General features: G+C 39.6%; 1 protein-coding gene across 1 annotated transcript; it reads left to right on the forward strand.

The window, feature by feature from the left end:
• The first annotated feature begins 1399 nt into the window (after window positions 1-1399).
• MTMR12 (myotubularin related protein 12) lies at window positions 1400-34437 on the forward strand. Its single transcript, XM_053932656.1, has 16 exons — window positions 1400-1558; window positions 9330-9384; window positions 10521-10660; window positions 12364-12436; window positions 13537-13667; window positions 14289-14382; window positions 16840-16963; window positions 18072-18147; window positions 21084-21190; window positions 23317-23441; window positions 25991-26069; window positions 27670-27740; window positions 28713-28885; window positions 29576-29743; window positions 30559-30720; window positions 31699-34437. The coding sequence occupies exons 1-16, from the start codon at window positions 1400-1402 to the stop codon at window positions 32272-32274; spliced, it is 2313 nt and encodes a 770-aa protein (XP_053788631.1). The 3' UTR covers window positions 32275-34437.
• Window positions 34438-51530: the final 17093 nt, after the last annotated feature.

The following is a 51530-nucleotide window of genomic DNA, read 5'->3' on the forward strand; positions in this document are numbered from 1 at the left end:
AAACCTCTAATGAAAGCTAATCTCTGAGTTGTTTCAAGTTTTTTTGCCAAAGAGAAGGTGATTAAATCCAAAAGACTTCTCATTCCTTGATTCTGAAAACAGGGAAATTGTTTTGTTTCTGAATTGAAACAGTCACTCCATTTAATTTTTATAAATGCTGTCTTATAACTCCATGTAATCTTTTTTTTTCCTCCTGTAGTTTTCCTAGGTCTGGGTTTGGAGCAAGGTAAATAAAGTGCTGTATTAAAAGAAAAAGAGGGGGGAATGATATAAAAAGTGTTTATCACTAATATTTGAAGGAACTGTTGATATTCACATCCTATGGCCTACTGAAGTTTGTAAAGTATGGAGGTTTTTTGTAAAAATATTTCCATAAAGTCTACTCGGGAGGAATTGTCACCTGGATTACCATTCACCATTTGAATTGTTGGGTAGTCTCAGTGCATTGCCACAGGCCGTTTACAGTATTTGCATTGTTCTGTATCCATATAAAAACGAGGCTTTTAAAAGTAACCTACATACCAGTTAAACCTGGTGTATATTTACAGCTCTGATTATACAGTGTTCAAAGACAACATTCCAGGGAGGCTGTGGCTGTAACACATTAAATAGGCATTGGACAGAGGACTTCTAGAGGTGTATCAGCAGTCACATTTTAAAGAGTTTTGAGGATTATTTAATGGAAAACATGTTTTATGTCATTTTTCTTGCACTTCTCCTGCCATAAGTAACACTCTGCATCTCGATGCCTTGTTTAGACTTTCTTTAATGCTGAGTTGCCTTCTGAGTGTGCACAGATAGTTTAGCATCTGAGTTTAGCAGTTTAGCAGCTGAGTGAGGAACAGTGCAATAGATGAGTTAAACAAAGTTTCGATGCGATATTAGGAATAAAGTCTTTACTGTGAGGAGGGTGAGGCAGTGGCACAGGTTGCCCCGAGAAGCTGTGGATGCCGCATCCCTGGGAGTGCTCAAGGCCAGGCTGGATGGGGCTTGGAGCAACCCGGTGGAAGGCGTCCCTACCCACGGCGGGGCGGGTGGATTCAGATGAGCTTTAAGGTCCTTTACAGCCCAAACCATTCTGCATTTTACGACTCTGTGGAAATGACGGCTGGATCAAGGAACAGGCCAGGAGCGGGAGGTTCCTGCAGCTACGCAAAAAAGGTACGTGGTTAGCCCGAAACGGAAGGAGCGGCGGCGGATGCCTGCTGGCTTCAGCCGCGCCCTGCAGGCCGAGGGCAGAGCTACGAGGGCACTCCCGGGGCACACGGGGCAGCCCAAAGGCCCCGCGGCTGCTGAGGGGCGCGGGCCCCGCCCCGTGAGGGCGGGAGCGGCGGGGAGGCGGTGCCGCAGAAATGGCCGGCGCCGGCCGGGGGCGGGCACGGGTGGTGCCAGGCCCGTGATGCGGCTTGGCGTCGCTGCGCTGCCGCGGGATCGCTCCTTCCGCTGCCTCCCCGCTCGGGACGAGCGCTGGGAAGCGCCGCCGCCGCGGGCCGGGGCCATGTTGGGCGGCGGGGCCAGGGCGGCCAAGCCGTCCTTCGTGTCCTACATCAGCCCGGAGGTGCGGGGCCGGGCGGGCGGGGCCGGGCAGCCTCGGGCACCCCGGCCGGGTGCTCGGGGCGCAGGGAGCGCTGCGCGGGGCGGGGGGAGCGGGGCCGGGGCCAGGGCCAGGGCTGCCGCCGGGCACTGCAGGGCTCAGCCTGCCTGGGCTGCCCGGGGCGTGGAGAAGAGCTTAAAAAACAAAGCTGGCTGGTCAGCGGAGTTCGTTCTGTAAGCCGTGGCCAGATGTCAGGCTGCGATTGTTCGGCCCGTAAGGTGGGACTTTCCGACCCTGTTCTTATTGTCCCTGAAGAGCATCACTTCACGTTCTGCTCGGTGAGCTCCTTACTCTTAGTTCCGCCAATGGAAAGCCCTGGATATCCTTCTTTAACAGCTCGGTGTTGAATTCTTGGCAGTGTGTATATTTCTGTGTGTATCTTTGGTATTGTTCTGCCTGTTGTCCTTTCACTTATTTGTCGAAACTTATGTTGACAGCTTGATCAAAGTAACCTTAGACTCAGTTTACTGAGGTCATCTTGTTAGCACATGGTATTAGGTCAGTATTGTTTTTCTGTATTCCATCATTCTTATTCCTGGTAAACAGCTGTTTTCTAGGAAAATAATTTGATGAATATGAGCCATAAAGTGTTGGGATTTTCCCTCTCCTAGTTCTTTGTAGTTTGTGTCAAACTGATTCTTCTTAATTGTTAATTCTCTTGAGAGCTTCTTAATGAAGAGATTTTGTCAATGTTGTTAGTTAGTGCAGAGTGTGTCACTGATAGGACCTTGTTGAATCTGCTGTTTTTATTTTACACTGGATCTTAAAGAACAATTAGAGTTGTTACAACTAAAATCAGCTATAGTATTTAAAATTTTTTTTCTTAGTTTGTGATAGCAAATCTGGTTTTTATATGTTTTTCAGTCCTGGTGGCTTGTAGTTTCATCGGTTTACTTTGAAAGTTTTATCTCTTTCTTGTATTTCCATGTGAAAACAGATGGAAATGATAGGTACAAATATTTCTGGAGTCAGCAAATATATGCCTGTCTGAGGTCACTTTTTCACCTTTAGAAAGTACCTCATAGAAATATACAAGGAACTGAATTTTGTGAAAGAAACAACTTCACTTGTTGGACTTACTAGAAGACATTTCACCATTTAAATGAGTGTGGTGTATGACTAAAACTTGCTAGAAAAAATGGCTGATTGAAAAGAGCACAAGTAATATATACACAGTGCAGCAAGATACCAAATAATAAAGAGTGCTTTAATTTGATTTTAAGTGCAGTGGTGTAATGCTTCAAATATGGTCATGATGGCTGCAGGAAGAGTAGCTAAGGTATGTAACACTGGAAGATGAGCTCTTTTTGAAATATCCTGATTCAGTAGGCATTGCTGTCATTAACTTTTTACGTGTTCTTGCTGCTTTTAAGCCTCTCAATGTTTCACTTAAATTTAAGAATTTCATGCACTCTTGCAGCAGGAACTTTGTGTTATAGACATGAGTTCTGCCATAGAATGGATGTCCCTTTTGCACCTTCAAAGACACAGTGAAGCTGAGGTCTGATGTGATTAGCAAGTAAAGCAAGTTTGACTCTGCTGTTGACAGCATATGACTGCCTTAATGGTTAAACAGGAAACTGAAGACTTTAGTAGCTTTTGTGAGAATTAAAAATAAAATTTTAGGTGTATGATGAAACCTGTGAGGCTATTTTGTTGTCTAGAAAAAGCATGTTGATTAAATATCCTAAAGTAAGCAGAAGTGAGCCTATCTCACAGGGCTTTGTGGACCCAGGAAAAACAACTTCCTGAACTCAGGTTTCCTGTACAAGTTAACTTCCATGTAGTTGAGTTTTAAATGGAACTAGACTGCTAAAACAGTGGAAATTCTGATTTATTTTATGTGGAACATAGTTGGGTCAACTGGGAGCTTTCATCAAGGTATTTTAACTTCCAGGTGCTTGGGGAAGAAGTACTGGCAACAAGTGTGATGCTTCCTCTGGCAGGCCATGTCAGAAGGTGGGAAACAGCAGTTTAGGGGCTTGATGAGCTTGAGATTTCATCTGTGTAGGATTGGAATTAATGGTGGACTTCTCCATTAATTTGCAGAGCGTTGCCTTGAATCTCTTTGTACTTCCAGCCTGAGGCAAGATTTCGGATCAACCACTATGCAGTGCAGAGCAATAGAGTTGTGTTAGGGGTAGCTCTCCCTTGCTTGCAGCCTCTAGCTTCTGTGGTCTTGTCCTGGTTTGCCTGGGAAGCTGTTTGAAGGCCTTAAACTGCTGCTTCCAGGTTAGGGGAGCCCTGCAATAGGGAAATTTACAGGCAGAGCTGAGGTTTTGGTATTGGTTTTGGGTTTCGCCCCACCTTGTTTAGTCCATTTTCTGATACCTGGGGGTCACTTTCGGCAATACTCTGAAAAATAAAATGAAGTCAGCTTTAAGCTGCTGTGTGTACTAATTTGAATATGAAATGAAACAGGAACTCTATCTGTTAATATATGACCAGATGGAAGCAAGGAGTGAAAAGAAAATGCTGCCTATTAAAGAAACAGAAGTAGTTTTTGTTGTGAAACCCCAGAATGTTTGGAAAAGCAGCATTTCTAACATCTGACTAAATATAACCTAGTTAGGCTCTGCTATATGGAACTGCAAATCAATCAGTGGTCTGTTGAGAGTGAGACCGTAGGATGTTGATATTAATGACACACTTCCCCTCAGGACAGACTTGGCTACTCTGCAGGAAGTGGGGTAAATACTAGGGTATAAAGTCAATGTTTTGACATTTCAGATCACAGAATATGTGTCTGTGGAGACAGTGAAACAAGGACCAGTGAATTACTTCATGATTTCTGACTTTTTTAGACTTTGAAAACTGAAGTTACGATCTAGCTTGTTTGACCTGTTAATATTTTCCTAAAAATCTTAATTTGCATAAAAAATTAGATTTCAAATTTGATTTCAAGCTCAAAGTTGGTATTTTTGCATGCTTTTTTTAAAATTAAATCCTTGATATTCATTCTTATGGGATGTTTTTTCCTGTGTTAGCCTTTCAACTATGGAAGAGGTTGTTCTGATGCATGCTGCTTATCTCTGAAATCTGGGGTACACCACAAACTGCTTAGGGTAACTTTCATGCCTCATGTGCTGTCTCTTAGATCTTGCACTCATAAGCACTGTGAATACTTCTTGCTTGTAAATCCTGGTATGATATTGTGTAGTGATCAATCTTAAAAACATATGTCCCTCCTCCAAAATTGGGGTGGTGGAGTTGAAGGGGGGAACAAGGAATAGGAGTTGGTGGACAGCTGGGCTGATATGGGGGAAACTAGGCATTGATGTCAGAGGAGATGGACTGGACAATGTGAGGAAAGAGGAAAGGATAAGAGATGAAACGGATGGGGAAAACACGTGCTATGATCTAAGAGACTTCTGGATAAGGGAGCTGTGAAAGGAAGGAAAACAAGCAGTTAGAGATTATTCTCAGCAATGTTATTAAAGTGTAGTAAGCATACGCTTACTGTGGGTTGTGTGGTGTACAACATGGGATTAGGCTTGTTTGACCAACAAAGAGTCCTTGAGAAAATACTAGGTATGTAATGTGGTTTGTTTCTGGATGCAAAATAGATACTCGGCATTTGCACGGGTGTTTCCTCTTTTGCATGGAATTCCAGTGAAACTGTTCCACAAAAGTTTATTTTACTCAGGAGCACTGTATTCACTTGTTAGAGCATCACAACTGATTTGCAGGTCTTTTGGTACACAGTTTGACTTTCACAGCTGATAACTTTCTTAAGTATATATTTATCTTTATTTCACCTCTCTTTTTAGTGAAGTAAATATGAAAAAAAAACAGATGCTCATAGCAAACCTCACCAGGATGTAGATCTTCCCTGCACAGAACTTACTTGTGGAAAACTATATAAAAACATCAAAGTATTCAGTATTCTTGCAGCACTGTTTGCTGTCAGCTTTGAAAGCTGTCAGCTGTTTCAGACAGTACCCTGGATAGCCTGGAAGTGATCACTTGTTCCTTCATTATTTGAATATTTCAAACATATTTTCTCAGCATGTTTAGTAATGTTTAGTGTGTTTTTCATTGTCAGAATTACCTGTAGCACAAATGTCCAGCTATGGATCAGTAGAAGCGTTACTGTGGGGTAAGGTAGGTTCAGAGTTTACAGTTTGAAGCAGCAGACTGTATGCATGGTGTCTCTGCTGGGGTGATGGGCAACATCCAGGATCAGTAGGCACATATCTGTATGTCAATAATGATGAAAAAAGCCCCAAACAGATTCTCTTATCAAGGTCTGGATTCTGGCATGCAGGGAATGTTTTTCTCTCTTTACTTATTTCCAGTACACAGTTGTTTACCTCCCTTTGGAGTGGGAGGAATTGCTTTCAGTTGTGGTGACACTGTATGACAAAAAGCAGAAGTCATTTGGGATTCCTTTCCTGCTCCAACCATTAAGACCCTGTTAATATAACATAACTCCTACTTGACCTTGTTGCCCTAAACTTTGTTGCCTCACTCATGCCTTCAGCACTTGGAGAAGATGTGTCTCCCCAGACAGGCTTGAGGAAAATACTTTAACCCCTTTAAATACATTTTTTGGAGGAGAGCTGACTGTAGTCCCTTGGTATTGCAAACTGTGCAGTTGTTCCTTATATTTGGGTAAAAAACAAGAAGAGAACTTTACTTAAGGAAAACAGGTTTTGGTTTTCTGTTAGCAAGAAGGGGGATATATTATGAATTAATTTGGTGTGACATGTCAGCTTGAAGCTTTGGCATGATTTGGTGCTCTCTACTGTTAAAATTGATTATTAAAGGGCGTTGCCATATTTCCTACCACTGATGGAGAGCCTGGAAGAAGGAATATGGCACAAAATAAGTGCACAGGTGAGAAGCATCTCTTAGAAAGAAGTTTCTAAAACCTTCATCAGAGTTGAGGTTTTTGCCTCAGAAAATACAGAAACAAAGTTAATTTTCTTCATTTGCATGGTGTCCTGTGGGTGACTGCTTTTAACTGTGGCTGGTAGTAGGGCTTCCCATGTTTTAAGTAAGAAGTGACAAAATGCTGCTTGGGGCATTCCGAACAGGGGAGCTACAGATGAAAAGCTCTTTCTAGAAGTTTGCATGGCTTTTAGTGGTCACATATGGAAAGTACTTGCATGCTTAGCTTCAACAAATGGTCAGAGGGTGAAGATTTCTGAGGTCCAGATGTATTCAGTAGCTTGCAGAAGGGGACAGACTTCTGCTTCCCTTTCTTTTGTTTATGTGCTCATCTGACCTGTTGATGAGCCAGTTCTGCTAACAATAGGCACTAACAATAAAACCAAATATAGGACAAGTACATACTTCCCAGCTGATTTTACAAATCAAATTACCTCACCATGTTGTCAGACAAACCTAGGGATAAAGGAGTGGGTGGGTGACTCTGAACGTGTGACTTATTAAAGGGGCGTTGAGCATAATGAATTGAAACAGGCTCTTCAGTTAGTTGTAAGATCTGTGTTGCCCCAAAGCTTATACTTGTTATAAAAATAAAGTTGAAACAGAGTGGAGATGGCAGCTGAATTTACATGTGTGTCCTATACAACTTGAACTGACTCACAGTGAGTTAATTTTTCTTGCAGATCTTTTCCTTCTCACTGAAAAGAGCAAATACAAAATGTGGCAGCAGTAAAATCTAATGTATTTTCATACCCTCCCTAGGAAAATGAATGCAGCTGCATGGGTTCTTCAGCAGCACTCATGGCTTGAGGTCTAGCTATATCTATCTATATGTATCAAAAGCACCTTTAATATGTTTATGAATTTTGTGTGGGAACATAAATGTTGAATTTCAAATAGAACTCTTCTGGAGGCTTAACTCTTGGAGTCTGTTGAATGTTATAGGAATTCTGCCTATCATAAGCACTTCAGTGTCTGTAGGCTTTTTTCAAGAAAGTGAAACTGGATTTGACAAGGTGATCTCAGTGTTTGTGGTCTCTAATCTGCTGTGATGCGATTTGATTAAACTTCTAACTATGTGAGAAGATAACAAATTTTAACTTGTAACCAAAAACTTGTAACCACTTGTTAAGATTTGCTGTTGAAACCCGTTAAAAAAACTTTGTTGCATTTTATCAAATGAGCTCAAAGAACTTCTTTGGGTCAGATTTTTTTTCTTCAGTTCAGTTTTGCCAACACTAGCATAAACTGGTACTCATGGTAATAAGTACAAACAGTGTATGTGCAGAACAGTAGTTATTACATTCTTTCTGGCATCTCCCAAAGTCAGAGGTGCTGGAAAAGCACCTGGCTGGTACAACTGCTTTACTGTTCCGTGGAAGTGATTGTTGGCATGCAGTTTGCTGAGCAGTGTTGCATGTAGATGGACACTAAGAGTGATTGTATAAGGCAAAGCTGTTAAAGGTACTTGTAAACCTAAAGTTTAGCTTACAGTTATCATTGGTGAAGAGATAATGCTGGGGAAAATATATATTTCTCCTCTAAATGCAGAAGTATTCAGCTTAAATCATAGTAGCATTTTAGCTAACTTTTTAGCTGGCAAGCCTGAACTTTGATTAAATATTATTTCTACAGCATCCACACTTAGGAGAGAAAGGCAGCAAACCAGGATTTGTTTTTTCTATTAGCTATCAGCTGTAGTTATGGATTTCTTTCTTCACACCACTACTACTTCCATTTTATAACCTTTTTCTCTTTTCAGCTTATCTTGAACATCTCTGCTGTTCTCATGATGTATTTTCCTGGTGGTTTTAGCTTTGCTGTGCAGCTTTCAAACTTAGTTCTAGGTCTTCGGAGTATGGAGTGCAAGTGTTTATATGAATGGCAGAAGCTGTTTATTTTAGTTTATTTTTGTACTCTCAGGGGCTTTTGTTTCTCTGTATTTAATCCAGGAAAATTATTATTGCTTATATCTTCTTTTGATTCCTTGCCTTGAATTGCAGTAGGTGACTAGATGCTGGTGACAAACTAAAATTAGCTTGCTTGCTGCTGTGCATCCGGGGGGGGGTTTCCAGTTAACTAATGGTTTTCCAGAAAGACTCCAATGCATGCAAAGTGATTTGGACTTGGAGGAGGAAGTTCTGAACAGGCTGAGCAGGAAGGGTGTAGCATCTCCTCTAGTTTAATAGTCTTAGGCTGGAGATTTTAGCCCATCTGCCAGTGCCTAAAGGCTAGAATAAGCGACACAGAGAATTTAATATGTTTGCTTTGTGCAATTTGGGTCTAAACTAAAGGATCACCTCTTAGTTCCAAGATACTGAAATACCTTTCCATATAGTCATGTTAGTGCCGTTTAAGTAACTTCTGTACTTTAGTTGAAATGTGTGTAAAAAATCAGAAGCAGGGAGTCATGGATGAAACTTGAAAAACTGAAGGGTACATTAGAAACAATAGTAACTCATACATGGAAAAGCTTATGAATGAGCTGGGAGATGGTGCTGTAATACTAAGTTTATGCTTATCCATTTAGGTGTGCCGAGAGTACTTTAAAAATATTGGTAATGTTTTATTTCTGTCTGTTGCACAAACAGTCCACTTTTTGTGTGTTCACAAATGCATGTAACTGACACTGTGGATGTCAAAACAATTACTTAGCAAATAGACTTTTGATATTAAGTGGAAAGATCAAATTGCAGACGTACACTCCTTTCATTTAGGAGGCTTTTTTCCTTAATTTTTATTTGCCAGAATGTGAGGAATTAAAGTGGGAAGGTGTAGTTCTTTACAGCATGTGTTGAAGGTATAATCTTTTCAAAGTAATAATTACTCTTTCTGTCTTTAGGAGATACACATAAAGGAACCCATAGAAAAGGAAGTAAATCCTCACTTATTACCAGGTAACTGTTGTATATTACTAGATTTAAGTAATAAAAATTAATGATTAATGAATAATATTTAAATATTTCCCTGTCTGCAGCAAACACTCATGTGACATCAGTGTCACAAGTTGTAAAATACAGGGTTTGGTTTAACAACCCATGCAAGTTGAAATGTTTTTAACATCTTTATCTGCATGGGATGTTGAAACTTCTAAAACAATTTTTTTACAGAGTTCAGTATCCTCATGTAATCTGTATGTGGAGAACAGTTAACACTTGAGTTTTCCCTGTTTCTTAAAGTTGGGTGGGTTTTGTTTGTTTGGAACTGAAGACAAGAACTGTATGAAATTTACCTTCTAGTGGCTTTGTCTCTATTGTGAGTTACTTGGGCCTTCCAATGTTTCTTTTACTGGCAATATTTTCCTTTGTAATTTAAAATGACTTCTTGTATAAAAATATTTTCTAAGATAAGGAAAGACCAAATACATATAAAAGTTTACAATAAACTAGTATTCTTCTGTTGGGTTTCCTACACTTTTTAGACCAAGAGTCTGTCTGATCACATCTGTTAAAATTTTACTTAAATTTGAAGTTCAGTTCCTATGAATTCTAACAGAACTTAATTGACTATTATTTATGCAAACTTTTATTTGAGACTTCCAGAATAGCCTTGGGACCTGTAAAATAATCAAAGTTATGAAAAAATAACTACGCTGAACCTGAAATAATAAATTTAAATGTTTCAGCATTCTTAAAGTTTAACAGTAAGGAAGAGTGGAATAATTTTCAACTTGTTTATTGACTATATAAACTGCTCTTACTTTTTTTTTTTTTTTTTTTTTTAAACTACCCTCTTGAATGATTGCTATTCTTTTGCCATTTGGAGTAGGCCATGACACAGGTACCTGTGGTTACAGAACTCCCAAACATCTGCAGTTCAGGCCTTCTGGAATAACATTACTAACTTGGAAGGCTCTCAATGTGCTGATTCCAGGAGCTGCCTTGTAGTGGCTTTGTGTAACAGTGATGAACTATCTTCAGGCATACAGTTCTGAGAAACTGTCAGGAAGTTATTGCTGCGACTGAGATAACAATTGAAATAATTCAATTGTAAATGTCAGTTAATGTTGCAAATCAGTGTATCTTCTCCACAGGTGAACTGCTGCTTTGTGAAGCCAGCACAGTGTACAAGTATGTGCAAGAAGATGGGTCAAATCGTGGCACTTACGGGAAACTCGTGTGCACAAACTTTAAGATTTCTTTCCTTGATGATGATTCTGCTTCAGATGATAACGTAAGAAAACAAGTCTTCTAATTATGACTAAACAAATTCTGCATAAATAATCATATCTTCCCCGTATATAAGGATGCAGAATGAACATAAATGCATAACTTTTCCTAATGGGTGCAAAATAACTTGAGTCAGTCTGCCTCTGCTTGATCCTTCCTCAAGCTCTAATGACTATTTTAAGCAAAGGCAGTGCAAGCATTTATGTGGACACTTATATTAGATATAGTTTATAACTCTTTATATTTTGTGAGTTGGTGAAGCTTCAGTTAAAAGAACCTATTGTTTTGAAAACTAATCAACAAAAACTGATTTCTGACTCTTTGTCTTGGTAGGGTTTGTGGAAGTGAGAGTGTCTCTGATGGTGGATAACATCTGCCTGATTTGACTTTGGGCTACATCTGCAGAATCATTTCAGGCTGTACAAGACTGAGTAAGCTGATACTCAGCAGAAATGCTCTGAAAAATTATGTGGCTCAGTAAAACTATGAATTATTTCATTCAAAGTCCAGTGTTTACTGAAAAGATTTTAAAACCTAGTACTGTTGAGCTTGCAAACACTGAAAAAGCTAAAAACTCCCTAAATTTTAAAAATTATTTCGATCTTTCTTCCTTTGGTTTAGGTGCTCAAATTGAACTGTCAGGGGAGAATGGTAATGCCACAATGCTTTTGATGAGCTTAAGCATTGAAATAGTTTAGTCCATTTAGGTGCTAGAAGTGAAAAGAGAGTCTAATGGCTCCCATGTTCAAGGTGATCTTGACATTTAAGGACATTGAGAATAATATGATTTGACATGTGTTGATTGTAGTCAGAAGTTTCTATGGGTTAAATTTCACAAAGTTTAAACATTAAACTAAGGCTTTTGCAGCCAAGTACAGATTATTGGACCTTCTGGAATTAAGACAAAGCTGCAGAATCTTTTGATGTAAATCTCAAGTGATCTGTGGAAACTTGGTAATGACCATGCTAATTTCTGGTCCATTGCTGGCTTTGAACCTTGGGTTTATAACATGCCAAGTCAACTATATTTCTTTTAACAAAAGTTCAGGGTTAGCTACCTGCTTCAGAGTACTGCAGACCTGGAAGTAACTGGAATAAGATTAACTCTGTTCACAGTAAAGTATAATTTGCTGATGTAGTGTACATCAGCTGTTAGGTAACAATATTGAAAATAGTGTTTAACTGTGGCATCACTAAGATGCCATTTTTAACTGTACTAATGGAAAGGTAGAAGTGAAGGGAACTCCAAATCACTTCAAGTTTGGTTACACAGTAGATAAGGTAATTGGGTTGTGCGTGTGTCTTCACTTTACCCGGTCATAAATCTGTTTTTAATGTTAGTATGCTCTTGGGATACTTGTTCTTTTAAGAGACTTTGTATTCCCTGCCAGGTTCTCATAGCAAGGAAACTTGTCATAAAGGGGCTTGGATTATGTGAAGCTACTGTATTTCCTGTTTACTGCAGTGATTCTAGTTTGAAAAGTGACTCGCAACAGAAATGTATGCTTTGAAGCTATTTGAAAAGTAAAAACTGTACATTTCAAGCATGGCTGAGACTTAAAGAAAGCTATATTGTGTGTATAACTTGTGTTTGTATTTTAATAACTGTTCTTCAGTGTCCTGCCTTACACAGCTTATAAGAATAAGAAGTAATGCAGAAGGTGGTACTGCAGTGTAACATTTCTGTGATTTTTTGCATGTTTCTAGGAGCCACAATTTAAAAATAAGATTGTAGGAGAAAATGACATAACTCTGCAATGTGTAGATCAAATATATGGAGGTAAGTCAGCTTTTTAGCCCTGGGGGTCTTAGAGTGCTGGTGCTCCTTGTAGAAATACATCCTTTTTAGAAAACAATACATTTTTAAAAAGCAGCTGCAGTTATATTTAATAATGAAATGACAGATAAGAAATATATCAGAACCCAGTCTTATCCCTCAAGCTTGTCAAATTAATTTTCATTTACTTGATTAATTGTCCACTGGGACAGACATGATTCCTGCAAAATGCAGTGGTTCAAAGCAGAGAGTGTACTGTGAAAAGTCCCTAAATTTGCTAGACAAGGATCTTCTAATGTATCAACTATTTCTATAAATATTGATATATGCACTTCATTTGAGCAATAGCAGTACAGGTACCAAATTCTCAAACAATTCTTTTTGTTTGTCTAAGGGAACTTTGTTTTATGAGATACATGATATCTTCACTGTATTAAAGGACATAGAAAAGGAGGTTTTAATTGCCAGCTAAATCAAGCGCTTTGTATGGGGGCTTAGAGATGTGCCAATATTGCTAAAAAAGATAAATGAGAATGGGGCTGATAATTTTAAGTATGGGAAAGCTTTATTGAGAATCCTGTTCTTGGACTAATTATGAGTATTCAGAGCGTTTACACACTCTGGTGGTGTGGATTTGTGAAGGAGTGAACTGGGGCAGACCAGTGATGGTTATTAGACGCTTTAGTTTTATGTACAGTGGCCCAGCTGGCAGCACTTGACATTGTGAAATGGTACATCCTACTTCCTGGTGGTTAAAAAAATATTTTTAAGGAACTTAGAATGATCTCAGATGTCTGGGGACTTCCCCTTGGGTAAAACTACTTAATTGTTCTTTATGTATCTTGAAACTTGGTGTGCAGTCAGAATCTGAATAGATATAACCACTGAGCGGCTGGTTTGCTGCAAATTTGCTTTTTACCTTGTATGAAGTAATTTGATGGGTTTCAAAAGAAAAGGCTTGCCAGCCTGTGTTGTAGGATGCTTGTTTTGTCTTGAGAAAACTTGGGCTTGAATTAGTTTCTTGAGAATTCTGGAAAGTCAGTCAGGGACTACCAACATTATAAGTACCTTTTTGATATTTACTTTCCTTTTTAATTTTGCAGTTTATGATGAGAAAAAGAAACTTCTAACAGGACAGCTAAGAAAATACCCAGAGAAGTTAATTATCTACTGTAAAGACCTTAGAGTATTTAACTTCTGCCTGAGATACACCAAAGAAGAGGAAGTGAAAAGAGTACGTATAGTAACTTAATTTGCTTTTCTATTTTTAGCTTGGTGTTTGATGTTGTGAGGATGAGGGAAGGATGAAATTCACGCTGAAACTTGGAAATGTTTTCTGATCATTTCCAGCTAAGACAGAAAATAAAAGATAGATTTTATTAAACATTTATTGTGCATAGCATTTAAAAGACAGGTGCAGTGGCTCTTTAAAGAAAACTGGAACTTGGGAGTGATACAGGAAATTAGCTCCAGCTCAGACAAGCTGTAAAGCTGTTCTATTTGTGACGTGTAATTTCATTTTGTTTTAGACTTCAGTATAGTGTTACTTTCCTGATAACTTTAGTTTTTTTGAGAAGTTAGTCTGAGCTCCAAACTAAGAGTCAAGTAACTTTATTTAAATAAGAGTAATTCTGGAGGTGGAACATATATAATACTACTTAGACAAAGTAGGCACAGTGTCTTGTAGAAAACAGAGAAACCTTCCTAAGTCAGCTGTTGGGGATAGAACCCATCATTTTTGTTTAAAACCTGGATGGAGGGGTTGGTAAAAAAAAGAAAAAAAAGACATTTTTTGACACTGGCAATCTTGGTGTGTTAATTTTTGGTTGGGTGTTAATTTTTGGTCCTTTTTTAGATCGTCAGTGGTATAGTTCATCATAGCCAGACTCCTAAGCTGCTTAAACGTTTGTTTCTGTTCTCTTATGCATCAGCTGCTCCAAACAACACAGGTAAATGCTTTCTTGATCTGTTTGCTGCATAATTAGTTTGTTAAGCAGTCTGGGAGGTCTGTAGTTGAGTTTGTGCTCAGCTTATGGCTGTGTTCTGCTGGCAGGTAGCCTTAACAGATTAATATTTTTTTTTTGTTGTACATTGTTGAGCATGTTGCTAAAAACCTCTAAATTGTCCCCTGTCTCCAAAATTGTTGGTCTTGGTGTCCTTCAGGAAGTTGCACAGAAATTTTCCAAGCAGGAGTAGCATCCCTGTATTGAAAACCTATTGTGATTAAAATGTGCAAATGGTTTTCACATGGTTCATCTAGAAAATATTTGCTTGTTTTTATAAGTGTGGTTTTTCTGTATTAGTGCTGTGAACCAGACTTCCTGCTGTTAATTCTGAAATTACTGCATTTGCAGTGGCATCCTATGAGAAAGTATTTCCCCTTTTGCTCTTATTTGCAAGCAATACGCTTCTTCCAGGTAATTGCAAAAAAACCATAGGTTTGCAAGGCATCTGACTTCCTCTTATATCTGACTTATTACATAATCTTCCCACTTGATCAAACTTGGCTGAATAATACATTAGGCTGCAAAATTCAGGACAAAAAATTGTCAGTGTACTTTCTAGCATTCCGTAATTCAGACTTAATAGTGCTGTTTTGAATTAGGAACCTGATCCTTAGTGCACCAGCAACACCAGCTCCTTTCACAGAGGGAGGTTTTGATATATGAAAGGTATTAGTCAAACACTTACCAAGTCATGTCAAGGAATTTCAGGATCATTTGAGGTTAGAAGAAGCCTCTGGAGATAGTCTAATCATGTTCTTGTCCATATGCCCCTCTTCAGAGTAGGGTTAACTGCATCAAGTTTAGTCATGTCCAGTTGGGTTTTTAATATCTGCAAGTATTGAGACTTCACAGCCTATCTAGAGGGTCAGTTTCATTGTTTGACCCTTCCTGTAGTGAAAAACATTACTGTTACATGTATGTGGGATTTGCTGTAGTTCAGCTTGTCTTGTCAAGTCACTGTCACTGTCTTGCCTCTTGTCAAGTCACTGAGTCTGGATCCACCTTCTGTGCTCTCCTCCCCTGTTCCACCCCCAGTGTGTATATACACAGGGAGATTGGCCCCTGCTGAGCCCTCTTTTCTGAGTGATCCCAGCTCTGTCTCTCCTCATATCAGCCCTTTAATGATCACAGAGGCCCTTCACTGGACCTGGCCCAGGAGCCTTCAGAGGGGAGCCCAGCCCTGGGCACAGCAATGAAAGCAATGGTGCCTTCATTCAGCTGGTACACAGTGGCTTTGCTAAATGCAGCCCAGGAGCACACTGCCTGTTTGCTGCAAGGAAGGGCACACTGCTGGCTCAGGTAGTTCCTGCAGGCTTCACCTGAAACTGGTGTTCTGTTTCAGCTGCAAACAACGGAAAGACTTCATACTTTTCTAGGTAGAGACTGAGCCTGGGAGAAGCCTTCTCTTTACATTGAAGTGCTGTCCCAGAGTTCTTTCCTATTTTAATAGCTGTTTTCAGTAGTAAGTGGTTTGGTGTCATTCTTCATAAAATTACTACAGGATAAGCCAAATAGACTGTAGAATTTTTTTTTTTTGTGTCTCTCACAGTGATAGCTCTGAAATCTTGTCTCTAAGAACTCATCAATAATGTTGTGTTCTGAGCTGTAAATTTTTCATCCACCTTATCATCTTACAGTGAAAAGTTTCAAATTGCCATTGTGTCTTCCATGGAAATTATAGCTCTGTTTGCTATTTCAGTGTTAACTGATATTTCAGAATGTGACTTAATTAGGATGTGTGTTTAAAACAATTGACATTACTCCATAAATTATATGGTTATTACACAAGATTTGAGGCTAAATCAAGCTGCTGTCTTAACTGTTTCTGAGGTGGCTAAGTAGAATTACAGGGAAGAGTCTAAGTTGATAGTGTTGAGACTGAATTGCTGTAATTAATTTTCTACTCTTTCTGAGTGCCTGATATGTTCTATTCAATGCAAAACTATTAATGAGAAAAAAATGAACCTTAAATGAAATGCAATATCTGAAATTTTTGTATAAAGATTTTTGGTATGGTTGTTAATTCTGCATTTAAACTACAGGATTAGATACCAGTCAGCTGCATTAGTATAAAATTATATTTGCTGGATAGTACCCTGCATTTTAGGCTGGATGTGAGGACAGCCCCAGCTGTATGGAAGTTCTGTAACAACTGATTAGTTTCTGCAGGAGAAACTGTTCCTGAAGTTATTAGTAGCAGCCATATATGACAGAATATTGCTGTTGTTAAAGATCAGAGGCAGTGTGATGTACAAAGGCATTTTGTCTTTGACTTGAGATTTTCAGTTCACAAGAGGTTCTGTTTGCTTACCTTAATGGTGACTAACAGGTTTACTTAGAATTGCTTTTGTGTTAGAGTTCCTGACAGTCTGCAAAGTTAATATTATTGATGTCTGACAGATGGGAGAAACCAAACTGTGATGTTTGAGACCCTCGAAGACTGGCGTGATGAGCTGGAGCGGACCAAAGGGAATGTGAAATACAAAGCAGTGACCACCAACGAAGGCTACAGAGTCTCTGAAAAGTAAGCTTGCCCTGGTTAATAGTGAACTTTGGACATGTGAAAATCAGTGCTACCTCTGATGCTGGGGATTATACAGGTTTTTTAGGAATTTTTTTAGGATCTGGTTTCCATTTTTATTTATAGAACAGTTTGGTTTGTAATCACAGGAGGTGATCCTGCACAACCCCTGATTCAAGCAGGGTTAAATTCAACATTAGGTACAGACTACTCAGGACCTTGGTTAAATCAAGCTTTGAGTATATCTAGGAGTGGAAAATAGAAAATAGGTATGTCTGGGACCTACACTTCTGTCATACTCGTTAGGATGACACTTTTTCAGTCCTTTACCTTCACTGTGGTAAAATTTCAAGTTACATGTGCTGGAGATTTTCCACTGTTTTTGTTGGGAAGGGGGCTGGGTGGGGAGAAGGTAACTGGTTTAAAGTAAATCTACAAAACGTGCTGTTGGAAGTTAAGTTGTGTTGCCTTTAGGAGAAGGTTAGCTTAATTTAGCTGAGCTTGGCCACCAGTTTAGCTGACTAGCATTTAGTGGTGAGCCCTTTAAAATATATACAAGGCATTGTATACTTCTACTATTGTTTCATAGTCAAATACTGAAAGATCTCACAGGCCTTGGAAACTAGCATTTCAGAGTCTTAACTGTTTATTCTAGAACTCTGTCTTGGGAGACCCAAATTGAGTTTAAGTACTTACCTTCATTGCTTCTTTGGACCTTGAACATAAATAGTGTTGGTTGATGCTGGAAATCCATGAGAAATTAAGTTGCATTTGTGAATTAGGATGTGAACTGCTTAACAGGTGTAGAAATGGAACTAGTCATTTAATACTGCAAGGATATCTCTTGAAACAACAAAGCATGAGAGAACAAAGGTGGTCTTAGAGGTTACAATTAATTGCACCTTTGCAATGATAATAGTTCAGACCTCAAGGTTGGGAAAATAAAGGGACAGCTTTGAGGACAATAGAATTATCTAGTAGCAAAGATTATTGTAGCAAGGTGAATACATAATTAGAATTTGAGCTAGAACACTCACCATCATTAAAAGGAACTAGGAGTTTTTTCTTTGTTCGGTTTTTGAGACCAAGAAACTCTTCTTTGTTGTCTTAGGCTACCTTTGTATTTTGTTGTTCCCATATGCATTTCTGAAGAGAGTATCTTGAAGTATGAAGGCAGAGGCATTCCTGTAAGTATATGTGCATGGCTGAGGGTAAGGTTCTTATTGAGATGGCAGAATTTCATCTAACATTGCCGATGTTACTGCATGATGTTTTCAGAACTTTTTTTTTTTTAACAGTTTACATGTATACCTGGTCATCTACATAAGGGAAACTGATGTTGGAAGGAGAAGATACACTATGTATTTCACTGACTAGTGTAATACATAGCAAAAATGTACATATATATAACATATACATATCATAACAGCAAAATATGTATTTACTATTCACAGTTCCCATTTACTAATGTCTTACAACCTACATATATTATTGCCTGTTTTTCATGAGACTTTGCTGAATGGCATCTGGCTGGGGCATTATGTAAGCCTTGAAATGCTATTTGATGTTGAGGTGAAGATGGTACATGTAAGGTGTAGCTGAACACCTCCAGTTACCTGGCTTGGGTTCTGGTAAGTGCTGTGGCTGTGATGATGCAGTGTTTTTACAAAGTCAAGTAGCCCAACTGAAAAACTAGTTCTTCAAGTCCAACAGAAAATGAAGTTAAATATACTGGTTTGCAGCCTGTAGCAAGCTGGGTTTGGCTTCCTGCTTTGTAGTTCAAGAACCAGTAAGACAGAGAAGATGGAAACAAGGAGCAAAGTAACCTCACTTGTGAGGTCTTACCTTAGTTGCTATGTGTCCATTAAATTTGCCAAGGAAAACCATGTTCATTTTGTGCTCTTAAGTTCATTGGTCCATGGGGGAGATAATACTGTACTGTCCTGCCTGAAAGTCAAAGTAGTGTGGTTGACTTTTTCTCAGAGAGTCAGAGACATATTACACTGGCTCTTACATAGAAACAGAAGTGTTTGGGATTTTTTATTCCATCTTGCGTTCACAGAACTGTAGAATAGTATGGACCTTTAAACAGCATCTAGTCTAATCCCCCTCCGGAATGACCCAAAGCATCTTTTCCTAGATCAGGTTGTGCAGAGTCTTGTCCAACCTGGCCTTGATTGTTTCTGGGGCATCTACCACCTTTGTGGGCATCCTGTTCCATCCAGTATTCCTGCACCTTCCTTGTAAAAACTTTCTTCCATATATGTTGTTCTAAATCTACCCTCTTTTAGTTTGAAACCATTAGCCCTTGTCCTATCACAGCAAGATCTATTAAAAAGTCTTTCCCCATCTTTCTTATAAGCCCCCTTTAATTTATGAAATGCCACAAAAAATATCTCCCCAAAGCTTTCTCCAGGCTGAGCAACTCTTCAGTGTATCCTCATAGGAGAGGTGTTCTGGCCCTGTGACCATTTTTGTGTTTCTGCTCTGTGCTGGCTCCAGCAGGTCCCTGTCCCTCCTGTGCTGGGAGCCCAGAGCTGGATGCAGTGCTCCAGGTGGGTCTCAGCAGAGCAGAGCAGAGGGGCAGAATCCCCTCCCTGCCCTGCTGCCCATGGGGCTCTGGATGCAGCCCAGGACACGTTTGGCTCTCTGGGCTGTGAGTGCCATGGCTGGGCCATGTGCAGCCTCTCACCCACAGCACCCCCAGGCCCTTCTGGGCAGGGCTGCTCTGGGTCTGGTCATTCCACAGCCTGTGCTGGTACCAGGGCCTGTCCCAGTCCAGGTGCAGCAGCAGCACTTGGCCTTGTTAAACCTCATGATGTTCCTGTGGACCTCTCATTGGGCTTGTCTGGGTCTCTCTGGATGGCATCCTGTCCTTCAGGTGTGTCAAGCTTGGTGTTGTCTGGAAATTTGCTGAGAGTGCACTTAATTTCACTGATTGTGTCATTGATGAAGGTATTAAATAGTCCTGGCCCTAGTACAGACCCCTGAGGGACACCACTCATCACTGATCTCCATCTGGACATTGGGAAGTTGACCACTACTCTCTGGATGGGACCATTCAACCAATTCCTCATCCCTGAACAGTCCATGCATCAGATCTCTATTTCTCCAAATATGAGAGAAGGATGTTGTGTGTAACCATGTTAAAGGTCCTACAGATGTCCAGATAGATGACAACATCTGTAGCTGCCCACTGTTCCAAGGCTGTGTAGAACTCTTCTAATTATTTCCAAGCTAGTGTCAAGATAGCTGGACCATATTGAATTGGTTTTAGAAGGCAATGGAAGGACAGTAATTTTTTCCACTCTTGATGATTGTGTGGATTCTGTATCCTTCTGAGGTGCACCTCTTGGTTACTGTCAATTGATAGCAGAACTTCTACTTCCTGATTTCATTTGTGTAATATTCCTGATGAAAGTGATTCTTACTCCCTGTTTCAATGCAAGTTTACAGATCATCTTGAGAGCTTCAAGGAGTAAGAAGTATGAATGAGGAAATTATGTGTAAAGGGAAGTAAGAAGCTTTGAGGACTGATTTGCCACTAGAAATACCTGTGACTATGCAATCTGGTTTAGCTGTGGAATGTTTAATACTTTATTTCATATGCCTAGATTACTCTTTATGCATAGTTCACATGGGAAAATACCAATGCATCTATTGTGAGTTATCTCAAGGCTGAACTATTAGAAAAATCTAATAGTGGAGAAACTGATGGATAATATATATATATATATATATATATATAAGTTACTTACAAGTTTTATCTTAATGTGGCATATATTCTGACATAATTTGACCATAGACTTTATGATCAATTTTTTTTTTACCTGTGAGGGAAGTTGAGAAAGTAATGTTTTGGCATAATCTGTTATTTTATATTTCCCTGTGCCTGTGTAAAATCTAACTTAAAACTTGCAAGTGGTAACATAGTGTACTCAGGCATGTATTCTTGGTGCAGGTGTAGGAATTTGCTTCTGTTGATGTTTGCTTCTATTAAATACACTAAAAATTCAATGAATCAAAAGCACAGAGAAATTTTGAAATCACTCCATCACTTGAGCAAATACCTTGTAGATGACAATTTACTTACTTTTCTCATCTGATTAATGTCTTACTGCAGATTTGGTGTTGGTCTTGCCATAACGGTGCTGCTCTTCTCAAAATGTCTGCATTTCCCAAAGAACAGGATGACAGCACTTCACAAATGCAAAAAGCCTTCTTGGATGGGTCAGTAATAGCTATTCTGTCCACAACACTTTGCTTGGTATGGACCTTGCTTCTCTTTTTCCATATATGCTATGTCTTTTAAGCTTTTACACATCAGGAAACAAGTTCCGTATCTGAAAGTAGTTTGCTGTGGTGGAATGTGTTTAAGCCCTTGATCCAATGGCATTGGTCACTTGTGCAGGGTTGGAACTTCACCAAAGGGTTTTTCTGTGGAGATGCATACACATATATTTCTGAGGAATCTGTACTAATTGTGGTGTGTTTTAGTTAAAGCAGCAGCAAAGCCTGTAGGGTTTAATGACTTAATTGTTTTGCAAGTAAGAGAAATGTAGACTCCATCTCTAAATGTGCATTTACAAACTGAGTTTTAATTTAAGACTCTCCCACCTTCTGAGAGGAGCTAGGTTCATGTTCTTATATAATTTGAGATAAGGTGTCCTAAAATATCTGAGGCAGCCTAAGCAATTTATTACTGCAGCTTTCAGAGGGGGTAGTAAACAGAATTAGTTCAGCAATTTGGAAAAGTGACAAGTTTAACTTAAGGGAAGGAGCACAGCTGTCTGACTGTTATGGCAATGACTTCTTGCCCTTTAATTTTGGCTTTTTTTTTTTTTAACTGTTGTTTGTCCTAGACAGAACTTCTCTCTCAACAGCTACCTGTTAGATCAGACTCACATGTACAATCTGTACATTAAACATTGGCTCCTTGTTCCTCATAGAGGGAGACCTGTTAATCACACAGAACAAACAGAAAACAGCTTGATTGGGCTCTTAAAACTGCTTTTGTTTATAAAATTAATTATGTTTGCATAGGAAAGAGTTGTGGCCCTTCCTGCAGGTTCTCTAATATTTCTACCCTGAAATGGGAAAGATTATATGACTTAAAACTGTCTTTAATGCTATTTCATGATGTGAAAGTCAAGAAAACTAGCAGTAATCTGTAATAAGGTATCCTCTGATATTTTGGTCTCTTCTTTGTGGCCATTTGAACTTGGGGCAGTATTGCTGGTTTTCTTTGCTGTGCAGTACTGGTGTTTAATCACTGGAGTCTGAAATATATCTATAAATTGGCCATCAGGGTGTGTTCAAGTGCCATTATAGTAACAGTCTGAACTCAGGCACAGAGCAGATGCTTACAATTAGCAGTTTATCTTTTTAAAAAAGCTGTTCAGAGCCTGATCTTGCAGTGTAAGTTCTTTGCTGTGTCATTTGGAAGAAGTATTGTATTTGGCTAGCAATTGCTTTCCCTCACTTCTCTGATCTGATGCATCTTCCAGTAGGTCTGGTAATCTGTGTTTCTGATGTGGACTCCTGTAGTTCTCACCTAAAGCAGGTTTCTGTGCTACAGCCTGCAGGAAGCAAAGCACTCTGTCCTACCTAGAAAACTGCCCACAAGACCTCACTTCTGAAGTATGAGCTAGAGAACTTTTCCCAGGTCTTGATAATAAAGAGGCTAGTGTAACAGTAGATGTAGTTACTATGTTGATGTTCATCTGAGCTCTGGAAGCTGTATGAGAGGGAATGCTCTGGGTCCAAACCAAAGCATCTTCTGGCTTGGTATTTTTTCCTCTCCTTAAAGGGAAAAAAATCTATATATATATATAGGGAAATGCAAGCTACATTGTCTTGTTTGAATCCAAATAATTTCCTTTACTTGTGTGTTTTATTAGAAGACCTAGCTAGGTATCAGAATGTGGTTGGCAAAAGTCAAGAGAAATTGTAAGGTTCTGCTGGGAGTTTTGGGTGTTTCTGTCCATCTCTTCTTTCAGGATACAGCTCTAGCAGCCTCCTAGTAAAGTGATTTTGGTGTGTCTAGTGAGGAAAATATTAAAGAAACAGTAGTAAAAATCAAGTAGTGCTTGTAATATTCATAACTGCACAAATAGGCAGTAGTATAATTTCAGTGGTGTCATGGTTAAAAGCATCAAATCTTGTTATTAGCCTGTAGGCAAGCTTCCAGACATTACTTAGAAATGCATGGAGGTCACTAGATAGTCACAGAGTGTCTGTCTTCTGGTATTATAGCTCCTTGACAAATCATGCCTATTAACTTTGTCTTCAGTGATAATAGTTGACTTTTTGACTTGTGAAGCAGAAGGCTTTAATCTCTTGATGGTTTGATTTAGAATCTCTAAGACAATTAGCAAACCTCCCTATGAGCTCCTGAAGATGGATGACTTGTCAAGCAGCCTTCCATCTCTGCAAGATATCCAGACTGCATACACAAGATTTAAACAGCTGTTTTTGATAGGTAAGTCAGACTTTAAAGCAAAGCATAACAATAATGTGCTGTGACTCCTGCAGTAATTTTCTTGATTGTTGTCTTGATTTTGAGGGTAGTTAAAAGCAGGTTTTAAAATATGTAACTGAAGACTGTGCTTATGTCTGGGATGTGAATGAAAGTTTGTAGTTCTTTGATTTAACCACCTCTTGCTAAGCTGTCACAGTATCTGAAAACTGCTTTTGAAGGAGTGGAGTCTTAAGTGTTAGTTGGATTACACTAACTGGAATGAAGTTTGTGGGGAAGCTTTTTAGTCTTCTGTGGCCAAACTTGTAGCCTTTGGGCTCTGTCAAGAGTAGAGACTGCTAATTAATTTTTGCCCTAGGTTTTGTTACACACTAGTCACATCTCAAAACACATGAAGCTGCTTAAATTCTATCCTTTAGAAAGCAGTCAAATGGGATCCATGTGAAAGTATGATCTAGGCTTTCAGACTTCTTTCTTCTGAGACTTTGCAACTATTTTGCTGTCATGAAACACTTCAACCTCACCTCTTGAGATGAAAAAAGCTCCACTCCACTTCTAATATGAAGTATTTGAATTTCACAGTTAGGATTTTGACTAGAATACACTGTCAAATCCACAGTGAATCTTAAGATCTAAAAATAATTGCCTTTTTATGTGATTTCTAGTAACTCGCCCTCTGTAGGAAAAAAGCCTAAGCTTGAATTTAAGTCATTTAACCTGTGTCATGAAATCCTGTGTATTTCAATGATGTAATTGTATCATTGTCTTATATTCATGCAAAGGGAATGTGTTGAAACTGCCATCTAGTAAGTGTGTGTTCTTGCAGTTTTTAAAATAAGGTTTGTTAGTAGACTGTACCTCACTGGGTATAGCACTATGCACTTTCAGTCTGAGAAAAATATTCAGGTAACCTTTTGCAGAAGTACTAAGATCTTACAGAAATTGATGATTTTATTACCATATTTTGAAGTCTGAACACATTAACCATTACTTTTGTCCTGTCTGTCCCTAGTTAATATGGTATAGGCAACTTGTCCTGGCCATGGCACTCACAGCCCAGACAGCCAAACATGTCCTGGGCTGCATCCTGAGCCCCGTGGGCAGCAGGGGAGGGAGGGCATTCTGCCCCTCTGCTCTGCTCTGCTGAGACCCACCTGGAGCACTGCATCCAGCTCTGGGCTCCCAGCATGGGAGGGACAGGGACCTGCTGGAGCCAGCCCAGAGGAGGCCACCAAGATGATCAGAGGAATGGGGGATCTCTCCTATGAGGAAAGGTGGACAGAATTAGGACTGTTCAGCCTGGAGAAGAGAAGGCTTCAGGCAGACCTTGTGGAACCTTCCAGTTCCGATAGGTGCTACAGGAGAGCTGGAGAGGAACTTTACATGAGAGCGTGAAATGACAGGACAAAGGAAAATGGGCAGCTTTGGATTAGGTATTAGGAAAAAATTCTTTACTGTGAGGGTGGTGGGATTTAGTGAAACTGTCCAATGGAACAGAGCTTTGAAGATGCAGTCTAGTACTTTTGTGGAGAACAAGATTCTATGGCCAGGGTGAAAGAAATTGGGAGAGGAATTTAATTTGTGTAATGAACAGGATGAGGTGCAGAGGCATGGAGGCAGCACAGCTACAGGAATAAAACACGTATGTGCCTGTGCATTTGAGGCATAGCTGAAAGATGCAGCAGACACAGAAGTGTGTGAATGTGCTGGTATTGAACACTGGAAATGTTTGGAGAGACACTGGGAGGTGGGCAGTTACACAGAAACATGTGGAGCTGAAGCTGTCATGGAAAGGATGGGGGAGGAGGGAATTGTGTGTATCTGGTTTCTCACTAGTAGAACCATTGTAGGCCTTGTGCTTCAAGGCTTGTCTCATGCAGGAAATGTAATTTATTCTTGTTGTAATTGACTGTATCAGCTTGTGAAAGCTTTCCAATATTTGTTGACTGGCTTTGATAGAAATAAAAGCAATGTGCACTTAGGTGGCATTTGAAAGAATTTAGAAAAGTACTAGTGAAATTCATAGGAGTTTAATGGCCTTGTGGTATTGCACTTGGCCTCCCTGTTTATGTATTTTAATGCCTTTTTTAGTTGCAGCAAAAACTGTTTAAAACATTTTTCAGGTAGTCTTACATTCCTTAAGTTTTTCTAACCTACTTCTAAAACCAATTGTCTCTGGGTGTGACATGATTTTTCAAAATCCAGCGTCTTTAGGTTAAGCTTTATGTAGATCATCATTTCTGAGTAAACTTTTCTATTCCTTTTTCATTTTGTCAACAAATTTATTCACGAGGTTTGATTGCTATGAAACTTCAACTTACTTTTTCTAAAAGGCTGTGGTGCTATAAAACTCTGCTGGTGTTTGTAGGACTACTTCACTTCCTTATTTAGTTATAAGGTGTCAACTTTAATAGTGCCTGAGATTTGCTGACTCCTTAGTATTGGTTGCTTTGTACCTGTTCATAACTGAAGGGTAATTCAACAGATGGCTGCTAATTATCACTGTGTATGTGTGCACAAACCAATTTTTTGTTTTTCTCTTCTTTTTGCAGATAACAGTACAGACTTCTGGGCAACTGATGTGAAATGGTTTTCATTACTGGAGAGCACAAACTGGCTAGAAATAATCAGGTTGGCTGTATCTTCAACTTTCTGTATTTCAAATTGTTGGTAATTGCATTTGTAGTGGGTTTTCTAGCTAGTTTCTTGAAACTGAATTCTTTACTGCCAGGAGGAAAAAAAATTAAGACAGGCTTATGGTCCCATTTATATAGCTTATTTCTGCAACTTGAGACAATGTTTTTAACAGTGCAGACTTGTGTTAAGCCTTCTTCTTTAAAGGATACGAGAAGTAGCAGATCATTCCAATTACAATTCTTTCAGAGAGCCAGTTAAAAATACAGATCCAGTATTTTCCATCCTGCACTGTCACCTTCCTTCCAAGCTCAAGAATCCTGTTTGTTTCTTGCGTGAAACTGTTCTGTGTCTCTGACTGGCCTTGCCATTCTTCTCTGTAATCTCTACTTCTGTAATGTCCTTTAGGATGAGGTGAAGTGCAGTATTCAAGATGTTAGTCCACTAAAGATCTATAAAAGGACATTTCTTCTCAGTTTAGTCCCCCTGCTGTGCTGATTGTTCCTTAAGTTCTCTTTTCTTTCAGCAGTCCACAGTGAGTAAATCTTGGAATGGTGTTGACTTACTTAAGGCTTGTTGTAGTGGAATGTTGAGAAGTTTTGTTTTCAGTTACTTTGTGCTAGCTCTTTTGTCTGTCAGTTTATTCTCTGATCAACTAATTACCATGGGGTGCTTCTGCAGTCAGCTCCCAGTCCCTTCTGGTCTTAATAACATCAGTAAATATTGATAGTTATTAACGCGTTAATCCAGAACTTAAATGTGTGTGTTTATTGAAAGATTCTAGTGAAGACCATATATGTTGAGAAATTCATTGACATAACCAAGATTACAGGTAGTTTAAAGTAAAAGCCAGGCTGGGTCCCTGTCCTTAGGTTGTTTTGAGACTGGTCATTTCTGTATTTGGATCCAGTTGGTTCCTGGACCAGCCTGTTCTTGGCTCTTGTAGTTAGTAGGAAAGCCTTGTCACATGTTCTAGATGATAGAACAAAGAAGAATCTGACAACTCCACACTTAAGAAATAAACTGTCAGCTTCTATTAGTGACCTAAGATACTGCAAGAATCCTAATTTGTGTGCAGGCTTTTGCTAAGAATAACTAACTTCATGTAAATTTAGATCTAGAAGCCAACAGTGTAACATCTGGTTTTATGTGACCTGTAATTCCACTCAGTCATCCTTGTGTAATAATGTTCTCTGCATTACTTCTGTCTGAGTTTTTACAAGAGCTGATTGCTCATCCTTCCCTCTCCCTCTTAAAAGCATATTTTGAAAGAAATGCAGAACGTAGGACGTTAGAACATAAATGTGGTGATGTTGACCCTTTCCAGGATAAAGATCTGGTTCTAAGCAATTGCAGTACTTCAGTGTGTGATGGCAGCTGTTGATCCAGAATAAAGTCATGTATCATAGCAACTGAAAATGCATGGTTAATGGCAAAATAAAATGTGGCCATTGAAGCTAAGCAGTTCTTCATTTACACAAACTGAGCATGGGTTTTGTGTTTTAAAGAACTAGTGAAGTTTCATGTATGGCATTCTAACCTGTCTAGGGGAAACTAATATAAGAAACTTCACTCAACTTTTCCTGTACCAAAATAGGAGAGTCTTGAAGAAAGCCATAGAAGTTGCTGAGTGTCTGGAAATACAGCATACAAATGTTCTCCTCATAGGTAAGAATTTAATGACATAGTCCTATATATTGATTTGTTTAAATTCATTTTGAAGTAGCTTAAGCTGTAAGTTTATAATTATGGTAGAGACTTGCTAAAATTCTTACAGCACTCAAGTAAGACGCCTAAATCTCCCACACTTCTGGAAATGCTTCCTGAAGTTCAAGAAAATATGGTAAGCACAGTTCCACAATATGAATGAAAAAGCTGCTGATAAATTGGCAGGAAAGTCTTGCATAAAGAGGTAACATTCCTGTTTCCCAGTTTATTTTATTTAAGGTCTCCTAGGCCCTGTGCTGTACTTCAAGGGGCAGGGGAACTGTATCTATACAAAGGACCAGTTATATGAAAACTTTGAAAAATATCCTTTATATTTTCTAGATACATGTTGGATATTCTACAGACTCTTCATTAAAAATACATGGAATAATATGCTTACTGTAAACATATTGAGAAGTTTATTTTTGTAGACTGAGTAATAGCATATAAAACCAAACCTAAAGTTAACCATTAAGTGACTACTGGATTGGTAATGTAGTTGAGTTTTTCACACATATTGCCATTTGAGAAACCTAGCACAGGCAAGAGGTGTTTTCTGGAGGCACCTTTTGGTATGTTGCATGAGGAGGCAGTTTCACACCTTGCGAAAAGAGGTGTGGAGGATAGGAAGGGTAAGGACAAATGACTGTGTGGGGCAGTGTGTGCTTGTGGGAGACTGGAGGGCACAGGCAAGTTACAGTAATAAGGGTTGGGGCTTGCAAGTTTTATTGTCAAAGTGCTTTCCTAGTATAAACGTGTAAGTAACCTTAAATTTGGAATCATGGATTAACTTCTCTCTGACTTGCAAAAATGTCTGTGCTGCTCTGATCCTGAAATACTATTTTGTTTATGTGAACATGGCAATGCTTTGCTTTCTTACATAATGCTTGAGGAATGGCTTAGTGTAGAATGTGGTTCTGTTCTCCTTTGTAGAAGAGAGTGCTACTGATCTGTGCTGTGTAATCTCGAGTCTGGTGCAAGTGATGATGGATTCATACAGCAGAACAAAGTCAGGGTTTCAGAGCCTTATTCAGAAGGAGTGGGTGATTGGAGGACATGGCTTTTTGGATCGCTGTAACCACTTACACAAAAGTGAGAAAGAGGAGGTATGATTTTTTAAATTTATTTCCTTACTATTTATAAGCTTACTCAGCATGGGGAGGGATTTACCTGTTAGTCCAGAAGTTCCAGTTACTCTGAGGATCTTTTGTGTTTTGTTTTATGGGTTGATGTTTGTACAGTATCACTGTTTTACTCTTTAGAGGTTAGCAATGGCTTTATTATTAAAGAGAACAAATGTAAAATTTCCCAATCTTGGAGTCTTTTGAAAGTCATGTATCTTGTGTCCTTGAAAACTGTGATAAATGGTAGTAGCATCCATAGAAATAACTCAAGTTATTTGCCTTTTCCTGTCACAGCTGGAGATCAGCTTTCTACTCTCTTGCTTTGGGACTAGATCAGATTGCTATTTGAATGGAATAGGTGTAAACTGACTAATTCTGATCAAGAATTGCTATAAACTAGTATTGCTTTGCCAACTTTGAAAGGCTTCATAGTGGCAACTTTCAAATTCATAGTAGAAAGTGCTCATCTCTTCTGTCAATAGTTGGCCAAGGATAGCTCAGCTAATACTTCTTCAAATCTCAGCCAAATGTACATGCAGCAGTTCTGTAGTTAATCAGGCTTGTTGCCTTAAGATTTGTCTTTGGAGACACTAAATACTATAAAATAAATAGTTTGCATGGTGGAACAATTTTAACTTTTTTTGAAACTGATTAAATATTTTGTTTACTTAGGCTCCTGTTTTTCTGCTCCTGCTAAATTGTGTTTGGCAGCTGGTACAACAGTATCCTCCAGCATTTGAGTTCACAGAAACTTACTTAACTGTCTTGTCAGACAGCCTCTATGTGCCTATTTTTAGCACTTTCTTCTTCAACTCTCAACATCAAAGAGACACTAATAAGGTAAGGGTTTGGTATTTTGTGGATACAATCTGTTGGAGAATGAGTTTGACCAACAAACAAGGAACACTCAAAACCAGCTAATTCCCAACAGCACCTTTTTCCTTACTCATTGAACTGACTTGAAGGGTGAACAAGTGCAATTTTGGCTATAAGGAGGCAAGTTCAAGACTTAGGAGTTTATGATGACAGAAGGAATACATTACCTGTAATATGTAGCTGGAGTTTCATGTTTAATACCCTTCAGTGAAATTGGAACTCCTTAACCTACAAAGAATATTCAGCTGTCTGGCAGAATAAGTTATCTATGAAATTCTTGTGTAGTATATTCTGTTGTATACCAAAATGAACATCTCCTGAATGTTGATTTATGTTTCCTTCATGGTCTTCTCTAGCCTAAGAAACTGGGAGCAATGAGGGTATCCTCTGCAAGGCTGCACAGAGACCAAAGGAAAAAGTGAAGATTACTGTCTTTCATACTAATGGTTGATCATAAAATCTAGACCAGTAGTACTGCATGACTGCAGTTACGACTTCTGGTGTTTGGAATCCTAACATGCCCCCTGCGTTTGAAGAATCCAAGTGTCTGTCTCTTGCCCAAGTTTCAAAATGTCTGTTTTTCTGAGCCCATTTAACTTTATTTTCATCTGTGAAAGTCGAATTGCACTGTTGTTGTACAGATGTTGAACACATAGAAAGCAAAAGTGTTGTTGCAACTCTGTGGCCTTTTGTCTGAAAAGCCGGTTTCTTTTTTTTCACCTTGACTTGGTCAGAATTCCCTTCTAGCAGTATTAAATGTGACCTGATTGTTTTGGCAGAGTGGGGAAAGCCTCAAGACACAAAGTGGTCCTTTCAGATTCCTTACTGTGTGGGACTGGTCTGTGCAGTTTGACCCCAAGGCCTTGGCTTTTCTGAACAACCCTCTTTATGCAGAGAAACCAAAACCAGAGAGAAGTCAACGGAAGACTGCACGGTTCAAAGTAAGATATGTGCTGCTAAACTGTTTAAATTCTAGAAATATTTTGCACATCTCATATTTCAGATGTACTCACAGTGAAAGTATTAGTGCAGACTTTTTTTAATTGACAAAATACATGTATACCTCAGACCCACCTGGATCCTAAGAACCCAGTTTGCATGTACCTCAGTTGTAAATAACTCTTTTAGAGTTCATAGCCATGAAGTTAGGGATTCTTTTTCTTCATACTTCTATGCAAATCTGTTGGCAGGTCATGAGATTTAATATTCAGGTGAGTTGCAATGATGTGTTTGAAGGAAGTTCATTTAGTTGTTCCATAGAGTACTGAAATACATAGGTTTGTAATTGCCTCCCTTATTTTGTCTGAGTGTAACTGGAGTGTGTGTACACTTAGAGTGGGAGGGGGACCAACAACAGCAAAAAAAACCTCTCTGGAGTATAGAGGATTATGGATGGACCACCTCATTACTGGCACATAGCACAAACTCAGGGAAAAATTTTTTTAGTAGCCTCTTTCAATTGCAGTACATTAGTTAAATTCTGTCCTGTATAAAGCATTCTCATGTGAGACACTGCCAGTATGATCTACCGCATTTATGTGAGATGCAGTGAGGGACCACTGGATAAAAACCTATAAATAAACTGCTCTCTGATTTCTAACTAGCTTAAACTAAACATGGACACTGGCAATACTTAAATGTAAGCAAAGGGTTGGCTTTTTCAAAGAAAATCACTTTATCAGTGTTACTTTTGGTTAGCAGGGAGGGAAGCTGGCAACACTCAGTATGCTCTGTAATGTACTTGATGTATTGAAAAATAACAATTTAAACACAGCCACTGCTTTTCTATATAGGTCAAGTGACTCTTGCTTGCAAGAGGTTTCTGAATACAACTTTGTTTTTCTTCCTCTTAAAACTGCTTTCTGAAGTCCCATTCTATTAATATTTATCTGAGTATTTACCCTTTTTTTCTCTTAAAGCATCAACGGCAACTTTCTTTGCCACTGACACCGGCAAAGCCTTCCACGAAGAGAGGGTTTTTCAGGGAGGAAACAGATCATTTAATTAAAAACATTCTGGGTAAGAGAATTGGCAAGTTCATAAATTCTTCAGATGAGCCCCCTAATAGCTTAAGGGAGTTTTATGATAGCTGGCATAGCAAACCTGTAGACTACCATGGTCTTCTGCTGCCGCGCATTGATGGCCCTGAAATCAAAGTCTGGGCACAGCGTTACCTACGATGGATTCCTGAGGCCCAGCTTCATGGTGGTGGAACAATAGCTACAGCTGCCAAGATTTTGGACTTGATGGAGGAAGTGCAAAGCCTGCAGGTGAAAATGGATGAAGAGCACAGTCAGGCTGTTTCTGGAGACGTACATTCTGTTCCTATGCTAAGAAATTCTGCCCGTTTGTCATCCTTGTTTCCATTTGCTTTACTGCAGAGACAGTCTGTCAAACCAGCTTTACCCACTAGCACCTGGAAAGACTTGGAAGATGAAGATGATTTGGTCAAGAGGGATGATGAATTTGTTGATCTAAGTGGGGATATGTTATAACATGTGTATAGATTACAGTATGAATTGTATGTGGCTAAGCACTGAGTTTTAAATGTTGTGCTGTATCTTCATATAAGGAACTTGAGCATCTGCAAACTATTTAATGGATTTGTGGGGTTAAAAATCCTTGATTCGAAAGAACTACTTGCTGTAATTAACTGAGCATGTTTTAACTTTCATTTCACTCTAACATCATTTATTGCAGAACCATATTTTTAGCATAGGTGTAATAAAAATGGGAGTCTTGGCTGTAGTAACAATATGGCCACTCTTTAAAAAAAAAAAAAAAGAAAAACAGCAAAAGAATACCTTCTGCTGTAAAGGTGGAATGATAAATGCATATGGCAGCAATATGCAGTCATGCTTAACAGAACATCTCTTTCTCCTTATGCTAAGAGTATTGGGAGTGGAGTACTGTGATTTGCAAATCAACCCCCACATGTAAACAGTGAAAGATGCAACTAACTGTGCACTCACAAATCAGCTTTTGACAGCTGAGGAATACTGTCGTGGTCACCATGGGCTTTCTGTCTGCTGTTGGATCAACAGAAATCATGTGCTTGCCCCTTCCCCTTTGTCAGTGTTGGTCTGTGTGGTGTCACAGTCACAGGCTGGCTGCTCTGAGCCTGTGCATGCACTTAGCTCAAGGGTCAGATGCAAGAGCTTAATGACACATTTCAAGTCTTAATGTATGGCTGCTGTGCTACGTGCCCTTGCTGCCTTGGATTTTATGTTTGCTCTTAATTTTAAAATGAGATTTCAATTTGCCATGAGTATTTTTTCTCCTTTTAAGTAGAGGGAGAGTTCCATTGGAACTTTCCCCCATTGATGCCAGTTGCCTTTAAGGCTTTCTATAGCTTGCACTGAGACTCTCCACATAGCAGGGAAGACTTTTCCTGTAGTCCTGCAGCAAAGCAGGATTTTCAGTCTGTTACCACTTGTCATGAGTTGGTGGTACAGCTTATGAATGTGGTGTTTATAGAACACTCATGTCCTGTTGCTGGATGTTATAACAGTACCTCAGTGAAAGAAGCCATAAAGAAATGCCTGTTGACATGGATCTACTGTGTGTATGCTTATACAAATTTTTACTGCAAATAATTATCCTTTGTAAAGCTGAATATTATTTGATGGTCAGATCTGTTTTTAACCCTTAAATTCTGTAATAACCCAAGAATGGATTCAAGTTGTAAAATCAGTTACACTGAGAGGTTACACATTGAATATTTTCTCTGTTCTCATAACAATGTAGAAATCCATGCTGGAAGACTTAGCTGGTGGATAAACTGTTGCTTGAATTTGATCAGCTTGGTGAAACTGGGGATATTAAACTTTTGTTACTGACTTACCACTTCATACTGAGTTGTATAAATATATAGCAACAATTCATCAGCAGCCCTCTAAAAATAAATTCTCATTACTGGGAAAGGGGAGAGCTTGATGCAGCTATGCCAGACTGAAGCTTACCAGCTCTTAATTGCCTTAAAGTCTTAGTGCAAGGACAATACTCGAGTTTGTAGTGTTTTATTTAAAAATACAGTAGTACTTATGCTTTCTTCTGTGATATTTACAGCTAGCACTTGCTAGAATGGGCTGTACAGCACATTTCCTTCAGACTTAGTTGTAATTCATGTGACTCATGTATGCAAAAATACTTTGCATGTTGAATGAGCAGTGTATTATTACAGTGAAGAAATACTTGTCCTTCTAAGGTCATTTGGGTTCAAGGGTGGAATTTTTTAAATGCTGCCATCAAAAATAAAAATATTAAAATGATTTTTCTATACTTTTGGTCAAACTGTTGTAATGTTTCAGTCATGAAGATTACATATTTGTATTAAAGAACAGATGTTGGACATCTTATTTGTACATAAGTTATCAGAAATATATATAGAAGAGAAGTATATATCTGGAATTGAACATGGGAACACTTCTAATGTAGAGTAAATACCATTGTTGCTGGTTTTCTGCACTGAAAGATTGGAAATATACTTCGTATTTTTACTCCAGGCTTTTGTTTATACCTCCAAGTTTTTACACTGAATGCAAGCTAGCAGTTTTTACAGGTTTCTATCTTCTTTTTATCCTTCTTTTTGTTAAATACTGTTACTTCTCTCCAACAGGCTGTTTGAAGATTGTCAATAAAATACACTTTGAACTATTCATCCTGAAATAAGAATATATGTTTAAGGTCCATTTTGTAAATGATGCACTAAATCACAGCAGACTTGACAAACTGCAGTGTCAAGGCTTTTCTGGTTATATCCTGATTTTTACAGACTGTTATGTCCAGTTTTGATCTGGCTGTACTTCTGATGCCACCAATGCAGGAGGGAGAACAGTTCAGTGCAGTGAAGTAGGATGGCTGTGGGAAGTTAAAGGTGATCTAGAAATTGTCTGCTGAGTGTCTGTATTGGGGGGTTATTAAAGAGTGTTTGTTTCTGTCTTAGCAATATACTGCCCCCATGTCCAGCATGAAATTTGTTCTTGCACTGTTACACAAAACAGCTTCTTGAAATTGCCACTGTGGGGTGTCTCTCAAACCAGATGAGTGTTGGAGGTGGACTGAGGTGGCCACAGTAAGCTGTGGAGTACAGATTTTAAAATTCTGCTTTTTCCAAGACTCTACAAATTACTAGTCCCTGGTCAAAGGCATCGCTAGTACAAATCACGCATTAAAACCCCATGAACATTAGAAGATTGTGCCAGCTTTGTTCTTGAAGCCCCACACTGCAATAGCTATGGGTCATCTTGTACCACAAGGTGTGCCCCTGCCTCACCCACACCTGCTAAAGATCAGCAATTGTATTTTGACCACTTGGCTTTGATTTAAGACTGTGTTCACTATTGAAAAGGTTCAGCTATTGATGTACAGCATAAGGGAATGCAAACATGTAGTTCATTAAGGTGTTTACAGCCAGCTTGCCCTCCTGATCTTTTGCTCCAGCTGAAGCTTTTTCCATTTGTGCTTGAAGCACAGAAGCATAACTTCTTCCAGAGGCAGGTGAATACTTTCTGCTGATGATTTCTTACAATGGATTAGTTTTGTCACAGCAGAGGTCACCTTCATTCTAAACTACCTCGAGAACTCATGCAGTATTTACGGCTGGGTGTTCCTTCACAAAGAGCTAGGTTTTGCATAAATCTCTAAATACTGTGTGAAGGACTTTGGTTTCTGGGACAGGAAAGAGATTTGAGTAGTGAACTTAGCTGAGTCTGAAAAGAGCATTCTGTGTACAGAACTATACATGCTCTTCCAGGGTAAACTGGGGAGGTGTGAGGAGTGGAAGGGGCAAAACCCTTCTTAGGGTATTGCTTCCTTTTTCTTGGTTTGTAATAAAGTCAATGTTACAAATGCTTTTTGCCAGCATTTGCAGGACGGCAGAACTTGGTGGGATAATAGAGTTAACCTGAAGAGGAGTGAACACAGAAAAATAAGGAGAGCTGATACTTGAGCTGGAGAGACAGTTATTGGGGAGGGCACCATCATGTTCAGTACAAAGGCAGCAGCAATGGGGTTCTTCAGCCTGTGTTAGAAGAACTTAGGTGGACATTTACACACAGTTCTGAGCCCCAGAGGACTCCCTCTGCTTGGGTGGTAAGTTTGACTGGGGTCACAGCTTTAAAAGCGCTGTGGAGGCTGAGAAGATGTAATAGAGGACTGCTGCTATCTTGGCAAGTGTTTGGATGGGCAGTGGATGCTCAGTGCTGCTGTGGTTTGGCTGCTGTAGAGCCCTGTAGAACAGTAAATGCTGGTGACCAATGGCAGCATGTTATTCTGCTTTCAGCAAGCATTTGTTTCCCCTGGTTTTCATGTAACAACCCAATAAAACAAAATAGGCACTTACCTTAATGTTATCCCTCGATGCTTAAAGCAGGTGAATAAGACATGCCAAGGAAATGCATTTGTAAATTTACTTTGTGAACAGCAGATCTAGGAAGACTGATTTCCTGTGGCCTTGGCTTGTCTGGCCAGACCACTCAATTTTGTCCTTTCTTCTGACATTTCCTGCCCTTGCAGCACATCTTTGGTCTCCATCCATCTCCTCCCTGTTCCTAAGTCATGTGCTGTCCCAGCAGTTTATAGGTTTGTCACTGCTGCTGACTTACTGGACAACTGAAATGCTGTGACTCAGTTCCTGGGGAACCAGGTCATGTTCATGGTTTGACATGGCCTGGCCACGTAGCCTCTGGATTGCCTGTTGGAATCTAGCAACTTCTGGAATAATTTTTTGTGAAATACCATCAAAATTATTTACTGGTTTTCAAAGCAGGTGATGAACGGAACATTGATTAGATGCCCAGTGCCATTAGTAAGGAAATCAGGGTAGGAGAATGCAACAGAAACCTCTGTACCTGCAGCTCAGGCGTGATCCAAATCTGAAGTTCTCAGGCTAAAAGCAATGCTTCTCTCAAATTGGAAAATCTTCTCATTTACAGTCAAGTCAGATATTCCAGTTTTCTCTTAAAGCAACTTTTTAAAAATATCGCATTTTGTCTGCTTCTGGGTCCTGAAATAAAATTTTTGTTATACTGTAGAAGCCAAAATTCAGTCTATGGAACCACTAAATTTCCTGGAAACCACCTGATATTTCTATGAGTTCTGAAACTTACAAATGTTATTGTTATTGCTATCTGAAGAAAATTTCCAATTAAGAACACCTAACACTACGATAAATAATGTACGGTTTTGCTAATGAAGTGTAAACCTTCAAGTCTTAAGACTTTTAAAAATCAGAACTCCGTGGGCTCACTTCGCAATCAGTGGGACTAATTTCCTTTTTTTTAAGAGACATTAATTGAAAGTATGTTTATGCATGAATTTGATGACAGAGATGCTATGCTAATTTTATGTAGAGGGTGTAAGTGCTCATTGTTTTATGTTTTGGTGATGCAAGAATATATTTCCACTCTGACCCCAATTCATAAATCAAAACAGACTGTTCCTCACCACCCTCCTTGAGTTCACTATACACATGAACCCAGTTAGTTTCCTACAAGCCACTTCCTGTATTTTCCAGTTTTCCATCCCAGACTTTCCACTGTGGATTCACCATTAGAAAATATTTCTTCCTTTTCTGATGGTTGTTCATTTAACTTTGGAAAATACTGGTTTTATACCTGCCAGCTGCACTTAGTTTTTCCTTTTGCAAGAGGTGGTGGGAATATTTGAAAGCCAGACGAGAAGAACTACAGATGACTTAAGCACAAGGTCTCAAAGTACAAGGTCTCTTACCTCCCTGCCAATACAGAGCATGGTTGTTCAGGAAGTTGTATTGTTATTATTATTATTATTATTATTATTATTATTATTATTATTATTATTATTATTATTATTATTACTATTACTATTATATCTATCTATCTATCTATCTATTTAGAGTGAGTAAAGTCCTCCTGCACAGCACTTTTTCACAAACAAAAACTGAATCAAAGAAAAAGCAGGGTGATAATTTGTTTTCTAGAGCAGTACATCTCCTGTAGATTCAGCACTTTTTTGAGATGGTGACTGCACAAGTGTCAGCAGAATGATGGTCTGTTCTTCCAGCAGGTTTGGGATTGGGTTACACCCGATCTGCAGCAAATGCAAGGAGCTGCCAGAGGGAGTTCTGCTAATCACTGCCCAGCAGTGCCCTCACACCAATGCTGCTTGCCAGCTGATTTTGTGGAAATCAGTGTTTTCCTTTTGTGGATTAGCTTTCTGTCAGATCAGCTCATTGATCCAAATCACCCCGTGGGGATGCAGGGGGAAACAAGAGGAGCAGATTGTTTGAGGATACCCCTCTCACTTGGCAGCCCCCAGTAGGAGCAGATGAGGTGAAAGGTGGAACTATACATGCAGGAAAAGTCACTCTCCAGCTGCTGTGCTGCTGAAAAAGAAAAATCCTGGGAACCACCTCTAATGTGCAGTGAGCTGAAATGCTGTAAATAGTATGCATGGCCAACTCCAACTATTTAAAACTTCTGAGAGAAAACAAAAAGACAGGGAAGAAAGAAACATAATCCAAACCAGCTGCGTTTTGAGGTTGCCTGTAGAAGACTTACAGGATGATTTAAAGTGCAGCTGCATTAGATCGGACCTGGATTTGCCACAGCAGGAAGGTAAGTAAGGTGAGCAAACCCAGTGAACTCAGTTTATGGCCATCAAATATGTTCTGATGCTCTTCAGGCCTGTAGTTCCTTAGGCTGTGCTTTGGCTGGGCTGGCAGAGTCTTAAATACCATTTTGCTGCTTGGGCTGTGAGCAAGCAGTGATTGAGGGCAGCTGCTGAAAAGCAAATATCGTGTTCTGACTTGTAATCTAAAAACAGCCATTGCTCAGAAAGCATTTTTAGATTCCTGGTGCATTCCTGCTTTTCTCTTCAAAGCTTCAGCCACACATAGGTGAGCTGATTGGTTACTCCCCCACGCTCCTTTAGCATATTTTACTTACTTACTTCTCATTTGTATTTAGGTTTAATGCAGGTGATCTGCTCTGTCTATAATCTGCCCATTATCTCTCTCAGGCGTAGAATCTAGTACTTTCTCTAATTTTCCATGAAAATTTATCTGCCTAATGTTATTCTGAAAGCAATGGTCCTTTTTATGATTCAAATTGCAGCTGAATAGCTGTCTGGCAGAAATTATGATAAAAAGGTCAAGTTAGTGAAAAGAAATACAATAATAGTAAAACCATTACTCAATGGCTTGGAATTAAGTAGAGGCTGCATGAATATGGCAAACGTCCAGAGTTCTGCAGGCAACAATGAATGCTAGAAACAGCTGAAATACAATTACCCAGAATGATTTAGGCAGCAGGAAATGACTGAACCTAAACTTTTTTTATAATCTTTGGGTCTTATTAAAGTAGTAATAGCTCTCCTTGTGCTGGTTGTTGACATTAATATTCTGTCTAGGCTGATGAACATCCTTCTCCTCCTTGAATGTTTTCCCTCTCACTTATTAATATACAGCTTGCTGCTTTCCAGCTCCAGCCTCAGAAGTTAAATGTCTCCCCAGATGCAACACATGGAGTGAAAAGTTGACTGACATCTTTGCATTTATTAGGGGAGCATTGTAAATGGCTGCTCCCTGCCAAGAAATTTATTTTGAAAAGTTACATTTAGTCAGTAAAATAATACCTGAGTGTGCCAAACTAGAGTTGAAAAAAGGTAAATTTAATCATAGGACTGAAAAGGAATTATTTAATACACCTGAACTGAAGAAAGGAAAGAAGAAATTACTCTTTCCATGGACAGGTGGAGGAAAAGACACACTGGCTGGCTGTGCCCCTGCAGCCCTGGAGGTCCAAGGGGGAGCAGAGATCCACCTGCAGCCCCTGGAGGAGCCCACACCAGAGCAGGTGGATGTGCCTGAAGGAGGCTGTGACCCCATGGGAAGCCCGTGCTGGAGCAGGCTCCTGGCAGGACCTGTGACCCCACAAGGGGCTCACAGTGGAGCAGCCTGTGCCTGAGGGACTGCACCCTGTGGAGGGGACCCGTGCTGGAACATTCCATGAAGAACTGCAGCCTCTGGGAAGGACGCACCTTGGAGAAGTCCATGGAGGACTGTCTCACTGGAAGGAACCTCACACTGGAGCAATGGAAGAGTGTGAAGAGTCCTCCCCATGATGAAGGAGCAGCAGGGACAACATGTGATGAACTGATTTCATCCTCAATTCCCTGTCCCCTTGTGTCATTGGGGGAGTGGAGGTAGGGAAACCATGAATGAAGTTGAGCCTGGGAAAAGAGGGGGGCATGCCCTGCCACAGGAGAAGGACTTTTTAAGATTCATTCTTAGTTCTCATTAATCAACTCTGATTTAATTGGCAGTAACATCTGCAAGTCAAGTCTGTTTCACCCATGGTCGTAACTGGTGAGTGACCTCTCCCTGTCCTTATCCCAACCCATGAGCCTTTCATTTCATGTTCTGCCCATGCCCTGTGGAGGAGGGGAGTGACAGAGTGGCCTTGGCAGGCACCTGCTGTCCAACCAAGGCCAACCTACCACAAACCCTTAACACAAGTACACCCTTTAACAGCATCTCTTCGACTGTGTGAGCTTTTTGAAAACCTTTATAGCAGGATTTTAAGTCCCTTTAGGTATGGCTGAGTATGGGGATTTTTGAAGGAATTTTGAATGAGTTAGAGACTTCTGAGTTTTTTAGATTATGTGATTTATTTTTTTTATCTTCTACATAGACAGGAAAGGTGAGCTTGGCTCACATTCTTACTGCATGGTTCAGAAGGTCACAAGACCCTTAGCTGTAAGACCTTTAAAGGATTTATTGACCAATAAAACACTGTTAATAAGGATATTTATGTTTTTGACCCAATGCTTAAATATTTCATCTTATGGACTCATGTTACAGTGTAAGCTTTCTTAGTCAATCATGCTATGATACACAAGCCTACAGTACCGCATTCTAAACTTCTTGTTTACCTTTGTAACTGCTTTTATTTTTTCTATATCCTAAACTCCAAAACTCTAAACCTTCTTCTTCTTAATTCAGTGTGTCTCTGCTTCAAACTATAAATCCACATTATTGCTTCTAGTACCGAAGTTTGAAAGCCTTTTCCAAGGTCTCAGATCAAATCCTGTGTTTAAGTCTAAGCTTTACCTTACAGGCCCAAAGTTCTGAGAATTCCCTGCATTTCAGATTCCAACAGCTGATTTTCAAAGGCGTTGACAAGGTATTTCATGTGTCTGTATTAGCCTTTGTTCAATTCGTTTAGCTGTTGGTCTGCCAGTAGAGGCCACCCAGGCGGCCACACTTGCAGGATGATCCTGTTTAGTGAGAATCACCCACTGATTCAGATCTCCCAAGCCTCCTGAATGTCTCCCTGGGCCTGCTAGGAGAAGGTACGTGTTGCATTGATAACTGAGTTACCTCTGTGGCCACCACCAAATCCTCACTGATGAGCTGTGGCAGTCTAAGCAGTCTGTCTCACATGAGGCAGGGAGGAGCTGTGCCACCACTCAGTGGCCACTTTGGTGGGCCAATTCCATCAGAGTTTTGAGATGTATTTGATGGCAGTGAGGAGCATGAAGTGAAGGACTGCTCTGTGGAGAACTGGTAGAGGAGAAGCCATGCAAAATGTTGCTTGAGTCAGGTGCTGGCTCAAAGAGCTGTGTTAAAGAAGCTGTTTGATTTATCCTGTGCTCAAAGCAGCAGGGCTTACATTTTTTTAAATAAACCAAACTGCATCAAAGAAGCTTTTATTCCTACCTGGAGTAACCTATTGGACACTGAGCTGGCCAACTGCCCAGTCTTCCTGCAGAAGGGAAACTGGCAGATGAAGGACAATTAGGAATCTTGATTTTTAAAATTTTTGTCAGCTGTGCTAAAGAGCCATAGTAAAAAGTCTACTTTGAAATAGTTTTATCTGTCTATGTATATTCAAATTTCTGTGCAACATCATTTTTCCAAAACAAACATGCCAAAGGAAAGTGGTAAAAATATCATCTTCTTCCCTAAACAGTGTTGATCCTTCATATTCTATACTATATTTCATATTCTATACTATATTTCCTCATGTTAATAGCAAAATGAAGTCTCTGCTACAGAGAGCTTCATAAAAATCATTTACTGAAGTTTTACTTCCAATGCAGTAGTACAGCTAAGAACAACATGGTCTTGCGAAGCATCAGAAATAGCTCCTGTTGTAAAACAGGATGTCAGAAACACTTGGCACTTTGTATTAGCCTTGTGTTAATAATGATGAACAAAAACATATTAAAACGTGACATTCATATCTGAGGCCAATTTATAATCATAGGGTCGTGCAGACGTAAGTAATGCTTTGGTTGTGGCTGCAGGATGTTTATGACTGATGGTGACGGGCCAAGCTGGTTTGCATAGACGAAAACAGAATACATTTGATTTGAAGAAGAGGGAAAGTCCTAATTTTGGGTTTGGGATTGTTTGGTTTTGGGGTTTTTTTGCAGAGCTGTGTTTCAGAGTGGGACCATGCTTCCAGGATAAGGAGTGCTTTCTTTGCTTTGGTGCAGTGTCTGGTCCTGCTCTCCTGCTCTGAGCAGTGGGAGATCACCTTGCTGGGTTTCAGCCACAGGTGTGTTTTGACCATTAAGGCCAGTAAAAGCTTGTGTCTTCCTCTCATGCATTTGTTCTGCTTCTGCATTTGTTACTTGGGTTGCGGTTTTTTTAAATTTTCTTTCTGAAGGGCTTAACTGTGTAGTAAATAGGTGTTAGTTAAAACCACTTTTTTATCCCTTAGCAAAGAGAATTAAGCTGGTACCTAAGCAAATATTAGGGAAAACACTTATGAGAAAAGGCTATACATACCAAAGTAAGACACCTTGATGCAGATGGCTGACTCATCAGTGTGACATATTCTATGCCAAATATGGAAACCTCAGATGTCATTTGTTGTACCTCAGCAAGAGCAGAAAGAGATAGATTTTTTTTTTTCTTCCAAAGATGCCTTGTAAACCTGGCAGAGATCTTGATTTATTGTCTATGCAGGTGAAAACACTGATACACTGTGCAGCTCCTCTCATTCTTCTGCTGCAGCCAAGGGCCTCCCTCACAGATGCATCCCTGTTGTTTGGAGGTTCCTGCACCACACCAGGGCCACCTTTTTATTACCAGTTATTGGCTGAGTTTCTCCACTAAGATTTTGTTTCCAACTTCCATCTTAATTTGCAACCAGTGATAATTTAGCTGCAATCATTTTCCATCTCTCCTCCCTGGGGAAATCTTTTGAGCCCTGAAGGTCTAATTCTGGCTTCACTGATGTAGCTTATTGCTGTGAGCATCCCACTGCCCCCAGGAGCTGTGAGAGGCAGATTTTTGGGAGGCTGTGTTGTGTAGCCAGCTCTGAAACTGCACAGGAAAGTGATCTGAGGGTCACCTGCCACACGCTACTGCTGCTCTAAGCCTGAGGGTCTCAGGCAGACAGATACCATTGCTCTGGCTTGGAGTTTTAATGTACATGGGTTCAACAGGAAAGGAAAGCTTCTTCTGGCCAGATCAAGGTAACATTTGCAAGAACTTAGTACCTTTAGAAAAAAATAAATACAATAATCCAGAAGTAAGTGGCCTTCAGTGAGACACCAGTGCACCAAACCAAACAAGTGATGCAAGCATTTTTTCACATTTCCTTTCCTTTTCCTCCCAAATACAGAAAAGAGTTTTGGGGAACCATTCTCTTGCCAAGTTTTTCAATGCTGTTTTTGTCAGGCTCACTGCTGCTGCATGTCTGGGCATGCAGGGAAACGCACCAAGCTGCCAGTTCACTGCAGTCAGCGAGGCTTCTGGACAGGGAGTCCTCCTTCCCTATACCAGCATCCCTGGAAAAAAATCCTGTAACCTTTCCAGCTCTGCTGTGTATTTCTGGTGTTGTTTTAGCTCTCTTTGCCTTCAACAGTGAAGTTTCCAGTTCCCTATCTTCTTCCTCAATCTAGCTTTCAGGGAGAGAAAAAAAATACACTAACAGGCAGAAACATGAGCATTCTATGAAGGTACAAGGCTGATTGTAAAACTATCGTTTTTTTCTGAGTTTTCTGACAGTGTCTGACTACTAGTCAGGTTTTCTGACTACTAGTCAGGTTTCTGCTGTCTTTGAATTCACTGTGATACCTACAAATACTAATTTTAAGAAACAGGAGACATTCTAGAATCACCTCACTCTGTGTCTCATAGTTAAATATTGCACTTCTCAATCCTGAGATGAGCTCAGTTGGTTAGAGCATGGTGCTAGTAATGCCAAGGTTGTGGGTTTGATCTCCAACTGGGCCATTCACTTGATGGTCCCTGTGGGTCCCTTCCAACACAGAATATTTTGTGATAATATGATCTTTACTTAGTTCTGTACATGTAGCCTTATGTTTGGTGCTATATTAGTACATAACAGGAGTTCTTACACATTTGTAGCTGATTAATGAACTCTTAAATGCAATCAGGACTTATGAAAATGCACTTATTCAACTGGACAGCAATAAATTTTTAATAACTGGTTAACCTTAGAAACAATGCTAAAACGCTCATCAATCTCTATTATGTAGTTAATGTTCTAAACAGCCTTTGTCCCAACCATTCAAATTATCATGCCAATTTTAATTAGAAATGTGGTCTGCAGTGTAGATTCACTTAAAAAATTCTTTGAAGATCCCCTATGAAAATATTTCTGTTTGAATAACAGCTCTTTTGCAGCAGATTTATGTATTTGCATAGATGGCAAAGTGCTTGCCAGTGAAATTGCTTTAAAAGCCATCCTGTACAATGATAATACCATTTTACAATACAGAAGATAGATGTTTTTTCACAGATATGATCCAGTGCAGAATTAACCCCCCCAAAATATCAATCCATGTTTGACTTGTATCAGGCCTTTGGGGATCAGTTCACAGGACAATACTCTGAAGCTCTCTATCTTGCAGTCAGGAGAGGCACCTGGATTACAGGTCAACACAGAAAGGTGACAGTGCTGTGGAGTGCTCTGATGCTGAGTCTCATTTCTCATTTCCCCAGCCAAGGGCAAGTACATCCCCTCCAAAAAAACATCTTCTGGAATTTTCTCCCATTATCATAGTCAACCATGTGAGCCACTTCACAGCGAGAGAGAGACAGAGTGCTCCCTAGGACTTGACTTGTTTTCAAAGCTAACTTCAGCAAACTAATTAGACATGCTTCCAGAGATGTCAGTGTATTTAATCTATAAATGTTTATAAGTGTTTTTTGCTCCCTGGGTAGAAGGTACTACAGAAGGTATTGACAGCTGTGCCAGAGTTAAAAACCTTCCGGCATTCCCTGTGATCACAACCTCCTGTCTGCCATCAGGAGTACAAACCATCCCACACAAGCAAGGTGCCACCTCTGCCAGGAGCATCACAGAGAGTATGATGCACTTGGCTGATTTCTCAGGAGCAAGGTAACTTGGAAATGCAGCTTTATCTCCCTTACAACAATTTTTATAGAGGCTCAGAGATGGCTGCTATCAAATGCTTCTAGATTTTTCCTTTATTTCCCAGCTGTTTACACACCTTTTCTGAGTTAGTGTGACTACCATTTCCTGGAATCTGTACTTTTCTCCCTCATTGACCCCATGGCTCTGTTTGCCTCATCTTTACAGTTCTAAAATTACCACTCATTATTTGATTCTCTCTGCATGGGTCTTTGGTCATAACAGGAGGATGTAAACCTACCAAGAGTATTCAACATTTATTCTACACACAGTCCAAATGCACACAAGTACTCTCTATTTAGACAACATGAATGCTGCTCTAATCACTATTTATCTCGTAAATTACAACTCTGTGGAAACATTTTCTTTGCGCCATCTGGCTTGATGTATTTTTTAATCAGTTGATGAGTATTTTTCTGCATTACAAGGAGCAGATAGTAAAGCATTTGTTACATTAGGACGTGAAGTACAGATTTTTCAAAGCTGAACTTGTAAAAAATTCACTGCATTAAACATTTTAAATTTTGCCGAAATACCAAAGACAGTTTTGGTGAAGGTTTCATAAGGACTCATTTTGCACAATGAACATCTGCCAAGAAAACTGCACAATTTTCCTAGGAATGCTGGTTGAACAGGACCCCTGTGTAGAAATGAAAAGACATCTCAATTACAAGCAGCACTTTCACTAATAATTTTGTCCTTATGATTTCAGTACAGTAATTGTAATATTTAAATAACCAGTACAGATCCTTGCTGCTGAAGAATTTCACTCAGATACAAGGAGGAAGATGCTATTACAATACAAAGATTTCAGGAACTAGCAATCATTTGAACTCTCCTGGAGATAAGAAAATGAGAGTATCTGGAAATACTCAAAATTTTAAAAAAAAGGTTTTTAAATGAGTAAATGTCAACAGCATTTTGTTATGTCTGCCTTTGGTCTTCCTAAAATGCCAGTCACACTTTTTCTAAAAATCCACAAGTTATTGTAGTTGTAGATTAAAAACTTAAAAGCAACATGTGCTGGTTTTTAACTCAAAGTCCTTTGAAGACAAATTTTATTACTAAGTGTCTGCATCTGATTTTATATGAGCTCAGTGTTCAATACTGGAATTCATGCTGCTGAAAGTAGTAATTAAATACACAATTTTTTTAGAAGCATAGAATATTGTCCTTGAATCATCCTAATGGAGAAGCTTAAAAGAGTGGGTATTGGAAAAGGTACATTGGCAAATATTGACTTTATAAATTGACAATTTAAACAACATCCAAACTGTTGGGCTTTAAAAGCCAAATTAGATTTTGTTGTACAGCTAGAGCCATCAGTAAATGTTCTTTTACTTAGACTAATTTGCTGTTAGTGCTGGAAAACCCATTCCTAAAACCAAGAAGAAAAACTCAGCTGGTCTACACTGGCTACGGAAGGATTTATTTAGTAACCAAAACAACAGCATAAGAAAAGCACATGCAGCTGAAACTGAAAGAGACAATATTACATGATCACTGTGTACCAGACACAACTTCTACAGTCAGTTAACCATTGACTGTGGTTTCTTCCTATATACAGTATCACAAATAAACTGTCTCACTTGTCTTGTCTCTTATCTCTGATCTTCTTCTTTCATCACTCTGTACCTTTCAGCATCTTGATTCTTCTTGGCAGTGAAAATTCTGTTCTTGGAGATCACACTGATAATATTGGGTAGAACAAATCTCACAACAGTTTGTTTCCAATTATTTGCTGGCATCAATGTCTAGTCTAGCTCTCAAGCAGCATGTCTGTAATCAGCATGGTATTGAAGACTTTTTGGCCTTAAGGAATTCCTGTCACCATCTGGTCCTGGTCCTTAGATTTCCATACTTTGTACTCCAGCACAGTGCTCCTACAGCAATGACCCAGCGCCTGTATATAAGACTGTCCTGTCAGTAGATCCCTGAAACCATACAGGGGAACACAGCCTTTTTCTTGGCTGTTGTTTTTAAGTCAGATCTTCACATGGATTCAGGCCGTGGCTCCACCTGACACGTCCTTTTACTGGCTTAAGTGGGAGTGTCAAACTTTCACTGGGAGGGAATGGAAGTTACAGGCAGGAATGTAAACAAGCTTGACTGGTGAAATTGCTGGATGGTGGAGCTGTAACAGAGCCAGCAGCCTTCTTCTGGAAAACAACTCCTGTTTTCTTGCTGTCAGTTTCAAAACATGCACATCCCATTAATCTAACTGTTCTTCAGGAGAAAATCTGCCCACCTATGTCTTGTGATAGTACTGTGACAGGAGCAGTAAGATTCACCCTTTGTGTCTGAAGCTCCAGAGCCTGGCACATCTGTTAAGCTGAGGTGTCTGCAATTTCTCTCTTCAACCAGCTCTGTGTCATGCTCCTGACATTCAAGTTGTGAAACACTTGTTTGTAATTACAAGAATGTGAGCTCCTACCTCAGGTAGGACCTATATTAAAGTAAATAAATAGCAAATAAAGTTACTCTTTTGGGACTTGCTGTCCCAACACACACCTGCAGTCAGTTTGTCACTCACTTTTCCTGCTGACATCACTGAGGTAATCCCTGCTCCCATGGAGAAGCAAATCATGGCAATGGCTGTTGGGGAAGATGAAATAGCAAGGCCCTATAAATATGATGGCCTGGCAAAGAGTCAGAAGATACAGATATTGAGATGAAAACTAGGTTTGAAATACCAAACCTTAATCACTGAGCATCTCGAAAACAATAATATAGCCAAGCTGAAAGCAATCCCCCTTTCTGATGATCTAAAAGGTCAAATGGAATGTTCTGTCTCACCCCCCAATGTGTGGTTCATCCCACACCTGTAACTCTCCCCTGAAGTATCAGGTGTCTGTGACCCCATTGGCCCAAGTCCTGTCCCAGCCCACCTTGAAGCCCCCTGATTAGGTGTGGCTCTCTCTTGGACCTTCCTGCTGGGACGCCCACCTGGCACACTCACTCACTCACTCACTCACTCACTCACTCACTCTCTCTCTCTCTCTCTCCCTCCCTCTCTCTCTCTCTCTCTCTATCTCTCTCTCTCTCTCTCTCTCTCTCTATCTCTATCTCTCTATCTCTCTCTCTCTCTCCCTCTCTCTCTCTCGCTCCGTCTCCCTCTCCCTCCCCCCCCTGCTCTCCCCGGGCCTGCCACGAGTTGCGGCTAGCAACTCCAAGCAGGGCCCTTCATCCTTTACAATAAACCATATGCTCTAAAGACCAGGCTTCAGAGATCCTTCACCACCACCCATCCAAACTGTCCTGGAGCCCAGCAGTCCCCGCAAATGGCAACTAGCACAACAGACTCTCAGATTCATGCCTTTGCTCTTTTCCCTTTTATTTTAACCTCACAGGTGGCTAGCAGCAATTAAAAATATCCTAGCTACTCCATTCTGCCAGACATGGGCTAAAGGATAAACTAGGATGCATTATAAGGTCAATTTACTGCAAGATGAACAAAACTATTTATAGACCACAGCCTGTGCTTTTGCATTATTACTTCTTAACAGAGTGTTTTGAAGGTTTTGGGCCTCAGCACTCTGGATACCACTGGCATTGGGATGGGGGAGGAAGGGGAGCCTGTACCCCACAAGATACCCAGTGGCAACCCAAACAATCAACAGTCAACCACACATTGCAATGTTGGGGGCTACAGTCTTCTGAACTCCTGATAAAGCCATGCAAGACTCAGAAATATTTTTCAAATACTGCTTGGCACTGTAAAATAAATTGCAGTTACGAAAGTTGTGACAAAGGATCTCCTAGGTGAGTATCCAGAGAGTGTTCCTCTGTGGCACACCAGCTCTCTGCTGTATAGAAAGGATCAACAACAACAAAATCATGTGGTGAAACATGTCTTGTTTGCTATCCTTTTCATTCAGATTTTGGTTTTGTGTATCAGTGTTGCAATGGTGAAAAAAAAATTAATTGGCTCAAAATTCAAGTATATGTGTTCTTGATTTGATTCACGCTGAACTTCTTAGTATATGTTCATCAGGCAATGAGTCAGAACTGAAATTAATAATGAAGAAATGCATTTGTTTGAAATGACACCATTAAATTTGTGCAAACGCCTGAGTTTCTAAGTCAAAAAAGTGACTGTTAAGTATAAGAAACTTCACTGGACACCTCATCATAATAAAAATTAAATTGGCCAACAAGAAATGATTAACCCATAAGTGATCCTAATTTGTTTGCTTTTGTAACAAAATACAGAAAAGACTGCAAACCAATAATATAATTAGCAACATTTTAAAGACTATTAAAGCAACTATTTTAAAAGACTGATTTTTACAAAACTAAAGTAATGATGAGTCCTTTGAGGCCCTTCAGGAAAGGATAAAAAAGAAAAAAATTATGCACTGATAATGAACATTCCATTAGTTAACCTTTAAAATGCAATCAGGACAAAATAAACATATACTTAAATGCCACAGTAATGTAGTGGGAAAGTGAAAATAAGTGTAACAGGCCAAACAGTGCATACTGTGGATAAAAATGGAGACGATAAAATTGCTTTAAGATAGGAATTAGAGAAAATGTAAGTTGTGCTTGAATGTGAATTAAATGTAGGTACAAGGCAAATTATACCAACAATATTACTAAAGTGAAATGTAAGAATTGTTAACATTCCTGTCAGAAAATCTATTCAACAAATAGCTTTGCATTCTGGGAAAATAGGTAAATATTATCAGACTTGACAAAGATTAAATTCTTTCCAATAACAGTACTTAAAAAAAAAATTAAATGGCAGCACTACAGCTAAGTAACTTGTATCAGTAAGCCAGGATAGCTTGCATACCGGTTTTCGAAACAGCTTTTTGGAACCTCTTTTTGATCTCTAAATATGGCTCTCAATAAACCTTGTGAGCTCCAAAGAACACGAAAAAAGCTAATATAGTGACTATGTTAAAAGAAGGCAAAGGGAATTACCCAGGTTAATTACATGCCTGTCATCTGGACTGTAATCCTCAGGAAAATATCCAAGTTGCTCAGAGAGGACTAAATTAATAAATGTTTGAGTTTAATAACTCAGAAATGACATTTCCAGGAAACACATCTTGTAGTGCTATTGTGGTATCTCTTCTTTGAGCAAACGTTAATTTGATAAAAATAACAGTGATGCTATATCCTTCTGTCAGCTTTGGTTTGGCATTTGAGCTGGTACAGTAGGACATTTTAATTAACAAAAAATCCAGAAAGATAAAAATCAGAATGTTGCACAGTAAGTGGACTGTGAATAATCAGCAGGCCTCAAAATCCAGAAGAGGAACAACCAGCAAACACTTGCATGACTGATCCAGATCCTCTGGGGATCGGGATTGTCCATCTGCTATTCTTTCTTATGCTGCACCAAATTGTCACCAAGTCACAATAGAAAGAGATGCAAGAATTGGGGGTGTGGAAAATAATGAAAGCTAAAGTCACTTCCAGAGTGACTCAAGAGTCTTGGAAAACAGGGTCCAGTTAGGAAGAAAAAACATCAATAAACAACAACAACAAATTAAAACACCAAACAACTCACTAAAACCAACCCTCTATTTATGAATATATTTTATTTATATATTAAATACCTATTTTACAAATTTTTGTATTTATGTTTCTCGAGATGCTTAAATGCAATATTCTGTGAACTAAAAAGTGTAAGCCATCCTTGCCTACAGCATGAACACCTTTATTCTGCAATAAATTACACTGCCTGAAAACTCACATGTGATTTAGCTTTGATAGGATTTTTTTTGAGTTTTTGGTGTGCCACATACAGAGGGCTCAAGGTTTGAAAAGGTGCCCATCAACAGCAGAACTGAGGGAGTCTATCTCCAAAATCTGAAGTGAAAACTGTTGAGAGCTCACCTGAGTTCACCTGACAGGTACATGTATATATACATAGAATCATGGAATCAGAGCATTTGGGTTGGAAGAGATCATCTGTTCCAGCCCTCTGCCATGGACAGGGACACAGAATCACAGAATCAACCAGGTTGCAAAAGACCTCTGAGATCTTTGATTCCAGCCTGTGACAGAACACCATCGTGCTAACCAGACCATGGCAATGAGTGCCACATCCAGCCTTTCCTTAGGCACCTCCAGGGATGGTGACTCCACCACCTCCCTGGGCAGTCCAGTCCTATGTCTAATCACCCTTTCTGTGAAGAAATGCTTCCTAATGTTCATCCTGAACCTTCTTTGGCACAGCTTGAGGCTGTATCCTCTTGTCGTGTCGAGACAAGAGGCCAAACCACACCTACACCCTCCTTTGAGGGAGTTTGCAAAGAGTGATAAGGCTCTCCTTGAGTCTCCTTTTCTCCAAACAGCCCCAGCTCTCTCAGCTGCTCCTCATCGGCCTTGTGCTCCAG

This window comes from Vidua chalybeata, chromosome Z, assembly GCF_026979565.1.
Source record: "Vidua chalybeata isolate OUT-0048 chromosome Z, bVidCha1 merged haplotype, whole genome shotgun sequence".
NCBI lineage: Eukaryota > Metazoa > Chordata > Aves > Passeriformes > Viduidae > Vidua > Vidua chalybeata.

Bases quoted from the DNA above. Each gene is read 5' to 3' on its own strand.
- MTMR12 (XM_053932656.1), top strand. From the start codon at position 1,400: ATGCGGCTTGGCGTCGCTGCGCTGCCGCGGGATCGCTCCTTCCGCTGC. The intron at 12,437-13,536 runs GTAAGTCAGCTT...TTAATTTTGCAG, and splicing joins TGTAGATCAAATATATGGAG to TTTATGATGAGAAAAAGAAA. The intron at 30,721-31,698 runs GTAAGATATGTG...TTTCTCTTAAAG, and splicing joins GGAAGACTGCACGGTTCAAA to CATCAACGGCAACTTTCTTT.